The 62074-nt window shown below is 42.6% G+C and overlaps 1 protein-coding gene across 2 annotated transcripts; it reads right to left on the bottom strand.

Annotated features, from left to right (window-relative positions):
- Positions 1-4660: 4660 nt before the first annotated feature.
- BEST3 (bestrophin 3) lies at positions 4661-47790 on the bottom strand (the record flags this gene model as incomplete). 2 transcript variants are annotated; one of them, XM_080705645.1, is made up of 9 exons in its annotated part: positions 4661-5582; positions 23479-23630; positions 25065-25145; positions 28991-29143; positions 29241-29318; positions 31457-31611; positions 43196-43429; positions 43905-43999; positions 47639-47790. In XM_080705645.1, the coding sequence occupies 9 exons, from the start codon at positions 47788-47790 to the stop codon at positions 4661-4663; spliced, it is 2022 nt and encodes a 673-aa protein (XP_080561771.1). The 2 variants fall into 2 exon arrangements, with proteins under 2 accessions (XP_080561771.1, XP_080561772.1); XM_080705646.1 differs by lacking the exons at positions 28991-29143; positions 43196-43429; positions 43905-43999; positions 47639-47790 and having other exon boundaries at positions 31457-31606.
- Positions 47791-62074: the final 14284 nt, after the last annotated feature.

Here is a 62074-nt window from a genome sequence, read left to right as displayed (position 1 = left end):
GAGGTTGGCCACAAACCTGCAATCCACCTGTCTCAGTCTCCAAAGGGTGCAAGCATGCACCACCACACCTGGCTTGCTTCAATCCTAAGATTCTGGAATTGGTTCTTTCAATTCAATGGCCATATCAGTGGAAAAGACTGCATTGAAAATTAGGGTTCATAGAAATATGAAAAACAAAACACATGCAAAAAGATTGATAGTTCAGTCAGGGGACGTGACGAATTCTTTGGTTATTCTGTCAATAACACAAAGCATCAGAAAATGTTTGTTGTTGCCGGGCGTGGTGGTGCACCCTTATAATCCCAGCATTTGTGAGGCTAAGACAGGAGGATCATGGTTCAGAGACAGCCTCAGCTACTTAGTGAGGCCCTTTGCAACTCAGTGAGACCCTGTTTCAAAATAAAGACTAAAAAATAGGATTGAAGGTGTGGCTCAGAGGTAAAATGCCCCTGGGTTCTATCCCAGTACCTCAAAAAAAAAAAAAAAAAAAAAAGAAAGAAAGAAAATGTTTGTTTGTTTTGATCATTTAGATGCTTCAGTGAGTGCAGGGCAGGTGGAATTGGGTTTTAATTTGCTCCTGCTTAAGGGTCTTTCCAGTTGTAGATATTATTCCTAATTAGTTGGTATGGAACCAGGTTTAGGGAGGCTAGCAGCCCTAGAAAGATCTTCTAGGCTTGAACCTTTTGAAAGCTTCTCAATCCTCTAGATTTACAGTGGAAAGAACAAGCACAATTCATTTTTTTTCTGGTTTCACATTTTGACCGGGTGGGTTGGTACGCACAATGGGTTGGGGAGGAATTCATTGCCACGGTGATGAGGGTCCCCACATTGTGTGGAGCAAAGGGATGGTAACAGATGTCAGAGGAAGGACGATGTGGACCTCGGGGAGCATCCAGAAGAAACAAAGACGCCCAAAGAGCAGGACAGGATCATCAAGTTGGAAGCTCGATGCTGTGAGCGAGATGAGAAGCTCAGAGGGTCAGTTCCTGGAGGGGAGAGAGCCGTCCGCGGGCGCAGCCTGGGGTCTGGGGGCCTGGCCTCTTCACATCTGCCGTCTCATGACGGCCACTGAAATGACCCAGAGGAAAGCCCATTTCACAGATGAAATTATGAAATCCAGAAAGATGAGTACTTGTTGCAGTTTCTAAAGCTACCCAGAGGGAACTGGCTAGCTGGTTTTCGTGATACTTATTTCATTTCTCCGCCTGGCTGCCTGGCCACCACAGAGCCTCGGAGAGCAGATTTTATGACAATTAGGTCTCAGAACTGAATCAGTTATTCGGGAAAAGGAGGAAGTAGAGGGGAAAACACCGAAGAAGGGATGTATGTTTAAGTGAGTCTTGTCTGTGCCAACGGCAAATATTATACTTCTTCATTCCATTTAATATATGTTTTCTACAGCTTAGTTATAGCAGGGACCAAAGCAGATGCCTAAAGTTGTGGGGAGTGCTGAGCCAAGAGGTAGATGGGACGATAAGAGAAGGGGAGGCAGCAGCTATCTTTGTTTTGTCAGGGGCCAGTCATTCCTAAAATCTCGGAGAACACAGACAAGAAGTTCCTGGGTCTTTATCTTGCTGAACCTGGACTCTGGCCCAGGCCAGATCTAGCTCTGGAGAGCAGGGAGAGAGTGCCACAAGCCAACAAGCCTCTCTGTGCTCTTGGGCTTGCAGGTGGCAGTGAATTCACAGCAAAGACGAACCTGCTCTTGGAAGGGTCGGGCCCAAAAGATGAAGCCACCTGACTGTGGGAACACGTACCCATGGTGGAAAGTTGTAGAAGGTTCCAGAACCCAGGAAAGTTGGGCTGGCAAGGCAATCAGGCAGATGAGAAGAAATCCTTTTTTTTTTTTTTTTTTTGTGCAAACTTGGTCTGTGCTGGCTAAACATTCATTTTAGAATGAATAGAGAATTTCTTCATCTGCTCTGAGAAATTGCTGGCTTGAATTTATAGCCGATCTCTACCAGATGGGCTTATTGAACAAGTCATAATTCAGTTTTCAGTGTGAGGAGAAAATGGGAAGCCATCGCAAGCTTCGGAGAAATATTGAGGAAAAAGCCCCCTGGATGAAGACACATGAAGGATGGGTGAAAGCAGAGGTAGACGGACACTCCCTCTTCCCTTCACAGAATGTATTATTCTATTTGTGTATAAATTATCAACGGGTTTAGGAATGAACATTGATTATATCTTAAAAGCAGATACATAGAAACTTATTTCAAATTGAGCAACAGATAGAAGCAAAGAGGAGGAACCTAAATTGAAATACTAAGGAAAATGCATGACTAGGTCGGAGATGGGAGGAGGGCAGGGCTGGGGCCTGTGAGACTGCTCTGCTGGGGCCTGCAGGTCGCCGGCATGCAATGCTTGGGGAACATCAGAGCTCTCCCAGGGGCTACACGATGGACCAACATAAGAGAGACAGTGGCGTACAGCATTTCTCCTATAGTACTTCCTTTAAGTCCTTTGAGAAAAGCAGTCAGGTAAATGCCATCGCTCCCACGTAGCTCCGAGGCCCACTGCCGTGCCAGATCTTGTGAGAACGTGCTACTTATGACAGCCCACATCAGCAGGAGTGGGGGAAGGGACAGGAGGATCCTGCCAACTCTCTTCTGTCAGGAAAGATGAAGAGGACCCTGGCTACGGCTGGAGCTTGGAGCGCTGCTCTCCCTGGGAATGCATGGAAGAGGCAGGGAGACGTGAGCAGGGAGGCTGGGGCTTGGCGTGAACCTGGGGCGTGGCCATGGTTCCCTCGGAGCATCCAGGATTCTGGGCAGGCGCCCAGCAGATTCAGGGCGTTACAGACAGCACTGCGCAGTAAGGAGGCGTGATGACCGAGCGTAGGCCCTCGAGCCGGATAAGCCTGGCGGTGGGCTTTTGGGCAAACTGCCTCTGTTTTCTTCATCTTTGAAATGGGTATAAAAGTCTGTCAGTTGCGAAGGATTCCTATGAGGATTAGTGGGACTGTGAACTCTGCGCGGCTGCCTGGAGCACTGTGGGCACTCAGCCAATGGCAGCGGTTAGGGTTATTTTAATTCTTAAGCCACATCTAGTCACGCTTCATGCGTCATCTGATGAATGTCTAGGGCAGGCCTTCTAGAACAGGGAGATGGCGACAGACAGCCGCCTGCGAGCTCGTGGAGGGGTCAGTCAATGTCCAGTCTCAATGTGCGGTCATGGACCCCGTTACTCACCCAGCTCCAACGTGCTCCTTCGTTCCCGATGGCCTGACAGATGCAGTTACTGGTCCCATGTTGTGACTGGACTGGGAGTTTGCTTAAGAGTTTGAGTTAGGCCAGGAGTGGTGGTGCATGCCGGAAATCCCAGTACTTGGGAGGCTGAGACAGAAGGATTCCAAGTTTGAGTCTACCCTCAGCAGTTTAGCTGAGATCCTTAGCAATTTAGTGAGACCTTGTTTCAAAATAAAAAAAGCTGGCTATAGTGGCGCACACTTGTAACCCCAGCATTTGGGAGGCTGAGACAGGTGGATCGTGGTTCTCGGACAGCCTCAGCTACTTAGTGAGGCCCTTTGCAGCTCAGTGAGACCCTGTTTCAAATAAAGAATAAAAAATAGGGCTAGGGGTATAGCTCAGAGGTAGAATCCCCTTGGGTTCCATCCCCAGTACCGCAAAAAAAAAAAAAACCATAAATAAATAAAATAAAAATAAAGGGCTGGGGCTGTAGGTTAGAGGTAGGTACTGGGTTCAATGCCCAGTACCAAAGGGAAAAAAAAAGTTTGTGTTAGACAGATTTGCACCACGTTATTCTTTGGTTTCAAAGCCCTTGGTTATGTGAGTTTCATGTTCTTGTGGCTTCAGTTTTCTGTATGAAGGACCAAAGAGCAGGAACAGAAAGAGACAGCGATAGCTTTGAGAGTGGGGGGCGCCACCTCCTCCCACACCCCTGCACGTGGCCGGAAGGGCGGGAAGTGGTTTGTTGACATCTTTGGTTACTTGGTAGGAGACTTTGAATGCCACGGCAAAGCAGTAAGCAGGAGTTGGCAGGAGAAAATATTAAAACCTGAAAGGGGGGAGAGGTTAGAGTCACTCGAGCAGGAGCAAGACCAAGAAGAGAAGGCAAAAGGGGTTACAGAGTGACGAGGAAGGAGAGGAGGAAGGCCTGCATGTAGAAGAGGAAACGGAAATGGAGCTTCCTGATGCTTATGGTAGTTAAGACTTGGGATGTTTATGTGATCCATCTCCTGTTTTTATAGTTAAAGAAAAGGAGAAAGCAAAGAAAAGGAAAGAGAGAAAGAGAAAGAGAAAGAGAGAGAGAGAGAGAGAGAGAGAGAGAGAGAGAGAGAGAGAGAATGAGAATGAATCCTTTGTGTCTGGGCTTTTGTGTCTAGACTGGACTATGATCTATCCATTTTTCTCTTTCCAAAGCTAGATGATCTGTGTATTTATCAGTCACATACATTCATATCAGATTCCTTATTTGGTTGAGATAATTCACCATGGTCTGTATACCATCCATGAGAGCCATTGGTGATGGATGATGCCATGTTTGATTTTTGCAGTTTTCACAAAGCCAGGATCATAATGCCCTTCAGAGTTCTGAGTGAGTAGCTTATACAGCAGGACCATTTTTTTAAAAAAACCTGGCCAGTCCCCAGGGATATTCTGGGACTGACACCGAGCTCTTGGTAAAGTTCACATCTCGGCTAGAACCAGGTCCTGGAGCTCTGTGGCGCTCCTTTGGGCGACTCCTCGGGGGGCTCACTGTTGAATTCTATGATATCTGTTTCCTTGGCGTCCAGATTTTCCATTAAGTACAGCATATCAGGAGGGACTTGGGAGCCAGCCCCAGTGTAGACTTCGCTGGTCTCTGAGGGTGCTTCTGTGTCAAGTAAAAGAATCGGCCCAGGGATCAAGGGATCTGGACTTAGGTTTTCCAAGGAGGAATGGCTGGAGTCCCGGAACTCTGGGAGGCTCCACCTTTTGGGGAACCTGTCATCATCCAGGTATTCCTCAAACTTAAACAGGCTTCTTGCAGCACTGGCTGGAACAACCTGGGGGGTAGGGCCCCGGGGAGGTGTCCCCTTCTCTGAGGAGACCATCGGATCCTGCTGCTGCCCCGTCCTGCTGGGCTGAACTCCAGTAAACTCGAAGCTCAAGATGGAGGTGGCGGAGTCATGGAGACGGCCATCTGTTGAGGGCTCGGGTGCTTCGGCCTCCGTGATCAACACCTCGGGGACCTGGGGCATTTTGGTGGGGGAGGCCCTCACACTGGACTGCGGGGTCAGGCTCTGGAGCGTGCTTGTCCGGCTGGTCTCCCTGATGGTGGACAGTTCTCCCATGCTGGCATGCAGCTTGGGGCTGCCCTCCAGGGAGCGGGGTTGCTTCCAGGTGGGCGAGGCTCTGTGGGGGCTTCTGGAGGGCACGTCCAGCAGGTCCCGAGCGGGGCTCGGGGGGTAGAACATGGAGCTGTCGCTGGCCTGCCTCCCGAAGCTCCTCCTCCTGGGGCTGGCGGGGTGCTCGTGGGTACTGAGGAAGCGCTTCACTCTCCTGATCATCGAGTGCCGGTGTCCGTGCTTCTCGTAGTCCCACAGCCACTCCTCGCCCGGGAAGTGGGACCCGGACAGCCTGCAACACAACACAACAGACACTGTGGGCAGAGTCTCAAGTTTGCATTACAGGGGTGTGTGTGTGTGTGTGTGTGTGTGTGTGTGTGTGTGTGTGTGTGTTGTGTGTATTTTACTGTGGATTGAGTTCAGGGGCATTCTACCTCTGAGCTAGCTACACTGCCAGTTTTATTTTATTTATTTTTTACTTTTTATTTATTTATTTATTTTTGAGGGTCTGGGGATGCTGGGGATGGAACCCAGGGGCATTTGACCTCCCAGCTACATCCCCCGCCCTTTTTTTTATTCTTTATTTTGAAACCAGTTCTCACTGAGTTGCAGAGGGCCTCACTAAGTAGCTGAGGCTGTCCACAGTCCTCTGGTCTCAGCCTCCCAAATGCTGGGATTACAAGCATGTGCCATCACACCCAGAGTTTTTATTTTGAAACAGGATTTTACTAAGTTGCTGGGGCTGGCCTCCAACCTGTGGTCCTCCTGTCTCAGACTCCCAAGTACTGGGATTACGGGTGTGGGCCACCATGCTGGGCTGCATTACAGATTTGAGATCATGCAGAGGACTTAACTTGAGATGGTCTAGCAGAGGCTCTCTGAACTTTTTTGTCTCTAGACTCTTTTAAACTCTTAAACACACTGAGTATCCCAATAAACCTTATTTGCCTGGGTTATATCTATCGCTATTTATTTATTTAATTAATTAATTAATTAATTTTTTTTGTGGTACTAGGGGTGGAACCCAGAGGCTTTCTACCTCCGGGCTACACTCCCAGACCTATTTTATATTTTATTTGGAAACAGGGTCTCACCAAGTAGCCGAGGCTGGCTTCTGACCTGTGCGATCCTCCTGTCTCAGCCTCCCAAGCACAGGGATTACAAGCGTGCACCACCACGCCCGGCTTCGCTATTTATTATATTGAAATTATAACTGAAGAGTGTAAATAACACAAGAATGTACTAGCACACTTTTGTTTTTTTGGGTCTGGGGCTGGAACCCAGGGGCATTCGACCTCCAAGCTATACCCCCAGCCCTATTTTTTATTCTTTATTTTGAAACAGGGTTTCACTGAGTTGCAAAGGGCCTCAGTAAGTAGCTGAGGCTGTCCGTAAACCGTGATCCTCCTGTCTCAGCCTCCCAAATGCTGGGATTATAAGCGTGCACCACCATGCCCGGCTACCAGCACACTTTTTATTAATGGTTTAGTGATGGCACTAGTGCCTAAAACTGTCACTGTGTGGCAGTCCCGGGTTATGCCAAGCCCCCCAGGGGCTACCTGACACCACAGATAGGGCGGGACCTGGCACCGTAAAGCCCCCATCTTCACTAAGCAGTCCTATGCTGGGGGAGGAACTTCTGTGGTTTGAAATATGAGGACTAGCACTGTTTTCTTTTTCCTTCTTCACAACTTCATGGATAGAAGAGTCATTCTTATTGTAGATCTTATCTACCTCAGCGTAAGTTTGTTTTTTTCCTTTCTTCCTAAAGTCAAGAACTTTCACCTTTCACTTTAAGGGAACACTTCACGGCATCTCTCTGGCTTATCTCAATTGCCAGCATCACTACTCTTGTGCTCCGGGACCATGACTGAGTAAAATGAGGGCTACCTGAACACTGAACACTGTCCCAGTGAATCTGCTGAGTCGGCGACTAGGCGGCTGAAGTGCGGGTAGCATAAACAGCGTGGACAGAGACGCCCAGCAAAGGGATGATTCCCATCCCAGCAAGCCGGCAGCGACGGCTCGAGACTTCATCACACAATTCAGAACGGCATGCTGTCTAAAACCTAGGAATTGCTTATTTCTAGAATTTTCCATTTAATAGTTTTTGGACTGCAGTTGACTGTGGGTAACTGAAACCTCAGAAAGTGGAATGGTACATAGGGGAGAAATTGCTACCTACACACTTATGAAAGAATGATAATAAGGAGGAAAATAACCTCTTACTTTGTGTTACTATGAAAATAGTTTTGACCTTAAGGACTCCTTAAAAGGGTCTTGGTGACCCCCAAGTGTTCCCAAAACATTCTGAAAATTACTGATCAGGCAACTTGGACATTAAAATACATATACTGTATGTACTATCTGCTCTTTCTCCCTGATTATGGCTGAAATATGGCCATGTGTCCCTAGGACCCATAAAACACCCCCAAACAACTGATTATAGCTAAATTAAAGAACTGCAAATAACAGCTAACATTTAATGATCACAACCGTCATGCGAGTTGGTATTGCCATTGTTACTCATACTGTACAAAGGAGGGAACTGAGACCCAGAGACGCTCATTAATCCCTAGTAGTCAGTGAGGGTTAAACTGGAAGTGTGACTTCTTTTCTTTGATATAAAGCCTGCCACTCGCCGGGCGTGGTGGCGCACGCTTGTAATCCCAGCGCTTGGGAGGCAGAGACAGGAGGATGGCACTGGTTCAGAGCCAGCCTCGCTGGCTTAAGAGACCCTGTTTCCACATAAAAAAGTTAAAAAGTAGGTCTGGGAGTGTAGCCTGTGGGAGTGTATCCCGGAGGTAGAAGGGCTTCCAGGAACCCCAGTACCAAAAAAAAAAAAAAAAAAAAAAAAAAAAAAAAGCCTGCCACTCAGGTGTCAAGGGATGAGCTAGAGCCCAGGGCAGAAAGATGGGTAAAATGAAGTCCTTTCCCAGTGGAAATCTACAGCCATTTCTGGTGAGGGCTTTGCATTTCTGTCTGTTCAGTTAGGGTTTAAGAAGGAGAAATGGGGAAATAAGCTATCTATCCAGGTGAGGTGGATGTACACTGTGGTCAGGCTCCCCTCGTGAGTAAGTTTGATGGAATTTCTATGGCTAAAAATTTTGTGTTGAATTTTTCACATTTAAAAAATAAAAATGCCGGGCGTGGTGGCGCACGCTTGCATGCTTGGGAGGCAGAGACAGGAAGACTGCACAGGTCCAAAGCCAGCCTCGCTGGCTTAAGAGACCATGTTTCAAAATAAAAAAAAAAAATAGGTCTGGGAGTGTAGCCCGGAGGTATAAGGGTTTCCAGGAACCCCAGTACCACCAAATAATAAATAAATAAATAAATAAAATAAAAAAACAAACAAACAAATAAATAAAATAAAACGAAGCCAGGCGTGGTGGCACATGCTTGTAATTCCAGCATTCAGGAGGTTGAGACTGGAGGATCCCAGTTCGCGGACATCCTCGGTTACTTAGTGAAGCCCTCTGCAACTTAGTGAGACCCTGTTTCAAAATAAAGAATAAAAAAATAGGGCAGGGGTTGTAGTTCGGAGGTCAAATGTCCCTGGGTTCCATTCCCAGACCTGCAAAACAAACAAACAAACAAACAAACAAACAAAGCCAGGCATGGTGATGCATGTTCATAATCCCAGTACTTGGGAGGCTGAGACAGGAGGATTGCAGGTTTGTGGCCAGCCTCAGCAACTTGTGAGACCCTCTGCAACTTAGTGAGATCCTGTTTCAAAATAAAGAATAAAATAGGGCTGGGGTTATAGCTAGGAGGTAAAATGCCCCTGGGTTCAATCCCTGGTACCACAAAACAAAATAAAACAAAACAAACAAAAACAAAATAATCATACTGTTTTTTAAATCTTATGGTGAATTTTAAAATTCAAGGCTGAAATAAGATGAGTACTTGAGATACTGGTACGCCTGTTTGGTACTGAAGTCTACTCCTGCCTCGGATTACGTGGATGTCTCATCTCTGTAGATTTACAGTCTTAATGGGGTTGGAAGAACTGCTTAAAGCCTTGCTCTTTAAGTGACAAATGGCCACGTCTGGCTCTGGGATCCACAGTGATCATGCCGTCCTAGTCTGGTGTTGGTACTGACATGATGCTTCATGATAGGTGCGTTTTAGTTGACATAGAGGGAAAAGTTGGCACCGTATAATCTAAGTGTAACCTGAAAGGGTAAAGGGAACAGCCAAAGAAAACATGTTCCTCATGTTTATGAATAAAAGATGGATGATTGAGATGATCAGCAGGTTACATGTCCTGGGATGGTGTTGGATTACAGCCACGTGCTGTTATTCTGAAGCCCCAGCAGTGCCCTTGGCCACCAGATAGCCTCCTGACCCGCCCTCTGCTGTACAAGGTGCAGATTTTGTTACATGGGCTTGGGAAATGCAGACTCATGCTTCAGCGGTCCCGCTGACCCTGCTCATTGGGTTTCATTAGGTCAGATCTCCAGTCACACTTCACAGGAATCCATCTAGCTAGGGCGCAGACCCGCGGAACCACGGCACAGCTGGTCACCGAGACTGGACACTGATGTACTCTGAGACTTGAGGTCGAGCTGGCAGTCTCTCCTCATAGTAGGGACATCTGTCCTCCAGGTGGAATCTTGATATTTGGGATTTGTTCTCCTTAACTACTTCTAAAGCATAAAATTATAAGAGTGACCCCATCTTCTAGGAAAAATAATTTGTATTAGTGTTACTTCAAAACTTTGTGACTCAAAAGGGAAACATTTTCTAACTGTACCCTGGGGTAGTGGGAATGTGCATTCAGTTACAGTGAGAGGCATGGGCCCCTGAGCTATAGATTGCACAAAACAGCGCCATGTGCACACTGAACACCAGCAAGGTGCTCACTGACGGACATGGGAAGAGCTGCTAAGGAGACGCCAGCGCACAGTCCTGCCTTGGGTGACTGTGGCGTGGTCACTGCATCGACATGCTTATTCCCCCAGCTGGATCTATGGAACATCTACCATGAATAATCTGTTGTATTTGGTAGTTGACTACTTATAATTTGAAAGAAGCTGGAAGGCATGCATAGGAATTACATTAGGGGCAGACTAATTTTTTTGGAGGGGTACTAGGGATGGAACCCAGGGCACTGTACCTCTGAGCTACACCCCCAGCCCTATTTTTTAGTTTTTGATTTTTTTTTTTTTGAAACAGGATCTCACTGAGTTGCAAAGGGCCTTGCTAAGTAGCTGAGACTGTCTACAAATAGCGATCTTCGGTTCTCCGCCTACCAAATGCTGATGTGTGCGCTACCATGCCCGGCTAGGGGCAGAGTAAATTTTTAGCTGGCCTTTGACACTAAAGCAGAACTGGAGAGACAGAGAAGGGATGGAGCATTCCAGGTTGAAGTGCATCAAGCAGAGGGAAACACTTGGGTTTGTGTAGAACACACAGGATCTTGTGGAGCACAGGCAGGAAAGATAGTCTTGGAGTGCATTCTCTACCAAGAGGCATATAACAGGCTGAGGGATTTGGATTTTATCCTAGAGGCAGTGGGTAGCTCTGGATTGTCTTGAGAACGGAGGGTGCAACCAGAGCTACGTGGCTTTGGTAGTAGCGGCCACTCTGGAAAGGTTACATGGCAAGCAATGTGGATGAATACTTAGGAAACATGACTTGTAACTTGGACACCTGTAGTCTGAACCTGGGACTCTGGGAGGGCACTTGGTAGCCTGTGCATATCCTGATGACATGGCTAGTGGCATCCTCCAGGTCTCTGTGCCATGGGAGAGCAACAGCGAAACGCCCCAGCATGACGCTCCCATGCAGATTTCCTGGATAACACTCCATGCGCACCCTCTCCTTTCTCTGGAGGGCCTGGCCTTTGATATGACTGTGTTTCCAATAATGTAGGAACTGGCTTAAGCACAAAATGGCTTAAAACATAAAGCACACAGAAGAGAATATCTTAAAAAAGTTTTCATTTTGCCAGGTATAGTGGCGCTTGCCTGTAATCCCAGCTACTTGGGAGGTTGAGGGAGGAGGGTCACAAGTTGGAGACCAGCCTGGGCAACTTAGCAACACCCTGTGTTGAAATAAAAAATAAAAAGGACTGGCGGTGTAGCTCAGTGGTAACGTATCTCTGGGTTCAATCTTCATGACTGCCAAAAAAGAAGGGGACTTCATTTCCCAGCTGGGAGGCCCACGCACCTTTAAGGTACTTCTATGCTTCCTGCTCCTCATTATTTGATTTTTAAAGTATACCCTTGATGTGGGGTTAGTTCAATTCTGAGGCCCAAATATAATACTACTTAAATAATTCTAGCAGAAACAGTATATGATGGAATACAAGTGCCCTTATTATATTACTCTATATTAGAGCTGGTCAGCTGAAAAAGGGAGGTTTTATGTTTGGACTGCAATAGGGAGGTAATTAGATAGGAAGGCCTTCATGGAAAGGGCCTCACAGCCATCGGTGGTCAGAGATGGAGCTGGAGGACTGTGTGGCGAGACAAATGGAATGACTAGTTTGTAGAGCTGGCAGAGCCAGGACTGCTGCCCAGGCCGGCACTCACCAGGCCGACAGTGTGATCTTGAGAGGCGCCTGTAACCTTCTGTGACTCAGCATCACACTTGTAAACTGGCGATGAGAATGCTCTACCTGCCTTCTAGGTCGCTTGGGAGCACAAAAGGAGTAACATATGCCCAAAAGCTCTGAAGAGCAGGAGATATAAAAGGGACTCTGTCAATGACTGGCACATTTCCAGAAGTGAGGTTTCCAAGCCATCACTGACTTCTTGAAGATTTGGAGGGAATGATAGTGTCTTCCATGAAGATCACTGCCTTTTCTCCTTTAAAAGAATGTCACTATACCAAACAGTTAAAAAATGAGAAGGGATGACTTAGCCATTCAAAAATAAAATGAGAGCGGGCACAGTGGCACATGCCTGCAATCACAATACGTGGGTAGCTAGATGGGAGATGGGAGATGGCAGGTTTGAGGACAGACAGCCTCAGCAACACAGTGGGATGCTCAGCAACTTAGAAAGACTTTGTAAGCAAAAACCAGAACAGTCTAGGGGTTATGACTCAGAGGCAGAATGCCCTGGGTTCAGTCCCTCCCTGGGGATATCTCTGAGCGATACCCCCAGCCCTTTTTATTTTTCATTTTGAAACAGGGTCTCAATAAGTTGTTGAGGGACCTCACTAAATTGGCTAGGCTGGCCTGAAACTCGATCTTCCTGTCTCAGCCTCCCAAGTACTGGGATTACAGGTGTGCACTATGATGTATATTGCTTTTTGTGCCATTTGCCAGACATTACACAATGTAAAAAATAGCCGATACCAAAATACAGGACACACAGCAATGAGACATTCTGTGTCCCACGTTGAGCTATATTTGAAAGAGAGAAGGACAAGGAGGAAAGGCCTTGGTCAGCCAGTCATGTTTGTTGCTTATAGTTGAGGCTAGAAGGAGGGAGAGCCTGCATTGTTTTTATAAGGTAGATAAGCGTCTGGGTTGGAATCATCTCATCTCCAATGTAAAAAAAATCCTCCCCAAACCAACATTTAAAAACATCTATTGATCACCTATCATAGCCCCATAGCCTCCCTTGCCAGGATGAGCATCTGAGGGTGTGAGCGGCCACAATGTAGTTATGAGCCCTTTAAGAAGCCTGGGCTGATCTGGGCGCAGAGTACACCCCCCATAATAAGGAGTAGGCAGGAGACCAGATGTCAGCACACTTTCACACGCCTCCCGGCCTGTCTATATAGAAAGACCAAGTAGCCCCGATGACTTGAAAGATTTAATGCATCCCCCACCCCCAAGCAATCTTTTTGCAAAGCAGCCTCCTTTAAATCACTGGTGTGACTAGGTAAATATAGAGATTGAAGAGTAATACCAGACGGTGCTTGCCTTTCCTTCTCTGTTGTACTTTTAAAATAGTATTTTGACAATTTAAATTCAAGTAACAAGAGGTCATTTTAATAGAACTGAAAGGAGGAATTTAGAAACGTGCTATTTAATGTGGTGACATCTGTGTCTCACATCAGATTTATTGGTTTAAAATTCTAGTGAACTCAAAAAGAGTCGAGCGGCTGTGTGGGGGAGCTGATGATTTGCCTGAGAGCCTGTCATGGCAGAGATGCACTCAGAGCGGCCTCTATACATGGGCAAAGCAAAATGTACTCTTTGAACATATCACAGGTGACCACTGCTATTTCTAACCTTCTGCTCTGCAGAATCGCCATCAAAGCTGGAGCTAAGGATTTACAAAATAGTCAAGGTAACCCTCCTGCTGAGCTGGGGCTGAGGGTTATGAGGAAAAACCAGGGTGCAGAGTGTAGTATCCACTCAGTCTTCACTCTACTCCCTTTCTGGTGGACAGTCAGGCTAGTGGGGCATCCTGGGAGGACTCCTGGCCCAGAGAGCTGCCCTTAGAGCTGGCAACCTTCCCTCCACCTCTCTGTCGCCTGATAGTTCAGGCCAAGGATTATAGGAAATCTGGTTTAAGAAGTATCTGACAGCACTTTTAAAAAGGCATATCTAAAGCCGGGTGTGATAGTGCATGCTTATAATCCCAGCATTTGGGAGGCTGAGACAAGAGGATTGCAGGCTCACAGCCAGCCTTAGCTACTTAGTGAGGTCCTCTGCAACTTAGTGAGACCTTGTTTTAAAAATAAAGAATAAAAAATAGGGCTGGGGGCGTAGCTTCGAGGAAGAATGACTTTGGGTTCAACCCTCGGTAACCCCCCCCCCCGCCACACACACAACACACACACACAGGACAAAGGCATATCTAGCTTTGCAATTACCCTCTTGGTTAGGCTGTTCTAGCCCCTGCTGGATGACTGGAAAATAAATTGTGGCCAAATGTGGAGCTTACTCACCACCAACCCAACTGTTTGGTCAGAAAAGGAAATTGCACCATGTACACCTCTGATGCCTTTTAAGATGAAAACTGAGGGCCAAGATGACCTGTGTCAGTACAGGAAAGAATCACTGAGTCAGTTTTAAATTGATGGACTGAATGCACATTCATCTCCTGGGAGAGATTCCGTCTCTCTTTCCTTTCTGGTACCTTAAGGGAAAAATCAATGCTTCCAAGAATATAAATAAATAAATAAATAAATAAATATATATATATATATATACACACACACACACACACACATATATATATATATACACATACACACATACATATGTATATATATACATATATACACACACATACGTATACATATATATTGAAGTTAGTGATTCAGAATTTGAGATATTTTTAGTAGTTTCTAACATAAGCATGCAATAGTATATATCAGACTATATATTTTATTATAAAGCTAAACTATTTGAATATAACTGGCTAAGAAAGAATTACTGAAGAAACTATCAATCTAGAAGTATATTTGTTGAAACAGATATGGTCTTTGCTTGCTGCAATGTGTATTTTTGTATATTTGAACTAATATAATCTATTGTATAATCCTAAATGCTTTGTGCAAATTAAGTAAATATATAGGCATAGGTAAATTTTAAAAGTCATTTAATTATTAGTATATATGCTTAGATGTTTTGGAATAAACACAGATAAGTTAAAGTCATCATTCCTAACAAACTGGTTGTAGGTTTACAGAACTGATGAAGCCTTTAAAATTTCCCACACCTAACAAGAAGAAACTCCTAGAAAATTTGAGTATTTCTCCTTAATTGATCTCCTGGGGTCCTTCTATAAGATTACTATAGAGGTGAGGAAGTTTTCACGTGTTACTTGAATAGTGGCAGAGAAGCCGGGCGTGGTGGCACATGCTTGTAATCCCAGCATTTGGGAGGCTGACACCTGAGGATCGCAGTTCGCAGACAGCCTCAGCTACTCAGTGAGGCCCTCTGCAACTCAGTGAGACCCAGTTTCAAAATAAAGAATAAAAATAGGGCAGGGGGTGTAGCTCGAAGGTTGAATGCCCCTGGGTTCCATCCCCAGACCCCCAAAAAGAAAAAAAAATAGTGGCAGAGAAGACCAATGGAGCGATGCTCTTTAGATGGGACTGTAGCCATCAGGTTACAGTTCACGGGCTTGAGCATGAGTCAGGTTAGCAGGCAGTTAGAGCAAGCCGTCGGGACACCGGCAAGCAATCCCTTTCACAAGCAGCCGCAGCCTCTCTTCTCCAGAATTTGGAATCCTTAAGCTGTGATGGACAGACAGTTAGCTGGTTTTCTTCCAGTGCCCTTAAGGGATTACTGCTCTTTTACTGTTGGCTGTTTTGATTTTCAGGCCAGGATTAAAGGGAGCTATGAGACTTCAGATCTTTAATTTCCAGCGTTCTATTACTCAGAGTCTTAAATATTTGTGTTAATGGGTAATTGCTAGTAAATAAAAATAGTATGAATTTTGCAGTGACTCATGATGGCCTGATGTGAGGTGGAGCTTTGCACCTCCCACATTAAGGCAGCTGTGGCAGACTAGGCCTGCATCTTGTTGTGTTTCTAATTTGTTTCAGCAGTGCTGGCTTGAGTTTAAACATTCAGGGTTGTTTTGGTGAAGTTAGGTTGATCAAATGCAAGTGTTTATGAGTGCCTTGACAAGAGCCACTTTCATTTTAGGGTGTGGTGTGTTTTCTTGTGCATCTTAAGGATAGCTCTTCTTTTAGCTGGCTTCGGGTACTTTCTTAATCTTGGTTAATAGTGTCTTCATGGTTAAACTAATAAAAAGATGCCTTAGTCAAGTCAGTGATCAGAAAGCATTCCATATTATAACAAAAGAACAAACCGATCAGATTCGAATGGAGTGAACTCAGGTAAGATGATGGGCAAGGAGTTCAAATGGAAATAATTTTTTTATTGCTCACTTATTTCATAGGGTGGTTTAATAAACAGAGATTACTGGTGATATAGTAAAGATCATCATTTATTAAATGCTCAAGGCTGGTTATATTTATAAAACCATTTCTAATTTGGGTCCTCCATTCAGATTGTGTGTGTGTGTGTGTGTGTGTGTGTGTGTGTGATACTGGGGATGGAACCCATGGGCATTCTACCTCTCAGCCCTATTTTTTAATCTTTATTTTGAAACAGGGTCTCACTGAGTTTCAAAGAGCCTTACTACATAGTAGCTGAGGGTCTGCGAACCGTGATCCTCCTGTCTCAGCTTCCCAAATGGAGGGATTAAGCGTGCGCAACCACGCCTGGCTTTCCATTCAGATTTTTTTTTTTTTTTTTTTTTTTTTTTTGTGGTACTGGGGTTCCTGGAAGCCCTTCTACCTCCGGGCTCCACTCCCAGACCTATTTTTATATTTTTATTTGGAAACAGGGTCTCCTAAGCCAGCACACGTGGCTGGCTTCGAACCTGCGTGATCCTCCTGTTTCTGCCTCCCAAGCGCGGGGATTACAAGCGTGCGCCACCACGCCCGGCTCCATTCAGATTTTTAAGCAGTCTTTTTTTCATCTAGAGTGTTGATTCTGAATTTGATTTTTAATTTGTCCCCCCAAAAGATTGGGAGATAGAATTTCAGCACTGATTTGGTGTTAAAATTTATAAAATGCAGTTTTTTCAAACGGAGCATGGTGGTACACTCTTGTAACCCCAGTACTCTGGAGGCTGAAACAGGAAGATCTCAGATTCAAGAATATCCTCAGCAAGTAATGAAACGCTCATCAACCTAGCAAGACCTGTTTCAAAAATAAAATTAGGCCAGGCGTGGTGGCACATGCTTGTAATCCCAGCATTTGGGAGGCTGAGACAGGAGGATGGCGGTTCTCAGACAGCCTCAGCTACTTAGTAAGGTACTTTGCAACTCAGTGAGACCATGTTTCAAAATAAAAACTAAAATATGAGGCTTGGAGGTGTAGCTCAGAGGTAGAATGCTCCTGGGTTCCATCCCAGTACCGAAAAAAAGAAAAAATTAGGGCTGAAGGTGTAGCTTGGAGGTAGAATGTCCCTGAGTTCATTTTCCAGTAACACACACACACACACACACACACACACACACACACACACACACACACGTAAAATGCAGTTTTTATTTTATTTTATTTTATTTTATTTTATTTTATTTTATGTTTTATGTTTTACGGTACTTGAGATTGAAACCAGGTGTATTCTACCTCCAAGCAACACCCCTGCCCTATTTTTAATTCTTTATTTATTTTTTATTTTTGGTGGTACTGGGGTTCCTGGAAGCCCTTCTTCCTCTGGGCTACACTCCCAGACCTATTTTATATTTTTTTATTTGGAAACAGAGTCTCTTAAGCCAGTGCAGCTGGCTTTGAACCTGCGCGATCCTCCTGTCTCAGGCTCCCAAGCGCAGGGATTACAAGCGTGCGCCACCACGCCCGGCTTTAATTCTTTATTTTGAAACAGGGTCTTACTAGGCTGCGGAGGACCTCACTAAGTAGTTGAGGCTGTCCTTGAACCTGAGATCTTCCTGTCTCAGCTTCCCAAGTACCGGAATTATAAGCATGTGCCACCACGCCTGGCTTAAAATGCAATTTTTAAATAGTAGCTTTTGATCTCAGGTTGTACAGAGAAAGATGGCCTTCATTAAAGTTTCCTCTGAATTAAAGCAGCATGATGACTAAGGTGAGAAGGTCCCCCTTGCGTCACCAGCAGCAGAGGCACCATGTCCCCAGCCCTTCGCCAGGCCCAACACCGCTCCTTCCCTCCAGCGCAGGCGCTCAGATGCCCTGCTCTCCTCGGGGCCAGCTCTGGCTCCTTGACACCCCTGTGTCTTCTCTGTCCGCCCTTGTGAAGTCCCTAGTCAGGCCTTATTCTCTCCTCTCCTGTTTGAGTGACAACATCCTGCTAACTGGTCTCTCTGCCTCTACCCGGCTCCTCATCTTTCAGTCAGCTACCAGGCTCACCTCTCCAAAACAGAAACGTGGCCATGTCACCTAACAGCTTTGGATGAAGGCTGAGGCCCTTGAGCTAGCCTATAAAACCTTCCACAATCTGCCCTTGAATCCTGTCCAGATTTATTTTTTGGTTCATCTGCTTTGCATATAAAATATTTCTTTGATTATACTATTTATCATTCCTTTTCAATCTTTGCTTGCTTTGATCTGGAACATATATCCTGCTACTCATACCTGTGTACTTGTTCCTAACTCTTTCTTATAGATGCATGCAGCCGAACCTGGTGATATATAGCTGTCATCCTAGTACTTGGGAGGCTGAGACAGGAGGATCACAGATTCAAGGCAACAGAAATGTTTCCAAATGTTTGGAAACAGGGTCTTGCCAAATTGCTCAGAGCCTCATTGAGTTGCTGAAGCTAGCTTCAAACCTGTGATCCTCCTGTCTCAGTCTCCCAAGTACTGGAATTACAGTCATGGGCCACTATGCCTGACCAGACCCTCTTTCAAAAATTAAAAGGGCTGGAGGTAGCACTTGGAGGTAGAGTGCCTTTGGGTTTGATTCCCTATACCAGAAAAAAAAAAAAAAAAAAAAAGGAAGGAAGGGAAAGAAAAAAAAAGAGAATGAAAAGGAGGAGAAAGAGGAGGAAGAGGAGGGGGAGCCATGCATCTTCAAGAGTCCTCCTCTGATTTACCAGGCTGAGTGAAGCAGGTCTTCACCTAAGACTCTTGAGCATTTCTGTACTATGGCAGTTACCACATTGTATTGTGTAATTTGTCTCATTATAATTGTGTGCTTAAGGGGTGTGTGTGTGTGTGTGTGTGTGTGTGTGTGTGTGTGTTGTGGTACTGGGGATAGAACTCAGGGGCCTCCTATCTCTGGGCTACACCTCAAGACCTATTTAATATTTTATTTGGAAACAGGGTCTCATTAAGTTGCTCAGAGCCTCACAAAGCTGCTGAGGCTGGCTTCGAACTTGTGATCCTCCTGTCTCAGCCTCCCAAGTACTGGGGTTACAAGCGTGAGCCACCACGCCCGGCAAGAAGTGGTTTTTAAAGTCATTTTTTTTTTCATGCCTCTATCTAACATCTGGCATAATTCTTACCACATAGTATAACTTAGAAGAAATTACCTGAATAAATGAATGAGTGCATTTCATATGTGAAGGTACAGCAAAAGCATATTTTAAATTCATACTTAAGATTTAAAAGGGAAGGGGACTTAACTTTATTTCTATTATGTATATATCCAGTAAATACAAAGAAATAGGATTTTTTTGAACATTTCCTTTATACCGAGAAGGGGAGAATTTCCTTTTTCTGTGGAAATAGATCATGTGCTGATATGAAAGTCATTTCTGCCAAGTAACTGCTTAGGTTGCCCTTGGATAGCACTTTACTCAGCTTTTGAAGGACAATGCTTTAATTTTAGAACTTCTGGGTCATGGGAATTGTGACTACAAGTCGGAAACATCAATGTGAAAAGATAAGAAAAATTTGATTTCTGAGTTAAATATGCTGGGATTGTACATTCTAAACAGAATAAGAAAATACACACTTACTCATCCCAAACAGGATTTTCTATGCTCATCAAGCATGGACACATAAACCAGCTTTGGCTAATCAAAATACTGTGTCTCCTTGTCAGTAGTGATTAGGTCAGGAATGGATATGTTAGCCAAGCCCAGCCAATCATAGCAAATCCAGCACTTCAGTTTTAAGAGTTGGTAAGAGATGTGCCCTTTCCACAGGGTTTGCTGAAAGACAGGTTATGAGCCCGGAGCTGCTGGCTGCCGTCTTGCCATTTGCCACCAGAGGGGAGTGCCTGCCTCAGAGCTGAGTCAGAGGAGAAACAGAGACCTCGGAAGACAGGGAGAGGGAGAGGAGAGCGCAAATACGCAATGGAGGGTCTCTTACATTCTTTGAACCTCTGGATCGAGTCATGCCCAAAGCTGGCTAGTCTCTGGGTATGACCCAATAAACCCTGTTTCTGTCACAGGTGATAAGAACCATTTTGATGAATGCCACAATCACAGGAAGAATCAGCACTCATGGACCAAAAAGAGCCTTCTAGGGAACACTCCCAGTCTGTTCCTGCGGTGGCTCTCCCTGGGTATGGGGCTCCCCTTTCATGGCCTCATTCATGCAGAAAATCAAGAGCAACTGAGCTTTTGCCTCTTGCTTCTTTGATCAGTTGGTTCTAGCAGAGTCCAGCTGGACACCTCACAAAGCCTCTCTGTAGGCTGGCTCTGGTCTAGGCTTTTTTCTGTCACCCTAGTAAATAGATAATTTTGATTAGGGGGGGTTCTCTCTGGAAAAAAATTTTTTGTTGCAGTTCTGTATAACATATTTTCTGGTTTTCTCTCAGTCATTTTATTTTCCATCCCAGATTCTCAGGGGATATGTGTGTGTGTGTGTGTGTGTGTGTGTGTGTGTGTGTGTGTATGTGTGTGTGTGTGTGTGTGTGTGTCTACACATTTTAAAAGTACTATGGATTGAACCCAGAAGCACTTTACTACAAAGCTACATCCCTGGCTATCTATCTATATCTATCTATTTATTTATTTTTGTGGTACTGGGAATTGAACCCAGGGACATTGCACCTCTGAGCTAAACTCCCAGCCTTTAAATTTTTAAAAATTTATTATTATTTATTTATTTTTGCAGTACTGGGGAAAACCCAGGGGCGTTCTACCTCTGAATTACACCCCCAGCCCTAATTTTTTAGTCCTTTTTATGTTTGAAATAGGGTCTCACTGAGCTGCAGAGGGCCTCACTATGTAGTACCTGAGCTGTCCGCGAATTGCGATCCTCCTGTCTCTGCCACCCGAATGCTGGGATGACAAGCGTGTGCCACCACGCCCGGCTTTTTTCTTTTTTTTTGGACACAGGGTCTTGCGAGGTTGCTAAGAGTCTCTCTAGTTGCTCAGTTGTACTTGTAATCCTTCTGTCTCAGCCTCTCAGGTACACGATTATAGGTTTGTGCCACAACACCCAGCTCCTTTTCAATATTTATTTTGAGACAGGGTTTCACTAAGTTGTCCAAGCTGGCCTCGAACTTGAGATATTCCTGCCTCCGCCTCATGAGTAGCTGGGATTACAGGTGGGTACTGTTGTACTTGGCTGCAGGGTTAGTTCAATATGAAAAAGCTTAGATTTATTTAATATTTCTGTGCCTCAATTTGAAATCCATAAATACAAGACTTGAGTAGCTGATGATAATAATGCTCTATGGTTATGTCTAGAGTGTTTTGTGTTTATACTGTCGTTTAATCTTCCCAATAATCTTTTTTTTTTTTTTGTGGTACTGGGGATGGAGCCCAGGGGCTTTCTACCTCCGAGCTACACCCCCAGACCTAGTTTTTATTATTTATTTTGAAACAGGGTCTCACTGAGTTGCAGAGGGCCTCACTAAGTAGCTGAGGCTGTCCTTGAAGTGCGATCCTCCTGTCTCAGCCTCCCAGATGCTGGGATTACAAGTGAGCACCACCACGCCTGGCTTCCCAATAATCTTTTAGGATAAGTATTGTTACTGAGATCTTGTAAATCTTTAATTCTGTGTTTCCATATTTAGGAACAGGAGAAACATATTTCATACCTTATGAAGCACATGCACATTTACTTGGGAAACTGCAAAATTATGATTAGGACAAATATGTAGATCAAGATAAGAACCTTGAGACCTTCCCCACAAAGTAATTTTAATCATTTTGCAAAAACAACTAAGTGGACATTAGAAGTGGAAACCTAGCATCCAAGTAGAATCTGCATTGATCCTCTGCCTGCGTCAATGGTATTGGTTTCCTTGAACAAGTTAGATCTTCAAATAGTTTACATTAGTCAGTGGTGGGTGGAGGGGAAGGATAAAGCATTTTAATGATCTAAAAAATGAACCCATAGGAAAACATCTCATTAATTTTCAAAATTGACAAGTTTGCCAGATGTCCACAAAGCTCTGCCACTGTAAAGAATTACAAAGGTTGCCAAGCGTGAGCAGCAGAGATGGTTGTCCATGGAGACCAAGCAGGCTGGGTTGAGTAATGGGGCCTGGAAAGATGCTGGATGAGAGGGTCCAGCCTCAGAAGGCTACCCAGAAGCAGAAGCAAGTATGGCCTGGCATAGGTAGCCTTCTCTGAGGCATATATCGAGGGCACTAAGGCAAATCTAGCTCCTGGATCTTTCTCATCTCCTGCCCCACAACTCCTGAAACCCCATTCTCAGCTGTCGTTTGCTTTTGGTCTTGAAGGCTTTTCAGTCTCGAGGCTCTTATGGAAGAGCAGTGCCACAGACCATTGTTTATGGAATTAGGAGTTACTTGGCTAAGAATAAAGTTTTTTTTTTTTTTTTTTTTTTTTTTTTTTTGTGTGTGTGTGTGTGTAGTACTGGGGATTGAACCCTGGGGCATTCTGCCTCTAAGATACATGCCCAACCCTATTTTATTCATTATTTTGATATAGGGTCTCACTAAGTTGCGGAGGGCCTCACTAAGTTGCTGAGGCTGGCTGCAAACCGGAGATCCTCCTGTCTCAGCCTCCTGAGCACTGGGATTACAGTGTGCACCACCACACCTGGATAAAATAAAGCTATATAGGAATGGGACAGAAGCTGGATATCCCAAAAGGGGGATACAGGAGGCAGAACATGGTGGAAGGAGGGGAAAGAAGGTCACAGAAGCAACTACCGCAGACAAACCTGCTCCAGTCTGCTTAAAGATGCTAAAATTGCTCGAGCCCATGTTGACTTAAAAGTTCCACAAAAGTTTTCCCTTCTTTTCTACATTTCCTTCTTTCTTTCTTTTGGAGGGAAGGGCTATTAACTTTATAAATTTGTCTATGCTTTCCTTAATTACTTTAGAAATGATGATATCAGGGCCGGGCGTGGTGGCGCACGCTTGTAATCCCCGCGCTTGGGAGGTGGAGACAGGAGGATCGCGCAGGTTCGTAGCCAGCCGCGCTGGTTTAAGAGACCCTGTTTCCAAATAAAAATATAAAAATAGGTCTGAGAGTGTAGCCCGGAGGTAGAAGGGATTCCAGGAACCCCAGTACCACAAAACAAACAAACAAACAAACAAAAGAAATGATGATATCTGCCATTAGCAAACGTACCTAAATTTCTCTCCATTTGCATGCTCTCCAAAATCAGATACATTATCAGGTTCAGTAAGATTACTTTCGAGTTGTGCGTGAATTACCAGGCCTCAAACCCATTTGCTTAAAGCTCCCACTACAGAGAGATAGGGAATTTTTTTGGTATTAAAACCAATGAATAAAGACTGACATACTAAGTACAGTTAGAAAAAAGGCAAAAAAAGGGGCAAAAGATCAGAACAATGAACAAGTTATTCTAAAATAGTGAAGATTTTTAAAAGACTCACCCCATTTGGATGGTTGACCCCAGGAAAGAGGGTATGCAGTAGTCGGCCGCTGCCAGTGTGTAGGGCGGCCGAGCCGCAGAATCGTCCCAGTAAATGTCCTTCTTCATCTTGGGCAGGTTCATGTGCATTTCATCCACAGCTAAAAGAGAAACCTAAAATCATCGTCACATTGTTAGAATATGTCGGATGTGAATTATGTAAAAAAGAAAAGAATTTCCAGTAGGTGGATGGGAGCTGGAGAGCCATAGGACCGCAGTCTAACTGAGTGACTATACGTTGTCTGTTGTCCCTATGATCTGCTCAAGAGCACTTGGCGAAGGTGTAAGCAGGGCCGTCTGGCTTCCCGCACTCCACCCATCCCGCCGCGCCCCAGCCAGGTGCCGCAGCTCACCTGGAGGGAGGTGTGGCACCTTTCTTCTTTGCTTACAGTTACAGTGTTGTCTAGGTGGCTACCCTGACAGCAAGCCCCTGGCCACATAGTATGGAAAGGTGCAGATTCTCAAGAATTCATTCTGTTAACCCCATACACACATTCTCTCTTTTTTAAATTTAGTCTCACTTCTTACATGCCCTGATTTCTTCTTTATGTGGAAGAGCAAATGGATAGGTGTACTGTTTGGAGCTGTAGTGATCTCTCCCCTTGGCTTTGATGAAATGTGTGTTAATCAGTCTCTCAGAATTAAGTTTTAACAAAGGGTGACTTGGGCATTGCGTTTCTTCCCTAACTCTTGGACAAGGTGGTTTAGAATACATATTTGAACCTATTTGAGAGCAGAGGCAGAGCTTGAAACATATGGACAAGGGAAAGGCCCTTACTCAGTCTCTGGTTCTCAGGGAAGAGAGTGGTCTGAGGACAGCCTTGCCTAAAACGAAATTCTCTTATGCTGGTTTTTCATGAAAAGCTTGCTGGAAGAGTAAGGGAGTCTGTTTAGTATGTTTTAGGCAGATTCAAGAAATAGGCCTATGTAGCCCAGGCTCCTAGTGTGCAGCTGCTAGATAGTTAACTGATGGGGTCTGTAGGCTACATTTGGGACTTTATATCAGATCGGGTCTGGATGCCATTTTATGTCACTGCTGACCTCTGTGGATGGCAACAGAAAACAGAGAAAAGAAAGAATTAGCTAGGTGCAATGACACACGCCTGTAATCTCAGTACTTAAGAAGCTAAGATAGGAGGGTCATAGATTCTAGCTCAAGGCCAGCCTCAGCATCTGATAGAGACCCTGTTTTAAAATAAATTTAAAAAAAAAAAGAGCTGGAGGTGTAGCTTGAGGTAGAACACTCCTGGGTTCAACACCAAAAAAAAAAAAAAAAAAAAGAAATTAAAATATTGCTTTGTCCTAGATGGGAGAGACACTGAGTAAAGTTAACAGAAAAATTTACAAAGAAAATTGACTTGAAATTCTGCCTAAATTTCACTGGAACTGAGACCATGACACATGAGGTTCCGAAGGGCAACATACTGCAGAGCTAAACCTCTTCCATTTGTGGCTACAACTCTGCAGCCGGCCCTGCCTCCAGACCTGTTCAGATCAGAACATTACAAGTGACTTATTGTTCATACAAGAAAGAAAAGTTCCTCTAACCTGCAAATTCCTATCAATGCACCAGTTAGTTTCAAAGTCATCATCATCTTCTCCGAAAGGGTTGATAAGTTGCTCAGCCACCTGCAGTTGGAACACAGAATAAATCCATCATGACCTGTGAAGACTAAGAACAGACTGAAGTAGATTCCTGTTTTATTCTCTCCTTCGTCACTTTCAAGATATGAAGCCTACAGGGCAGTGGGCTGTTCTATAGACAGACGTTTATTAGCAATGGAACTTGATTTTCTGGTTATAAATGCTGCCCTGTGTGGGCATGATCTCCAAGCGGATCTGCCTCTCAACTGGTGACAAGGTAGGTGCTGTTCCAGAGAGACTGCTTAGGAGCCAGGTCAAACCAATGGATACTGAAGGGCCATCAACCACGTGCAGGCAAAGTGCGGAGAGTGGTTCACAACCTGTGTTTTCCAGGGATTTGTAAGGGCCCGGATCAGACAAGGCTAAGCAGCAGAGGGACTTCAGTCACAGTTAAAGGAAATACAAGGTGATTTCTCAGTTATTCACATGACTGCTAAATGAATGGAGACAGGAAATCATCAAGCTGCATTTTTTTTTTTTTTTTTTTTTTTGTGGTACTGGGGTTCCTGGAAGCCCTTCTACCTCCGGTATACACTCCCATGGGCTACACTCCCAGACCTATTTTTTAAACATTTTTATGTGGAAACAGAGTCTCTTAAGCCAGCGAGGCTGGCTCCAAACCAGCGCGATCCTCCTGTCTCTGCCTCCCAAGCGCAGGGATTACAAGCGTGTGCCACCACACCCGGCATCAAGCTGCATTTTGAGGCTCACTTATGGATTTACCTTATCCAGTAAATTAGGTGGCTTAAATGAGTCACTTGAATATAGATTAGTTACCTAATTAAATTAGTCACCTAATTTACTGAATAATAGTAAGGGGGATCCATTTAGTATGTTTTAGGCAGAAAAGTTTAGGTACCTTCTATCACACATCTTCTAATATTTGATCAATATTAAATATTCTTATATTTCTGAATTGTCCTCTCTCTCTCTCTCTCTCTCTCTCTCTCTCTCTCTCTCTCTCCCTCTCCCTCCCTCTCCCTCTCTCTCCCTCTCTCTCCCTCTCTCTGTTTTTTGAAGATAGGGATCTTCCTCTGTTGTCCAGGCTGGTCTCAAACTCTTAAGCTCAAGCAACCCTCCTGTCTCAGCCTCCTGAGTGCTGGAACTCCAGGTGTCTTTAGGATTTAAGTCAAAACACATTCAAAGCTGTTATTTTCAACACTGGCTATGCATAGAAGTCACCTGGGGAGTCCTGAAAAATAAAAGACAAAAAAACAAAAAGCCAATGGAAGCCTGAGCCCCTCATCCCACTGTTCTGGTTTCCTGGGTGTGCAGCCGGGCCCAGGCATTAGTGTTATGCAAAACCAGTAGGTTTTTAGCATGGTGTGGGCAGGGCAGTGCCTGGTACAGTAAGCCTCAGAGAGACAGCTGTGTCAGATTCTATACTGTGGGCTGTGAGGGCCCATCTGCCTCTTTTTGCCTGGTAAAATGGGCCATTAAAGTATCCTGAAATTATTTTTGTTATATCAATTTTAGCTTTTATTGTACGAGTCCTGCAAAAATCATTATAATCTATATTCAGTTATCAAAATGACCTTTACAAGCTGGGTGTGGTAGTGCACGCTTATAATCCCAATACTTGGGAGGCTGAGACAGAAGGATGGCAGGTTTGTGGCCAGCCTTAGCTACTTAGTGGGGCCTTCTACAACTTAGTGAGACCTTGTTTCAAAATAAAGGATAAAAAATAGGGCTGAGGGTATAGCTCAGAAGTAGAACGCCTCTGAGTTAAATCCTCAGTACTGAAAAAAAAATAAAGTGAGGCCGGGTGTAGTGGCACATGCTTGTAATCCCAGCACTTGTGAGGCGGAGACAGGAGGCTCACACAGGTTTGAATTTAGCCTTAGCTACTTAGTGAGGCTCTCAGCAACTTAGTGAAACCCTGTTTCCAAATAAAATATAAAATAGGTTTGGGAGTATAGCCCGGAGGTAGAAAAGCCCCTGGGTTCCACCCCCAGTACCACACACACACACACACACACACACACACACACACACACACACATATATATATATATATAGAGAGAGAGAGAGAGATCCTTACATTTGTGGACTGAAAATCTCACAAAGACATGCTTTATTGGATGTGACATTTTCAGAAGTTCCAGGTGGGTTTTCTACACTTTGGAAAGATTTATAAAAATCATAATTGTCAGGATAGAGCAGCTCTTTGGAAAACAAGACACAACTCACTGGGGTGGGAAAACTCATTTCCATTAGCTTTTGCCTATTTATTAACAAAGCTAGGATTGTGTCTTTCATATTTTGCCCCCTAAAATATTTCATAAAGAAAAATATGTCAGCCGGGAGTGGTGGCGTGCTTGTAATCCTAGCATTCAGAAGGCTGAGACAGGAGGATTGTGGTTCGCAGACAGCCTCAGCTATTTAGTGAGGCCATTTGCAACTCAGTGAGACCCTGTTTCAAATAAAGAATAATAATAAAAAAAAAGGGCTGAGGGTGTAGCTTGAAGGTAGAATGCCCCTGGGTTTCATCCCCAGTACCACAAAAAGGAAAAAAGAAAAGAAAAGAATATGTCAGTATTTTGGAAACTGCCTCCGATGAAAGGAATTAACTATGGGCTGGTTGAGCACCTTAGGCTACAAAGCAAAGAATCAAAAGCTAAGCACAACTCGGGGGAAAGGACAAAAATACCAGAATGATTGAGCATTTGTGCCAACTGTGGGGATTTTATGTTTATAAAAGTAAAGTCTATTCCTCTAATGGGAAATGAGAGTCATTAAGCTCTCCTCTTTCTTGCTCTTAAGTGGGTAAAAATAATTAACAACCACTGTCATCTGGTTAAAAATGTTTCTGCCATTTGTAAAGGACATGCCGTTAGTCTGTGGAATACAACTTTAAATGCCAACACATTTGATTTTCCTGGTAAAGATTCAAACTAACGAAGAAAAGGCTTCTGCAGAGAAAATTCTGCCACAACCTGAAGGCATGACAACGTGTGGCTGCTGGAAGGCCAAGCGCTTGGAAATTCTATTTCACTAGTCATCTTCAAACTGTCATGAGATTTCAGTTAACTTAGTGATGCTGTTGTCTTTTTTTTTTTTTTTTTTTTTCCTCTCATTGCATCCTTCCCTTCTGGAGGTTTATGAAACTGGTAGAAGAATTTGGCTTCCTATCCTCATCACATACACCTGGAGAGGCCTGGAGGATCCCGGAGGTAGTGGTGGAGGAGGAGCAACTACAGTTCTACACTGAGAACTGGTCAAGCTCTTCTCACTGCTCTGATCTGCTTTTATATTTTCCCAAACCCAATGTCATCATTAACTTTGGTGTTTGGTTTTGATTCTGGTAAGTTCTTTTCTTAGTCTCAGTTCTGGTTTTGAAAATGAGTGCACTTCATGTTGTGGGACAGTTTGATTTCAAGGAATCTCCAGTAACTATTTACAGAGCAGAACCAAGATACTACTACAATAGCAATGCTTAAGCCTGATGTCTGGGGCTTCTTTGCTCTGTTACTTTGCCTGGTTGCTTATTAGTGTATAAAATACCAAAGCAGGTGCAGTTATCACTTTAATTACATGATTGTAATCCTAATGGGAGTGATTAGAGACTTAAAAAAATCAATAACTATAAAAGAGTGGTCTTCTAATCTCTTTGCATATTGAACTGCTTTAGACTTCTGCAATACAGTTGAACTACATCTCGGTCACTGTAATTCTTGATGGAAGCATAATCACATCTCTGAGCTCTTACATGCTAAATCTACCTTTGATTCACTCATGAAAGATTGGCAAAGACTCAGAAAAGGATCAGAGTGGAGTTTGGAACCTGACAAATTTCAGAGTGGGTCTCACATGCTGAGACAGTTGGCTACCTTGAGCCACCCTGCATAGAAGAAGAACTGTAGGAGAGTAAAGACTGGAATGTAAAGGTCCAAGTCATGCCCCGCGTAGCCTTTGGTGGGATCCAAAAACTGGCGTCCGATCAGGCATGCGAAGAAGAAGGTATAGACAGCAAGCGTGACGACCTGGAATAGAGAGAAACTGGAAGTGAGGACAGTTCTTGTTGCCCCCCAGCACAGCAGGCACGGAGAAATTCAATATCACGTGTAAAATGTCTGATACCTGAGTGTAAACCAGTGGAATCCCGACCCAGTCATAACCAAATAAGAGGCTGCACCAAGAGCGGTAGCGATTCATCTCCTGAGCCAAAGACAGAGAAGACATGGTTTACTACAGTGATGGATGTGGCAGTAAATACTGACTGGGGTCCAGAACATGGCATTCAACCTCTAAGATATACCCTGCCCTATTTTTCTTTTATTCTTTATTTTGAAACAGGATCTCACTAAGTTGCTGAGGGCCTCACTAAGTAGCTGAGGCTGTCCATGAACCATGATCCTCTGGTCTCAGCCTCCTTAATGCTGGGATTACAAATGTGTGCCACTACACCCGGCCATAATTGATATTTTATGCAGGTCATTTTTAGTTATTCTGGTAGGAAATTTTGAAGAGCATTTTCTCTTTCTCTTAAAAATATGTTTATTATGATCTTAGAAAAGAGATATAAGCACATCCTCCTTCTGCCTTCACAAAGAGACTTTAGAATGCTCATATTGAAGCCGGGCGTGGTGGCGCACGCTTGTAATCCCCGCGCTTGGGAGGCAGACAGGAGGATGGCGCAGGTTCGAAGCCAGCCGCGCGCGCTGGCTTAGGAGACCCTGTTTCCAAAATGAAAATGTAAAAATAGGTCTGGGAGTGTAGCCTGGAGTTAGAAGGGCTTCCAGGAACCCCAGTACCACCAAAAAAAAAAAAAAAAAAAAAAAGAATGCTCATATTGACAGAAATTCTCTCTCTGCCACAGGAAGCACTGAGCTTCATTGATTCTTTCTTCTATTGATCATAAGTTATTATCTAATATTGGGAGGAAGAGTTCATCTTAATTTAGGAGCTTTATATCATTTATTCCTTTTTGCCTAACCTAGGCAGGAGACTGTCAGGGCATAAATATACCTAGCCTTTATGTAACTTTGCTTTCAGGTGAAACCAGGCTTTTTTGTTGTTGTTGTTGTTTAGTGAAAACACTATTTTGTTTGCTGAAACACCTGAAAAGCTGATTTTTTTTTTTTTTTTTTTGGTACCAGGAATCAAACCCAGGGGCATTCTACCTCTGAGCTATACCTCCAACCCTATATATATTTTTTTATTCTTTATTTTGAGACAGGGTCTCACTAAGTTGTACAGCGCCTCACTAAGTAGCTGAGGCTGGCTGCAAACTGTGATCCTCCCATCTCAGCCTCCCAAGCACTGGGATTACAAGCATTATGTGCCATCATGCCTGGCTGAAATGCTGATTTAAGTTTGGGATATTCCAGTTTTGGGGAAATGGCTATGGAAGTTAATCTAATTTATTTATTTGGGGGGTGTTGGGGATGAGCCCAAAGGTGTTTTACCTCAGAGTTATACCCCCAGACCTTTTTTTATTTTTTAATTTTTTTGAAACAGAATCTCGCTAAATTGCTGGGGGTCTTCTTGCTAAGTTGCTGAGGCTGACCTTGAACTTGCAATCTTCCTGTCTCAGTTTCCCAAGTACTGGTTTATGGGTGTGTATCATCATGCCTGGCTGATGAGATTTATTTTTCCTCTAGATTTTATCCTAGAATCCTGAAGCCAGGAATGGTAAATATGCTGCATGGGCACGTTAGAGCTGTTGGCAGCCTTTGATTAACCAATCAACATCCACTTTTTTTTTTTTTTTTTGCTACTGGGATGGAACCCAATGGCATTCTACCTCCAAGCATCACCCCCTAGCCCTATTTTTTATGCTTTATTTTGAAACAGGGTCTCACTGGGTTGCAAAGAGTCTTACTAAGTAGCTGAGGCTGTCCGCGAACTGTGATCCTCCTGTCTCAGCCTCCCAAATGCTGGGATTACAAGTGTGTGCCAGCATGCCTGGCTCCAAGGTCCATGTTTGAGCTGGGGGTGTAGCTCAGTGGGAGAGCACTTGCCTGGAATGTGTGAAGCACTGGATTCAATTCCCAGCACTGCACCCCCACCCCCAGAAAAAAAAACCCAACAATAATGAAAAAAGAAACACTTTTTTTTTTTACAGAGCCTATTACAAAGCATTCTCTGTGTGAAACACAGCTTCTGGGGAAAAAATACCAAGCAAACTGAGTCCACTTGAGGGCCATCCTGGCCTGCCTGCTGTGGCTTCTGAAACTAGCCTGATTTTTTGGAATCGGGATTAAACAAAGCCGACTCTTCCTGGTCTGACCTGTTACACCCAGGTCCTTCTGGGCTCTAAGTAGCACACAGGTGATGGTTCACGATGCACTCACAGTCATCAGCGACTGCAGATCCACGCTGTCTCTGATTCTACCTTCATTCCGGGCTTTAGTTGCAAGATTTCCAAACCAGATGAATGGAACCCAGTATTTCAGATGAGGGGATTTGAGGTGGTCAAATAATTTCCTTTCCTCTGCCGTCATAAAACCTTTACATAAAAATAAAAACAGATTATACAAACTTAGCACTAATAGATGATCCTATATATGAACATCCTATATATAATCCTGTATGTACATGGCATGGGAGGGGCACTGAAGAAATATGAAATAAAGCTTCCTTGTGTTAGAGATAAAGAAAGAGATAAAGAGATGAAGAACGCATGAGAGCATGTGCATGCACGCACGCACACGCACACATCATACATCAGACTACGCATGCATAGTTACGTGCCAGAACATTGTTGACAATCTGATATAGAAGGACACAGTAAATGGGACTAGAAATCCATCTGGGGAAGTTTCCTCTTTAGGCTTTGGTTTATTCATCTAAAATTTAAAACAAGCTTGTAATCCCAGCATTTGGGAGGCTGACACAGGAGGATCGCAGTTCGAGAACAGCCTCAGCTGCTTAGTGAAGCCCTTTGCAACAGTGAGACCCTGTTTCAAAATAAAGAATAAACCCGGGCGTGGTGGCGCACGCTTGTAATCCCCGCGCTTGGGAGGCGGAGACAGGAGGATCGCGCTGGTTCGCAGCCAGCCGCGCTGGCTTAAGAGACCCTGTTTCCAAATAAAAATATAAAATAGGTCTGGGAGTGTAGCCCGGAGGTAGAATGCCCCTGGGTTCCATCCCTAGTACTGGAAAACAAACAACCAAAAATAAAATAAAATAAAATAAAATAAAATAAAATAAAACAGGGCTTGGACTGTAGTTTGGAGGTATAATGACACTGGGTTCAATCCCTAGCACCACACACACACACACACACACACACACACACACACACACACACAGATTATACTCAAACTATTCATCCTAGTTTAGAAATACTGTCTATGCCTGAAGAATGGCATTCTTTGGAGGTAAAAATTGAAAATAGGCCTGGTAATTATTTTTTTGTTTGTTTCTCAGCGCAACTCCAACCTGTAGTATAATTCAGATAATCTGATTTTTTTTAAGACTTGAAGGGCATGATTAAATGTCATTACAAGAAGTTAGTAGGTACACATGTTTGTCTTGTCATTGCATATGCCTAGAATTTCTCTTTTCCCACTGGCCCACTCTGCCTTGCTCAGTACTTTTCATATTGCTTATCCTTTTTGGATAAAAATTTCCTTTTTGGCAGCACTGGGGATTGAACCCCAAGCCTTCCACGTGTAGGCAAGTGCTTACCATTGAATTATCTCTCCAGACCTTTTTTATTTTAATTTTTCTTTTCAGGCTGGCATTGGAGTGATTCCCCTGCTTCAACCTCCTGAGTAGCTAGGGCTGCACGCGGGCACCACTGCGCCAGCTGGAGTTGATGCCCAAAGGCTTGCTGCAGCTGTTCTTTTAACTGGAAATCTATTCTCAGTATTCTATATCAATTTTCTAACAGCTACATTCTTAAGATTTATAGGGCAATTTTCAAAAATGACCCCACTTATATACAGGCTGCAATCTCTGTAATTTGACCAAAGAATAACTTTGTCTCTAGTTAATTTTTATTCTCAGGAACATGGATCAAATTGTGCTAGCAAGTCTTTTCTTGGCTTCTAAGCAGAAAGCAAAAATGCAGAGTGAGGGCTTATTTAGTACGAACAATAAAGCAAATGAAGCCCTTCCTTCCACGTAGGACATCTATTGGCTGGGAGGGGACATGTAGAAAGAAAGCTGGTGATTTGGGTTTAGGCCCAAATTTATTAAGTACTTCACTAGGTGCTGGGAAAGACAAACCAGACATTAATGAATCCGCTGAAAGTCTATTGGCAAATAACTTTTTTTTTTTTTTTTTTTTTTGCGGTACTAAGGATGAAACCCAGGGGCATTCTATCTCGAGTTACACCCTCAGCCCTGTTTCTTATTTTTTATTTTGACACAGAGTCTCATTAAGTTGCAGAGGGCCTCACTAAGTAGCTGAGGCTCCACACGAACCACAATCTTCCTGTCTCAGGGCTCCCAAATGTTGGTATTACAAGTGTGTGCCACCACCCATGGCTTTTGGCAGAATATATATATTGCACATCATCATTCTCTGCAGGGTCACACATCGTCTCCAAAGTAACCCCATCTTTGGAATTAAATTATTGGCCAATTGAAAAAAAAAAACCCTGCAGACTGTTGGCTAAATTCATTCAAAGAACGTTTGTAATGAAGTGGAATGTTATCTTTATCAACACTTGAAGTTATTTTAACCAGAGACTGATGCTTTTTTTTTTTTTTTCAGGATAGGGTCATTATCCTCATCTCTAAGGCTGTGTTGATTAGTTGATTGTACTTACGGAGGGCCCACGGTTCGGCAGCACTATGGGTTGGCTGGTCTCCCTCCATTCTGTCTCCTCCACATGTCTTTGTCCATGCTGGGCTCCTTCAGCCCCCATCGATGCCCCTGCCGACCTGGCTATTTTATCCTACCATTGCACATGCCTAGAATCTCTCTTGCTATCTCCTTCCTTTCTGGCTGGCTCAGCTCTGCTTAGCAATTTTCACATTGCTTATCCCTCAAAACTCTTACTATTTCCAATCAGAGTAAAATATCTCTATCTCCATCTGTCAGTGCAGCATAGGTTTGCATTGACTTTCAACCTGAGTTGTGTTTTGCTGGAGTAGGATCTGCTGCTTTAAGGCAGATTTTATTGTCCTCAAGCCAAAAGATTAATTAAATCCATTGACAAACAGCATTCCACTTGTCATAGATTTTGTCTGCTGTGCACTTGGCCTATTTTTCCTTGGTTGAAGCAGAGGCAGATCTCTTTTACCTTTACAGCACAGAATTGAATGAGGCTCTATTAGCAGAAAGACTAAAAGTTCTGCATCTCAAAACTTAAAAGCAAAATGGGTTTGAGCCAATTCTTTCTGTAAGAAAAAGCTGTGCATTCAGCACCTGAGAGAGTGACTTTTTAGAAAGACTGTAAGTGGCCCAGCTCATTTTCATCTGTGTGTGTGTGTGTGTGTGTGTGTGTGTGTGTGTGTGTGTGGTACTAGGGATGAAATCCAGAGGCTTTCTACCTCTGGGCTACACTCCTAGACCTTTTTTATATTTATTTGGAAACAGGGTCTCACTAAGTAGCTGAGGCTGGCTTTGAACCTGCACGATCCTCCTGTCTCAGCCTCTCAAATACTGGGATTACAAGTGTGCACCACCACGCCCGGCTTATCTCTGCTTTTTCCAAATGCATACGATAAGGCCACCACTTCAACTATGGCTATCCTTTATAATGAGATGGTGTTAACCCAGTCAACTGGAAAAATCAAGGCAAGGCAACATGAGGTTGAGCGGGAGATGAATTACAACTTGTTTGATGTTTGAGCCACATCTACAAGAGCCACAATAAGACATAAGACGTACATGGTTCATAGAACAGTGACTGGCCCTTTAACAGGATGCGTTCTCTCATTTATATTCTATTGTTTCCCATTAAAAATGGTAGTTGTGCCGGGCGTGGTGGCGCACGGTTGTAATCCCCACGCTTGGGAGGCGGAGACAGGAGGATCGCGCAGTTTCGAAGCCAGCCGTGTTGGCTTAAGTGACCGTTTCCAAATAAAAATATAAAAAATAGGTCTGAGAGTGTAGCCCGGAGGTAGAAGGGCTTCCAGGAACCCCAGTACCACACGCACACAAAAAATTAAAAATAGTAGTTGTAAGCCATTAAAAAAATTTAAGAACTCAACAGTGAGTTACAGTCCACAGTTTAGAAAGCCTACCACGGGATCTGGAGGAGTAGAATAAGCTTCTGGAATAGCAGTGCTGATAATACGCTTTATTTTTTGTAATGAACAAAACTTCTCTAGTCAGCTGTATCCCTGTATCTAAATTAGCATCCCACTTTGTAGTTCACTGTCTTCTACATAACAATGCTAAAAATATCACATGCAAAAAATCATTGCTCTCAACTCCTCACCTGCGCAGGTGGCTCAGAATTGCATTTGCCCTGAGTGAACAGATCTGAGGCAATTTGCACATAAAACTGGAAGAATTATTGGTGTGGCCTCGTGTGTGGTTCTTAGAATGATATCGAATCTTGATGTCTGAGTGGGTGTCAGATGTCAGTAGTTTTAAAAGATCCCCAGTGATTCCAATGTGCAGCAGGGTTTGGAAAGAAAGATAGTGTAAATCAAAGATACAGCAGGGCTTCTTGGGAAATTGTTTAAAATGACTCCTAGCTTTCTGAGCCCCCAAGATTGTTATCCCGAGGCTGTCTGGGGACATGCAATTTATACAAGTACTCTTGATGAGTCTATGATTGTGGCGTATGATCATACTTTTAGAAACACTGAGTGGACAGCCTTTACTCCTGAGACAGAACTGCGGGGAAACTCCAAGGGCTGACTGAGTGAGACTGCCCAGCATGGCGTTAATTCAAGCAGCGCTGGCTCTGCCCCACACCTTCTCTCTCGTGTGGAGCAAGTGCAGCGAGGTGAGTCAAGTTTCACGCACAGGATGACATTCTGTCTTTTCCGGGCTCATCATGTGAGACTCTGGGGGTAACTGACTCAGCCTCTAAAAGTTCAGCCAACAGGGAAACCTGGCATGGCTGCGAATGCCACTGTCCACTTGATCATCTCTGCTGTAACACAGAGCAGCTGGAGATTTCAGAGACCAAGAACCCCAGAGCCATGGAATGCATGGGGAAAGCAATGGCAAACCTCAGGGCAGAAATGTTAGACATAACTCAACTGATTTAATTAGGGAGAGAAGAGGTCATAGATTAAATGATGTATTATGCCAGAAACTTAAATGGGGCTAGCCTTCCAGCCGGTGCATCTGAAGTCAGGACTTTTTTTTTTTTTTTTTGGCAGTACTGGGGTTGGAACCCAGGGGAATTCTACCCCCGAGCTATGCCCCAGCCCTCTTCCTTCCTTCCTTCCTTCCTTCCTTCCTTCTTTCTTTCTTTCTTTCTTTCTTTCTTTCTTTCTTTCTTTCTTCGGTTCTGGGGATGGAAACCAGGGGCATTCGACCTTCAAGCTACACCTCCTGCCCTATTTTATTCTTTATTTTGAGACAGGGTCTCACTAAGTTGCAGAGGGCCTAAGTAGCTGAGGCTGTCCGCGAACCACGATCCTCCAGTCTCAGCCTCCTGAATGCTGGGATTACAAGCATGTGCCACCATGCCCAGCTTTGAAGTCAGGACTTTTAATTTGACAACTGGGGCTTCGTTTGGCTGTGTCAATATCTGTAACATAAGAGTCACTGAAACTTCCAGTGGAGTCTTGTCACACTTCCTCTAGTCATAGAAGAAGCTCAACAAACTTCATGTTAAGATTGCAGGGCTTTAAGAAAAGGACAGTATCCCTTTTTCTTGAAGGTCACTCTTATGAGTTATCAAGTATAGAAGGGAATTATCTATTGTGGAGAGAAGTGTGATATAGAGATGTCAAGTGTGGCTATAAATATATTTTGCCTGTCTCTAGAAATGATTAATATAAGACAAAATTGATAGTAGTTCTTTCCGATCCTGAGGACACAGACCTCCTGCTCTGCTTACATGCATTCCTGGTGCCCAGAACAGTGCCTGGCACTCAGGAGAGTTTCACTGAATGAGCAAATGCATGATAGATTTAGCATCAGTTTTGTGGGTACTCCTTTTAGAAGAAGGTTTATAATTTCCTATTATCTATCTTTGTGCTTCTGGTGAGTGATTTTGAAGAGAACTATTTTCTTTTCCTGATGCTTGTGAACTATCAGATAAAATGATTTGATCAAGTCTGATACCATAACTCAAGCACTCAACTAAGGCCATCTTGAATTAGTAAAGATCTGGAATTGTGTATCTGACTTGAAATGAGTAACATTTTCCAGGGCAAGTGACTAGAATGACTAGAATTTTTTCCAGAACAGATTTATAGCAATAAGCAAAACCACAGGGACCATATTGCAGTTCCTTTGATAAGTAATTGGTAACAAAGTGTTCAGAAACTTTTCAGCATAATAGACATTATTTTTAATTCAACTGTCATATTTCTATTTTGGTATAAGTAGAAATATAAAAGCTTTTTCATTTTTAACTTGAGAATTTTTTTGTGATACTGGGGTTGGAACCCAGGGGCATTCTACACCCCAGCCCTAGTTTTTATTCTTTCTTTCTTTTTTTTTGTGTGGATGGAACCCAGGGGCATTCGACCTCCGAGCTACATCCCCTACGCTATTTTTTATTCTTAATTTGAAACAGGGTCTCACTAAGTTGTGGATGGCCTCACTAAGTAGCTGAGGCTATCTGTGAACCGCGATCTTCTGGTCTCAGCCTCCTAAATGCTGGGATTACAAGTGTGTGCCACCACACCCAGCTTCCTTATTCTTTATTTTGAAACAGAGTCTCACTGAGTTGCAAATGGCCTCACTTAGTGGAGGCTGTCCTTGAACTGTGGTTCTCCTGTCTCAGCCTCCAAATGCTGGGATTACAAGTGTGTAACTTGAGAAATTTAACCTGTAACATCACACACACACACACACACACACACACACACACACACACAAATTATGTATTTTTCTGGCTGCATGTGTTGTGGTCTTTTTACTTTCCACAATAATAACTTGACTGTCCAACTGAAAAGCAAAGAACGTTTGGGAGCCAGCAGGTAAGTGGCCTGGCTCATCCAGTTCCAGAGGAGCTCCAAGATGCTCCAGAGGGAGCTGCTGGCCTTTATCCTCCTCCCTTCACCTCTCCACTCCTTCCTAGCCAGCACAGAATCCCTGCAGGTAAGAGCCCTCCTTGAAACAAGAGGGAGGAGAGGCTGCAGGGAAACCGGGTTGTTTTAGGGCCCATGATCCTCAGCATGTGATCCACTGCTCACCTACCTCAGCCTCCAGGAGCTTGTTAACCACACTGAGATCTACTGACTCAGAATCTCTGCGATCTGCATTTCTACCAATATCGATTTTAACAGTAGCTAATGCACACTGAAGTTTGAGAACGCAAGCGTTCCCTTACAGGAGATTTTATGTAGGGAGTCAAGTAGTGAGGCTTTGTGCCCTTGGCATGGCCCCCTCTTTGGCCCCCAGTGCCATATTTACCAGTCCTCTCTGCCCTCAGGCAGGAGCAGGTGCCCTGGCTCTGGACTCAGGACGTGAGCCAAACATTTTCCGCTATCCCTGAACTTCCTATTCTTCCCAGAAACCTTGGCGCAGGCAAAGGGCAGTCAGGGAGCAGCGCTGGCAAGTGTCTGGTTAGGAGAGCTTGGAGAGGCTCTGTGTGCAGACTGTGAGTCAGCCCTCTCCTCGGGGGAAGGAGCAGGAAGTTCCACAGGTCAGGGCTGCCATGGCCAGAACAGCCAGGGAGGACCCGGCCCAAGTCTCTTCCAGCTTAGAGAGTAGAGGCTTGGAACCTTTGCCTGCTGCCTAATTTGGAGACATTATATTCCTGTGGGCACAACCTGTGCCCACTACCATTTTTTCCCCCTGATTTGAAAGAAAACAGGAATTCAAGAGAGCAGTAGGGAGCCAGGAGGGTGGTGCACACCTGTAATCCCAGTACTTGGGAGACCGAAACAGGAGGACCTAGGTTGGAGGAGAGGCCCAGCAACTCAGTGAGACTCTGTTTCAAAACAAAAAAATAAAAAGGGCTGGGGGTGTAGCTTAAAGGTAGAATGCCCTTGGGTTCAATATCTAGTACAATAAGAGGAGGGAGAGGGAGAAAGGAGAGAGAGAGAGGAGACAGACAGACAGACAGACAGACAGACATATGTGTGCATAGTGTGGCTTTTTTTTTTACAGAGGTCATCTATGATGGTGGCAAAGGTCACTAGGAAATGTGTCACATCATCATATTCCTTCTTTAGCCAGTTCAAACAAATCAATAAAAAGTTTAAAGTCAGAATGATCCATATTATGTCCAAGCAATTTGAATTCAAATCCTCTGACTAGACTGCTGCTCCAAAGCCCTCTTTACAATTCTGGATCCACTGGCAGTGCTAAAATCTTGCCTAAAATCAATCTCTCTCTCTCTCTCTCTCTCTCTCTCTCTCTCTCTCTCTCTCTCTCTCTCTCCTTCTTTCTTTCCTGATACTGGGGAGTGAACCCAGGGGCATTCTAATCCTGAGCTACACCCCAGCCCTATTTTATTTTGAAACAAGGTCTCACTAAGTTGCTGAGACTGGACTGGAGCCTGTAGTTGTCCTGACTCCGCCTCCCAAGCGCTGGGGTCGCAGGCGTGTGCCAGCTTGAGGCTTCTCCTTCTTAATTGTTGCTGCTTTGTCATCAGAAATGAGCTGGTGGTGGCCAAAGTCTTTTGGCCCAGGATGAGAAAAAGAGTTTTGAAAACAAGCATCTCAGAGAAGATTCAGTACTTTCCAAATATTAGTGTATTAAAAAAAAAAAGACACAGGCGTATGTTTAAGTGAAGGTGAAAACTTCTACATTCAAAGATTCTGATCCAGCAGATCTGAAGTGGAGTCCCAGAAAATGCATTTTCAATAAATAAGTCAGCCAGGATGTAGAGGCCTGTGAGCCTGTGACGCACACCTTGAGATACATGAGTTTAAACACACATTGGGGAGTGAAAGGCACACTTGCAGACATGTGTACAAGTTTGACAAGGAGTAGGCCTTACTATTATGAAAAATTCAAAGGAACGAAATCATGCCATTCTCCTATTTACTGCCCCACATCGACTTGCCCTTCAGCCCTGAGCGTGTGTCTGAGCAGAGGCCCCAAAGGCCTCTCCGTTGCCCGCCATCCTGGCTTCCTCACGGTGTGCTTTTAACATGGAGGTGGCACCGAGAGGCTAATATTTGGTTTGAGAATTGGGCCTGGCATCCAATTCCTGTCAGAATGCAGTCTCTTCCTTCCAAGGACGTGTTACAACTAGAGAAATACCACTTTTATTCACCCAGTTAAACTTGGATTCTCACTCATCCATTTGCTAAGTTGTTGTCAAGCCTGACTTCGAACCTTGATCCTCCCAAGTACTGGTGCAAGCATGTGCCACCACGCCTGGCTCTCAGCTTGGTCATTCTGAGGCAGTATTCTACTTTTGAACTGAGAGGACAGGCAGTATTATTATTATTATTATTATTATTATTAATTATTTCCTGCTGGTTTTACATCATGATACACCTGTGCATTTTCCAGCCCATTCATACCCTCCACTTGAATCCTTAACCAACTCTGTACACTCCATCACTGTCTGTGTCCCTAAGCAACATCACTCACCTCCCTCCTTCCTTATTCCCATCTTGACTTTCACAATTCCCTGGTCAAAGTGGATCAAGACAACCTGGGATGTCAAGGCCACAGTGAGTTTTCTAAAGTGACTAAAGTTCTAAGTTGTGCTGCCATTTTAGACGATTTCATTAAAATAGCCTATTTTTTTATTTTTATTTTTATTTTTTTGGTACTCCCAGGGGCATTCTACCTCCGGGCTACACTCCCAGACCTATTTTTATATTTTATTTGGAAACAGGGTCTCTTAAGCCAGCTGAGGCTGGCTTTGAACCTGCATGATCCTCCTGTCTCAGCCTCCCCCCAAAATAGCCTATTTTAAGGTAGCACTTACCAGGTGCCAGACATTACTCTGAACACTTTATAAATATTAATTTATTTAATTCTCATATAAGCCTTTAAGTATATGAGGTAGGTGCTATTAGAAGTTACTGTACAGCTAGACGTGGTGTCACAAGCTTGTAATCCCAGCGCTTAGGAGGCTGAGACAGGAGGATTGCACAGGTTTGAAGCCAGCCTCAGCTACTTAGTGAGGCTCTCAGCAACTTAGTGAGACCCTGTTTCCAAATAAAGTATAAAATAGGTCTGGGAGTATAGCCCAGAGGTAGAAAAGCCCCTGGGTTCCACCCCCAGTACCCCCCCCAAAAAAAAATTACTGTATACCTATTTTATGGATGAGGAAACTGAGTCACAGAAGGGTTTGGTAACACATACAAGGTCATGTAGCCAGTAAGTGGTAAAGATTCAAACACTTACATGATGCTTTTAGTCACTATGTTGCCCATCTAAGAAGACAAATAAAGCCAACAAAAATCCAAAACCAAAACTATTATTCTTAAAAAGATCGATTTCCAAGGACATTTCAGAAAAGGAGACTGGAGATGGCAATCTAATTTGAGACTGTACTCAATGTAGAGGAGAATCAGCTCGTGGTTCTTCTAGTGTCTTATGTGCCAAGAATTATCTCACGTTGTCCTTACTCTATTGAAGGCTGACTTAGCAGCGTCTTTGCTAAATATTTACACACCAAGGAGAAGCATCCTTTGAACATGATTTATTCTCAGCATAATGAATCCAGAAGCCCAAATAGAGTAATTGCATCTACTTGGAGGCAACAGATCCCCATTGAAACAGCCTTTTGCTGTCATCTCTCGGGCTTTGCCTAGATAAAAACTGACATTGCTCGTTTCTACCAGAATCTACTTATATTTTGAGAAAAAGTAACATAAATGTTTTGGCTTGAATTTTAATTCTGGTGCTTCCATTAATCAGCCATATGATTGAGGTAAGGTTGTAACACCTCAAAATCTATTTTCTATATTTTTTCATGTATTCTTGAGGTCCAAATGAAATAGCTGTAAACAAAAATGAACTCTAGCAAGTTGGAAAACTGTACAGTAATATTACAGTTTTTTATGAATATAATTTTTTTTGCGATACTGGTGATTGAACCCAGGGGCATTCTATCCCGGAGCTACACCCCCAGCCCTATTTTTTTATTCTTTATTTTGAGACAGGGTCTCATAAATTGTAAAGGGCCTCATTAAGCTTCATTAAGCAGCTGAGGCTGGCTGCTAACCTGTAATCCTCCTGTCTGAGCCTCCCAAATGCTGGGATTACAGGTGTGTGCCATCATGCCAGGCTCTAAATGTAATTGTTATATTTATTATTATATTTATTATAAATAATATGTATTATGAATTATTCATTTATTATAATTTTGAAACAGGGTCTCATAAATTGTAAAGGGCCTCACTAAGCCTCACTAAGCAGCTGAGGCTGGCTGCTAACCTGTGATCCTCCTTTCTGAGCCTCCCAAATGCTGGGATTACAGATGTGTGCTACCACGCCGGGCTCTAAATATAATTGTTATATTTATTATTATATATATTTATTATAAACAATATGTATTATAAATTATTCATTTATTATAATTATTATTTATATTATATTATGTTATTATATTTATTATTATATTTATCTTAAGGTAATGTGACTATCTGCCACTTCCTCCCCTTCACCTTCTACGTAAACGTCTTAAGGGCAGGAGTCACGACTTAATAATTTTTGTCTCTGAAGATTGCTTTTGGATCATGGGGTAATCGGTAAACGTTTCTGGAGTGGATAAATGAGAATAAGGGTTTTCTTTTCTTTTCTTTTTGTGGTACTGGGAGTGGAGCCCAAGGGCTATTCTACCTCCAGGCTATACTCCCAGACCTATTTTCTATTTTATTTGGAAACAGAATCTCACTAAGTTGGGGAAAGCCTCACTCAGTAGCTGAGGCTGGCTTCGAACCTACGCGATCCTCCTGTCTCAGCCTCCCAAGCGCTGGGATTACAAGCGTGCGCCACCACGCCTGGCTTAAGGGGTTTTCTAAAGAATCCTGGAGGCCTCTCCCAGTTGAGAACAGCCCGGTGCGAAAGCCATTCACAATACCTGCTTCAACCACATGGTCCATGGTCGGAAACCTCTTGTACACGGCGGTGCTCACGGAGCGGAAGATGAGCAGCGAGGTGAGGTTTACGTAGCGCATCAGCGTCCTCCTGAGCAGGCGCCCGTGCTGGTCGCTCCCGTGGACGCTGCTGGAGATGAGGAACATCAGCCTGTCTGGCCAGGGCAGATTCACAAACTGGTTCCACCATCGGTTCACTACCAGAGTAACGTAAAACCCTGCAGAATAACGGGAAATGGTAGAGCAATCTCTTAACCGCAGACAACATTGGCGATGCTGATGCTTTTAGCAGAATTTTAGGCTTTTTAGGGTTTGGGGACATCAAAATGTGTTATGATCCATACCTTAAGATTTTGCCCTCCAGGAAAAAAAAAAAAAAAGTCATTTGTGCCTGGCAATGCCGGGGCATCCAGTAAGTGGATATTAGAACTCAAATATTGACTGCAAAAATGGAGAGTTAGTGAAGAAAGAGAAAGCTTAATAGTCCCATAGCAGATTATGACCTCAAACTTGTTTGGTGTTAATTCAGCGAAAGCAGCCCTGAAGGCAAACTTTTTGGGTGGTTTTGGTTCTATCGCAAGCACCGGCTTTTCAGGCATGCCTCTCAGCTTGGAAACACTCCCATGCAGATCATCCGCGTCACCCTAACGGAGACAGCTGTGTGGCTGCATTCTGCGTGTGACCTATACTTACCAAGCACAAAGGTTACTGGAATTTGTTCAGCATATCTGTCACAGTAAATTGATAATTTTTCAAAGTAACGTTTTTGGGCTCCTGTAAGTAACAATCTGGAGCAAAAATAAAATGCACAGCCCTTATGATATTATACTTCTGCACCTGCTTTGCAAGTGACATCACGTGCAAACAATTAAGCATAAATAATCTCAGTTTTTTTTTTAAGGAGCAATAGTTTTTTTATTTTTTTATTTAGGCTGATGTGTCTCAAAGCTTTTTAATTGCTTAATGTTTCAAATACTAATGTTTTTAGAACATAAATGTTGTTGGCCATTAAGTAGTGGGGGTTATTAACCATTTCATTTATAAGACTTTATATTCTTAGTTTTATACAGTTGGGTCACTGGATCTGGAGCAAGATATGTTATAAGATAGTCAGTTTTTCAATTATTCATCAGGAGCACTTTAAAAAGGATATCAACTAAGTGGATTGATTATTAAATCATTGTTAAATGATAGCATTTGACATCTTGACCTCACTTTCTCCTGAATATACTTAGCACATTCTTGATTATACATGTTGTATTTCAAGGGATATGAACATTGTTTCCATTGTTTATTTTAAACCTCACAATGATTTTGAAATAGAAATGAAATAGATTTAACAATTAGAGGTGAAAACTTTCATTATTACATTCAGTCATTGTCTCAAGATTTTTATTATGGATCTGACTCAAGGTGTCCAAAACTATTTTCTGGTGTTGTTAATATAATTGCATTTAATGAGAAGACCATTAATAGTATTTATGCCACAGGGAAGGGATTTAGATTCAGAAGAAATATTGAAAGGCAGGTTAATAATAGTGATCAAAATACAGGAAAAGAAGCAAACACATGGCATAAATCAAAATGTGGTTGTTCCAATGGATGAGAGAACCCCAGGAAAGATCCATTATACCAAGGGTCAAAGGTCCCTTTGAGTGCATAGAACTTTGATAAAGGAAGCAGAGAAATAATAAGAATAATAAGGGATAATAACAGCTGGTAACCAATCAGATTGCAGACAGAGCACTGAAGGGAGCTGAGGTCCACACAGGAGCGTTTATGGTTGGGGCGGGAGAGGATTCCAGCTCCGGCTTTGGAGAAGGCTCAGAATTTCTGAAGTCAGGGAGCTGACAAGAGAGGCTTCACCTGGCCTATCAGGGTCATGTGGATGAGAACTCCCTGCCAGAATGGTTTTTAAAAAATACATAAATTGAAATGGTCAAAAAGGATTTAAACACGGAAAGCATGCATCTTAGGTTGGACCAAGCCACATTTTAATACTAGGTCTACCATTTACAGATATGGACTTTGAACATTTTTGTGTGTGTGTGGTACTGGGGGTGGAACCCAGGGCTTTTCTACCTCTGGGCTATACTCCCAGACCTATTTTATATTTTATTTGGAAACAGGGTCTCACTAAGTTGCTGAGAGCCTCACTCAGTAGCTGAGGCTGGCTTCGAACCTGTGCGATCCTCCGGTCTCAGCCTCTCAAGCGCTGGGATTATAAGCGTGCGCCACCACGCCCGGCTTGAACATATTTTAAAGTCTCTGTAAGCCTCAGTTTTCTTACTTGTTAATGAGGATAACAATGTCAATATGTCAGTGATGTTATAAGGACTAAAATATTACATGTATGTTTATAAATTTTAAACATGTGGCTTCGTACTTTATAATACAATGGTTGGTATTATACCTAATTGGCCAAAGGAAAAAATATAGAAATTTTAGTAGCTAGAAAATACCGTAGAGATTATTTTGTAAAATTTCTCCAAAATCAGAAGAGACATACTCATATGAATGCACTCTGTTTCTGCCTTATGATTTTGTTAAGTATCGCTATTTGCTTAGAACAGGATGAATATAAAACTTAAATGTCATTAGTAGTCATGAGAATGAAACTATATTTTTCCACGGATATGTTTGGCATTTTTGACAAGTCATCCTCTAGTTCTTGGTAAACCTTTTATTTTGATTAAGATAAAATGACCTACTTTAATAAACTTTTACAGTTGAACTTCTAAAAATGAAGGCTGACTTGAACTAATGGTTATATTATAAATGTAAGCACTCAGAGTGTGGTGGCTCACACCTGTAATCTCAGTACTTGGGAGGCTGATACAGGAGGATCACAGGTTCTAGAACAGCCTCAGGAAGTAGAGAAACTCTCATCAACCTAGTGAGACCCTGTTTCCAAATAAGAAATAAAATAGGGCTAGGGACGTAGCCCAGAGGTAGAATGTCCCTGGGTTCAATCTTCAGTACCACAAAAGCAAATAAAAAATAATAAGTAAATAAATAAATGAAAGCACTCTTTGACCTTTGGAAAATATATGCATACAATTTTTTGGAGGGAGGCATAGGTATAACATAGAGAAAAGTTGAGGCCCCAAGGAGCATTTCTGGCTCCACGGCAACTGTTGTAAGGCCTTGTCTATTCTAAGCAGCAGTAGCAGCAATAATAAACTCACATTAGTAAAAATAACGAATGAGATAATTATCCCGGGACATCATTGTATCTTCCACTATTTCATATTCTGAAGGCTTGGTGACATATAAATAAACTGTCAAAATAATATCATATTATATAAGATGTCTGAAAAATTATTAGGCATTTTTAATAAGACTTTTCCTCTAAAAATATTTTGCCCAAGTATATACTAATATGTATAGCGGTTTGGAATGGCAGAGCCAAATAACTCTTCCCATTTTAACTTTTGCTAACTATCAGCCAGCTAAATTAATGGCCCTCTTCTCCAAATGAAGTCCTGTTGTGCAAGGAAGAACGTAGGTAAGAGAAACAATACATAAATTGCTCATCTGTATGCAGAAGAAAAATAAACTGATGTACATAGAAAGGTGGAAATACAGCCTCAAAAACCTTTAGCCTTCCTATTTCCAGTTTTAGCTTCCTCCAGAGAAGAAATGTATGCGTTCAATTTTAATAAAAAACTCATAAAGCTTCCTTGTTATACTGATAAAATTGTATTAAGATTAATTTTTATTTGTAGAAATGTTCATTAGATATGATTTTGCTTGAATTTTCTATTAGTGCAAAAGACATAGGTAGTAATGTTTTGTAAAAAAAAACCTCTTGTGAACATAAAATGCCCTGAAATCAGAAGAAATGAAGAAAATAAACTAGTCCTCAGTCCTTCATTCTTTACTTGGGGCGCTGGCAAGGTTGGAGGACCCCATCCTGGCTAAGGTCCTGTCATTCCAGGCAGAAGAAAGGGCAGTTGCCTGATACGCACCATTCACAGACATGTTAATTCCATATGTAGTTGCAACAAGCTGTCAAATCACAAATTCAAAGTATGAATGACGTAGTCGAGAGAAGCGCAAATACCGATTCCTCTGTGGACTTTGCCTATTCGAAATTATCACATAGTAAGGATCTGAGCATAAACCTTCCAGTTTATGTCTATAGCAACATTCTCAAAGCACAACTAATATCTCATCATGATCAATTCATGTAGGGTTGGAAGGAGACCCCCTGAACCTGACAGTTACAGTCTCTTTGACAATCTTAAAAAATGGTTAGGTGTAGATTAAAATACCCTGTCCTGCAAGAAGACCACAGACAGGTTCATGCAAAGGTAGAGGTTACGTAATGCAAAAGTCAGCAGCAATCAAAGGGTTTGGATTTTTGAGACTGTATTCTTACATAATACTTGATGGCCTTGTAAGGACACATGCAAAGCAAGTACCTGTATACCAGACTTATTGCTGTGTAAAGAACAGCAAAAACAATAAATTCCCTGTACAGTAGTTTGTAGATGCTGCCTCTCCACTTGAGGAGTAACCTATGAAATCCAAAAAAAGTCGCATTTGCTACTTTACTGGAGTAAGTCACAGTCATCTTGGATAGTTTTTTCTAGAAGAGTAAAAAGACATAACACAAGTAAAAAGTCATGTTTAAGACATCATAAATCTGTATATCAAAGGACACCCAAACAAGTAACTGATCAGACATATCTCCTTCCCCATTTTTCTTTTTCCCTTTCTCGTTTTTCTTTTTTGTACTGGGGATTGAATCCTGGTGCACTCTACTTCTAAGGTATACCCTTAGCGCCCCTTTCCCCTTTTTGAAACTATCTTACTAAGTTGCTGAGGCTGGCCTTGAACCCTACAATCCTCCTGTCTCAGCCTCTTAAGTCCTGGGATTGCAGGTGTGTGCCACTGTGCCCGGCCCAGTTTGTACAATTTGGAACTTGGGGATAACCGTTATTTCAGTGCTAAGTCTTTTAGTGGAAGAGGAGAAGAAGGGAGTCTCTGGGAAGAGTAATATTAGAAATCTTAAAATTGCCTTAATTGCCAAATAAATATTTGCATGAACAGTGACACATATGAGATATGTTGTAATGTTACTTCCCATGTATTTTCTTAATCCATAGAAGGACTTAGCACATTGGTATGCTAAATTAGCATTTTCAGAAGCAGTGGCCGAATGTATTGTTTGGTTCTCTATTTGCTGAAGTGTGTAGAGAGGTATTTTTTCATCTTTCAACTTCCTAAGGGAAAGTGACAGCTCTCTCTCTCAGAAGTCAGCAGCTATTGTTGGAAGGCAGCAAGGCCCTCATGGGAACGTCACTGACGGGCCACTTTTGGTGGTTTTAGTTGTGTGTGGGTGTCTCTCTAGTGGTGCTGTCAGTGCACAGCTAGCTCTCCACACACTTCAAAAGGCAGCACAAAAGTCGGGCAACAGTGACATTAAGAAGACTGTGCTCTTCCCATGAAAAGTCTCACGTAAAACACACAAGGATGGTTGACTTTCTGTTTGGAGCTGAGCAAAACGAGGCCCTGGGTTTAGGACTCTTTCGACTTAGGTCTGGATAGGATGGGGATAGGATAAAAGCAGGGTCCCAAAGTCTGGTTTTCAGTGAGTTCTTTGGAATCCCTTTGCTTTTCATGGAGGTGTTAGACATTTCAGCTTTTGAGACAGATGGCCCAAAGCTAATTTTTGTTTGAAAATCCTGCTCAACTGCTGGCTCACATATGCAGCTAAAATGCGATTTCTCTGAAATCTTGCTTTCCCCAAAGGTCTATAAAGATAGTCTTAAAAAGCTACTTAAACTGAGATTGTGGAGATTTAGGTAGAATTATAGCAGACACAAAAAAGAAATTCTACAACCAATTTAACATATAAATAACCTGCATCAACATTTTTTATCTTAAACAAGGAATTTTGTCTTTATTCAGACCTGGGAAAACAATTCAGCTGTAACTTGTCCATTTTTTTTCTTAAAAAATAAATCTCTGGAATTATGTTCACAGCAGTTTTTTTTTTTTAATCACAAACTTGTCTCCAATATTACTGATTTTTTTTTTATAAAGAAACCAGGGCCTTTTGGCATAAGAAGCTGCATTGCAGAAAGGTGGGATTCCTGCCGTGAAAGCAGTTTCATTTTTCCATTTTACCTCGTCTATTTGTAAAATGTAAACACAGCCAACCTTAGAGTAGGAACAAAATAAATTAAGCCCATTTCATCATTTGTTCTCGTAGGCATGGCAGTTTTAAATATCCTCAAATAACATTCCTTCCTTTCATTTAATAGTTCACCCTTCTATTTAGGCTCTGTTAGGAAAGCTCGGATCCCACAGAGCAGAGGTCAGAGTTAAAATGCATAGGTTTACTCTGTGCACTAACCTATTTATTTGGAGTCTCCAACAGGAAAGAAAAATCTTCGTTTCGGGCTCCCCCTGAAGAGGCGCCTTCGGGTCGGTGCTGTGCGCTGGGTTTCACCCTTCGCTCGGGGACAGATTTTTTTCTGTTCTCCAGCCACCGTGAGGACCCAGAGTATAGCAAGTGCGGGGGTTAAATGTTTTTCCACTTGTGGAGGCCTGTTTATGCCAATTTGCCCACTGATGACAGTTATAGCTGGAACAAACAGAAGTGACAGCTGCTGATGGTGCTTTTTTCTAATCTATAATTATAACTCCACCTGCCGCCCAAAGTACCCCTTGAATGAGAAGTCAGCGGTGACGTGAAGGAGGTTGGGCCGTTCAAATCGGCTAGTTTCATTTCAGTTCCATCCTGGGATCAAGGAGGACAGGTCCACTTTTCCCCCTAAAGAGTTTTAAAGAGATTCTACCAGCCAATAAAGGGAATCAGGGCAGTCTTTTTGTGCTTGATATGAAGACTAAGTTCTTATGAAGCCATAAACTGGGGCGGATGAGAATATAAACAGGATTTTCTGCTTATTTGAGAGGCATCGAGAATGCCTTTCCATGGAAAGCTACAAGTGTGTGCTTGAGGGAGTGTGTGGGTTTTAGAAGAGCGTAAAGAATTATGACTTGATGGCTTCGTGTGCAGCAGAAAACAGTAACACACTGATTCACTGTGTTTGTTATCTTTCCATTGTCAGCTAGGGAAATTTTAAATTAGGCAAGAAATTTTCTCTTAGATTGTTTATGCCTACATACTTTCCTTTTCAAAAGAGAAAGTTCATTAGCATTCTTGAATAATGGAATAATTAATTTCGGGGCCAATTTCTGGGACCTTTCCAGTTTTCTAAAGTAACTTGTGCACCACTCATTGCACGGTAAGCTTAAAGAGAACGACTTCAAAATAACATGTATTTCTGTGAAGAAAGGCATAGAATAAAACACTGATTCTCTAGACAAGAATCCATATTATTAAAATATTTCTAAAGTCTTCTTCAGTTTTGTATGCATTTTCCTGGTTTCTCGTCAAACTGTAAGTACATAACAGCAAACAATGACTGAGTCATGGGTGTCTAATTTTTTGCCCCATCCCCATTTCTGATTTCAGCAGAGCCCTGGAAACAGTGGATATTCAATACATATTTGCCATTTGTCACCTTATCTTCACTATTAAACTTCTGCTGGTATGTTTGGTGAAATTTGTGAACATTTAAAAATATTTACACATTGCTTCACATCTTATATTTGGGTTGCTGTGAAGAGTTGCTGGATGGAGCTGATGTTGCATTTATCAAGGTTTTTGAGACTGGCCAACATTAGGGAGCTTTATCAAACTAAACCTAAATGATTACCAAATAGAAATACTATAGGCGTTTTGTAGAATCTCCATCCCTGCATCTTCTATATGCAACAGGAGGGTCCAGAAACATGGCAGGACTTCCAGCAGCTAGGACCACAGAGCCAGGACCGCAGAGCCAGGAAGTCAGCCTCCGCCATGGGGCGCTGTAAGCACTGTGGGTTGGTCTTATTCTTAAACTGGAGTAATTATGTTCCTTTCTCTCATCAAGTTGTTTTGAGAAATGACTAATTAATGGCCAGAAAGAGCATTCTAAATGCAAATTAGTCGGTAGCCATTAGATTGAATGAACCAACTTCCTTGAGCTCTGACCCTGGCAGCTATTTCTAATAGATACTGAAAGATGCCATTGAGAAATTAACTCCTTAGAGGAGGCAAGACACAATAGCTTATTTCAAAATACCTAACAAAATGTAAAGTTTATTGTACAGGACATTTTAAAGAATACTTTAAAATGTCTCATTTAAAATAGACCTATTCGCTGGGCATGGTGGCACACGCTTGTAATCCCAGCATTTGGGAGGCTGAGACAGGAGGATTGCATCTGGAGGACAGCTTCAGCTACTTAGCAAGGCCCTCTGCAACTCAGTGAGACCCTGTTTGAAAATAAAGAATAAAAAACAGGGCCGAGGGTGTAGCTCGGAGGCAGAATGCCCCTGGGTTGTTTCCATTCCTAGTACCGCAAAACAAAAACAAAAACAAAAACACAAAAAACAAAAAACAAAAAAACCTATTCTTCAAGATTAGAAAACAATGAAAAGTAAAGCAATCTATAAAGAACAGAGTGACATTCTATTGTGCCACATCAGTGGGGTGTTACTATTTGGTATGAAGTTGATCTTTCTAGATTTTTGTGGAAAACATTTAACTCTTATAATTAATAGCAAACCATATGATAGACCCTTAGGCAATTTCAGGCTGTGTGATATAACTGCAGCAGTCATAATTTCTCTTGATAGCAAGCAGTGGGTCATGTAATTCTGATCACTGTGATTTTCAACAGTTCAGATTAAGTACATTGGTCTTTGATTCCAGTAAACTTACAGTAATAGGATAATTTATAAAAAGAAGTGATCATTTCTAGTTGGTAAGAATACTGATATTTTTTTCCATAGAGGTCAAAAGAAACCATCCTTTGCTTCTTAGAGGAACAGAAAACAGTAACAACAATAACAAGTTTGGTAAGTAGCTACTACCACCTCATTAAGGAAAACCAGCTATTTAAAAAGCTTCACTTTAGGCCAGGCGTGGTGGCGCACGCTTGTAATCCCCGCGCTTGGGAGGCAGAGACAGGAGGATCACGCAGGTTCGAAGCCAGCCGCGCACGCTGGCTTAGGAGACCCTGTTTCCAAATAAAAAAGTAAAAATAGGTCTGGGAGTGTAGCCCGGAGGTAGAAGGGCTTCCAGGAAAAAAAAGCTTCACTTTAGCTGGGCATGGTGGTTTATGCTTATAAATCCCAGTACTTGGGAGGCTGAGATAGGAGGATCACAGGTTCTCAGTTAGCTTTAGAAATTTAGTGGGGGTCTATGCAACTTAGTGAGACTCTGTTTCAAAATGAAAAATAAAATAGGGCTGGGGTTGTAGATCAGAGGTAGAATGCCCTTGTGTTCCATCCCTCCACTAACACACACACACACACACACACACACACACACACACACACACAGAGTTTCACATTAGCTGGGCATGGCAGCCCATGGCTGTAATCTCAGTACTTGAGAGACTTGAGACAGTAGGATCACAGGTTCTAGAAGAGCCTCAGCAACTTAGTGAGAGGCTGTTTCAAAACAAAAACTAAATAAAAAATAAAAGGACTCGAGGGTATAGTTAGAAGGTAGAATACCTCTGTGTTCAATCGCTAGTACCCCCCTAAAAAAAGTTCCACATTAATTTTATACTGATTTGCCTATTCCCTTAAGGTGAGAAATTTCTTCTGAATGTTTGGATTAACATAGTCATATATAGGTGACACTTTGCACTCAGTTATTAACCAAAGACTAGAAATTCAGTATTCTGGAGGAGCTGATTCTGAACCAAAGATTTTTAGACATTTTTAAATGAGGAATAAGGAATTAGTACATGTTTTTGAACAGAAAAAGCTTTTGGAATAAAAAAATCTGTTACCAAAACGTGAGTAGATGGGAAGGGTGTGTGCTAGACAGGAGTGGTGCAGGGACTATAGGAAGGGGATTCTTGGAAGCTTATTGTGGGCTCTCTGGCATGAGCTGGGATGTGGTGGGTGGAATTCAGGGAAGGACGATGGGAGAGCCCAGAGGAAAACTTCCGCTGGAGGAGAAGGGAAGAGAAGTCTGACAAGATTTGGACCTCATATAGCCTGTTTGCTTTCAAAGAACCAATGCTAGAGAAGTTTGTTTTAGAGACATGGTTCTTACTGGAGTGCCATGAAATTTTGATATATTTTATTTGATCCTGCAAACTGGAACATTTTGCCAGTAAAAATGGATGCAAAGTAAAGGCACAAGTGAAAGCTAATATAGCCATCAAAAACCAAGTTGTGAATTGAATATGACTAACCGGTACTCATTTTTTCTGTTAAAATTTGTTTCTTGCAATGCGCTGTATGTCTCTAGAAAAAAAGAGTAATCAGTGCTAATAGGTCAAGAAACATTTGGAGATTATTATTTTTTTCCACAGCAGAATACTTTGGTCCATTTGATTAAAGAACTACTCATAGTGATCTTTTTTTCTTAGAGGTAAATTTTAACTGGCTGAGTTAAATGCTAAGCTTCGCCAGCTCTCAGGCCCTCCTCTTTCTTGGCTATTTGCTGATCACCACAGTGGGTACAACAGCTGCACAGCAAGCTGTTGTTTGAGAAAAGTCATGTGGCATTCCAGGTGTGCAGAGGTTTCCGATATATATTGTTGGGTGTAGGATTCTGCTTCTTAATTTCAGGGGGAAAAGAGCAAACTATTTCCTGGAAATAGAAACACTGTTGAGTTTTATTATAGCTGCAGCTCATACACCCACATGAGGCTGGACGCGAAGAGTCAACATTACTTCCTATGCCTTGAGTAATTGCCAACGCAACAAAACAGAAATGCATTCGTTCAGGTTCTGAAGGTTATCTTTTTCTAATGGAAGTGATGAAAACTTTGGTTCTATTTTAGAGATAAAAGCTTGGAGTCTAGAGAATTATTATTACAGCGCTGAAAGTATATCCCGTACTCTATAATCGATGACCTTTCTTAAATGGGTGGTACTTCTCAGCTCAAATGCATTCCAGATTGCTAAAGAAAAAAATTGTTACAACATGGAATCAATTACAGATCAGTTCCATTTCATAAACACAGAAAAATCATGTAAACCCAAATATGTTGTTTATTCCAAGCTGCTGTGAAATTCTACTTTACCCTCAGTGGTAGGAGGTGGTAGAAATGATATCATTGTGTGGGTAAAGAGAAGATAGAGCTAACTAGGAAACACTGATGCCCGACCATGTGAGGATGTGTGTGGTGAAACTGCTTGGAAATGGAAAGCACTTGCTGGTCCCGGTTCTCTACTGCAGTGCTGAGCACCCTTCAGACATCTTTTCAGTTTCCTAACACATAATAAATAAAGATCTCTTTAGCAGGGATACAGCTGGTCTCCAGGGACTAAAGGATAAACTTCAGTTTTTGTCTCATATAATTTTGTATTTTGAAAACAACATCCATATGTTTGTATTTAATCATATGCAATAAAACATGATTTGATGCCACCTTGATATTAATTAATTAATTAATTAATTAGTTTATTTTGTGGTACTGGGGATGGAACCCAGGGTCCAAGCTACACCCCTAGCCCTATCTTATTCTTTTTTTATTTTTTAACAATTTTTTTTATTGAACATAAATAGTATACATTTAAACTATATTTGGTGCCCTCTCCCCCCCACCCCCGTTTTCCCTTCCCCCCTCCCACCAATGGTTGTCTAGGTTAACCACGTCTTATTCATAATTTTACACATGTTCAGGTGTAGACCTTCATTAATCAAGATCAGCCTTCCTCCTCTCCTATCTTTCCATTCAAACTTTGCTGGTATTTCCCCTCCATTATCTGGAGTCCCACTGGTATCCTTTGTGTTTCCTAGTTTGGGCATATTAGAGGAAACATATGTACCTTCTCCTTCTGTGCTTGGCTGATCTCACTTAACATAATGTTCTCCAGGGCTTTCCATCTTCTTGCAAATGATATAATTTTGTTCTTCTTTATGGCTGAATAGAATTCCATTGTGTATATTTCCCACAGTTTTGCTATCCTTTCATCTGTTGATGGTGGTCTGGGTTGGTTCCATATTTTGGCTATTACAAATTGTGCTGCTATGAACATAGGTATGCATATATTGCTGTATTTCTCAGAATTCAACCCCTTTGGAAAGATACCCAGGAGTGGTATAGCTGGATCATATGGTGGATCTATTCCCACCTTTCTTGGGAATCTCCACACAGATCTCCATAGTGGTTAAACTAGTTTGCATTCCCACCAACAGTGTAAAAGAGTTCCTCTTTCCCCACATCCTCGCCAGCATTTGTTGTTGTTTGATTTCTTTATGCTTGCCACTCTGACTGGGGTTAGATGGAATCTCAGTGTAGTTTTGGACTCTACACTAGCAAAACAAACAACCCAATCAAGAAATGGGCAAATGAACTAAATAGACACTTCACAAAAGAAGAGATACAAAGGGCCAATAGATACATGAAAAGATGTTCTTCATCACTGGCCATCAGGGAGATGCAAATCAAAACTACACTGAGATTCTATCTTAATCTTTTATTTTAAAACAGGGCCTCACTAAAGTAGCTAAGGCTGGCTGCAACCTGTGATTCTCCTGACTCATCCTCCCAAGTATTGGGATTACAAGCATGTTCCACCATGCTTGGCTCACTAAAGAAAATTGACACCTCCAGCCTGGGTCTTTCACCTAACTCCAGACTCATATTTGACAGTCCCATAGACCTCTCAGACTCAACATGCCCCAGTGGAACTCCAGATCTTCTTCCTCAAACTCGCTCCACCTGCAACTCTTCTGATTTCAGCTAATGAAAAGTCCTTCCTTGCAAAGGGACCAAAACTTCAGAGCCTTCCTCAGTTCCTCCGATTCTTTCACACTGCAGTCCATTCTCTGAGCAACTCTTGTCAGTTCTGCCTTTAAAACACACTTGAATAAGCCAGGCATGGTGGTACACGCTTGTGATCCCGGGAGGCTGAGACAGGAGGATGCGGTTCACGGACAGCCTCAGCTACTTACTTAGTGAGGCCCTTTGCAACTCAGTGAGACCCTTTTTCAAAATAAAAAATAAAAAAAAATAAGGGTGGGGATGTATCTTGTAGGTAGAATGTCCCTGGGTTCCATCCCCAGTACCGCAAAAAAAAAAAAAAAAAAAAAAAAAAAGTGTTTAAACACCTTTTAAACACTTGGAATGTGTTTTCTTGCTTGCTGTCTCCCTGTCTCACTGCTCTACCTCTTCAGAGCCACCATTATCTGTTCCCCAGGTTGTCCTAGCAGCTTCTCCAACAGGACTCCTTGCTTCTCCACCTGTTCTTTTTAGTTTGTCCTAACATTTATATATATGTTTGGGCTGAGGATAGAACACAGGAGGATTCTACCTCCAAGCTCCACCTCCAGCCCTTTTAATTTTTTATATTGAAATAGGATCTTGCTAAATTGCTGTGGTTGACCTTGAACCTGAAATCCTTCTGTCTCAGCCTCCCAAGTACTGGGATTGCAGGTGTGTGCCACCATGTCTGGTTATACAAATCATTCTTATAAAAATAATTTTTTTTGTGTGGTACTGGGGGTGGAACACAGAGGCTCTTATACCTCCGGGCTATACTCCCAGACCTATTTTATATTTTATTTGGAAACAGGGTCACACTAAGTTGCTGAGAGCCTCACTAAGTAGCTGAGGCTGGTTTCGAACCTGTGCGATCCTCCTGTCTCAGCCTCTCAAGCGTTAGGATTACAAGCATGCGCCACCATGCCCAGCTATAAAATAATTTTTAAAGACATTTTCTTGTGGAGGTATGGGTTTTGCAACACTCTGGAAAACTGACCCGAATATTGACTTTGCATTTTCTCCATACTGGGGAATGCTTTATCCACACCCTGTGGGCACCTTGTACACCTCTCCTCTGAGGTTCTGTATCCTTTACTCATCGATTGAATCCAGGGGGAGGTGTGGGTGGCCACTTCCAGCCAATCAGCCTCAAACACTGCCTCTTGCCCTTTTTCTTTTCTTTGTTTTTCCCTTCCTTTCCTTTTCTGTCTTCAAGGAGATTCAGACTGGGAGCCTAACTGCACTGGAAAGAACAATATAATATTTGCAAATGGATAGGAGCTGAAATAAGTGGGTTCCTTTCACCTCCTGCTCAGTGCTCTGCAGTGTCCTTGTTACAGAGGCAGACCCAGCCCTCGCATGGTGAGTGACAGATGCGTGGAGCACCCTTGAGTGAGAGTAAATAACAACAGCGGAGGATACACACAGTGACTGTCCTTTGATGATGGTCTAGGTGGTCCTGATTTTTTGGTGGCTCATACCACGCCTCAGGGTTTTTGACCTTGAGTGCCTGTCTGGGAGAGGGTTTAAGAGAGTTGGTAAAGATTAAATTATAAAGGTCTTTTGGTGGAATTTCATTGACTAACTCCCAGCAGCAGAAAAATAGTACAAGGCATGGTGGCCCACACTTGTAATCCTAGTACTTGGGAGGCTGATACAGGAGGATTGCAGGTTTAAGGCCAGTTTCAGCAACTTAGACCCTGTTTCACAACAAACAAACAAAAGACAAAATAGGGTTGGGGGTAGCTCAAGGTAGAATGCCTCTGGGTTTAATCACCTGTACCTCCCCATACATGCACGAACAGTAGTTTATAATTCAGATCCATGTTAAGATGGTATCTCAGAGCACATTCTGATGCATTTTAATATTTCTGCAAGAGAAAAATGGGAGTAAATTGAGAATCCAGTATACTTTCTCTCTTCATTTCCTATTACCCCCCACATACTCTGATAGTTTGGGGATGACTCATGTTCCCCCTCATCCCATTTGTCTCACTGATACATAATTAGATTACATTTTTAAAAAACAATATGAGTTGGGTAAAGCACTCTCTTAAGATGCAGCTTTCAGTAGACCTCATGGCATCCAGTAAAGACATGAAATCTTCCTTTTAGAAATATAAGTTGTGTTTGGATGATGACAAGACCATCTTCCCTTGTTTGAAAAGAATAAAAGAAGGCAAGGTTTACACAAGTGTCTTTTTCCTCCTGGTAAAAGCTCAGGTGGAGTCTTCCGGGAAGATGGCGACGGAGAAAAGCGGGGCTTACGAGCCCCGCTAACAACCAATCTCTATTACCACAAAATCAGCGCTTTTCATAGCCAGAAAACACCATCAGCAGAGAAACAAAAAATGTAATTACAAGGGACAGAGAAAAAGAGGGCTGGAAAAACGAGACACCAGAAAGAAACCAGACCGCAGTGCTGCAGCCGGAGCCGTGGCGCGAAGCGGCGGGCGCCATTTTCCCTTGTAGCACCAGGCTCCAGAGAGGAGGGGAACTCATAACAGAGCTCAGAGCCACAGAGGAGAAACGCCGACCTCACTCCCGAGGATGCAGCAGCAGCGCCTTACTGCCGGCGGCAGTGGCGAATTCACTAGACGGCACCAGACCAACGCACTCAATAGCTCACCAGGCTCCAGAGAGAAGCGGTGGACAGCTAGCCGAGGTGAGCCGCTGTGGATCAGCCGGGAGGAATTCAGCAGATTTCTTGGTGCAGGGAGCATCTAAAGCTCCCAGAGGCTGGGCTCAGCACACCCTGCAAGGACTCAGAGCAGAGCTCAAAAACAGAAAAGAAATACACCAGCCTCACGGCCGAGGGCGTGGCAGTGGCACCATATTGCCACTGGCGGCAGCAGCAGAGAATTCACCGAGTCCACTACAGCTCCATCTGCGCACTCAACAACAGTGAGTCAAATTGTGGCCCCTAGAAGAGAAATCCCAGTACTGTACTCCCAGGGACTTGACCCAGTGGGGGAGTGGCGGTGGCAGAGATATCACACTATAGGAGAATGCCCAACCTGGCACCCACCATGGTCTAAAGCAGCCTCGATTGACTCCCAGGGTCTGAGACTCTGCGATACAACCCAGTAAAGGAGTAGTGGGGACTGAGATACCACAGACTCAAGATCCAGAGCACTTTAAGTGAAGTCGTAGTGACCCAAGGGAAGAACCCAGAGAAGGCACAAACTTCCTAAACCATGGGAAAGAGGAATAGCAATGGAGCAATGAATGCCCACAACCCCACAACATCAGAACCCGATAAAATAGAAATTCAGAGATTTCTAGAAGATCAAATCAGGAAAATTACTGTAGAAATAATAGAGGTGTTTTGAAAAGAATTCAGAGAGAGCCAAAAAGAGATAAAGGATGCAATTAATGAAGTAAAGGCCTCAATTCAAAGTACAAACAACTGACTAGACCACATGGAGAATAGAATCTCGCTCTTAGAAGATGATCATTCCAAAAATGAACGCATAGTTTCTAATTTAGAAAAAAAAATCTGACAGCAGGAATCTGACATTGAAGAAATATGGGCCCATTTTAAGAGAGCTAACCTAAGAATAATTGGAATAGAGGAGGGAAAAGAAGGTGAAACCAAAGGGATCAACAATCTCTTCAAGGAAGTAATAGCAGAAAATTTTCCAAACGTAGAGCAAGAGGTCGATACATAGGTCCAGGAAACTTATAGAACTCCCTTTATATAGGATCAGAGAAGAGGATCCCCATGCCACATAATTGTCAAAATGACCAATGTAGAAGCCAAGCAGAGAATCTTAAAGGAAACAAAAACAAAGGGCCAAGTGACATTCAGAGGCAAACCAATTAGAATCACTCCAGACTTCCCAAACCAAGTCATGAAAGCCAGAAGGAAGTAACATATTCCAAACTCTGAAAGAAAACAACTTCCAGCCAAAATTTTCCTACCCAGCAAAACTTTCTATCAAATTATATGGGGAAATAAGAAGCTTCCATGACAAACAGAAATTGAAGGAATTTATGTCTTCAAAACCAGCGCTAGAGAAAATACTCAGAGATTAACTACAAAGAAGAAATAGGTAACACACACCAGAACCAGAGAAACAAGAGTTTCCATCCAACAGACAACTAAGATTGGTTATCTGTGGAGATTCATTATTTATGTTAGTCTTTTACCTATCTCTCAATTGTATTGTTTGCTTTTATTGATGCTAATTTTTAGGATTTCTAGTTGGAATATTAATATACCTCCAGATATAGCATTTGGAAATATTTTATCCCATTCTATCAGTAACTTTTTTTTTTTTTGGTGGTACTGGGGTTCCTGGAAGCCCTTCTACCTCCGGGCTACACTCCCAGACCTATTTTTACATTTTTATTTGGAAACAGGGTCTCCTAAGCCAGTGCGCGCAGCTGGCTTCGAACCTGCGCGATCCTCCTGTCTCTGCCTCCCAAGCGCGGGGATTACAAGCGTGCGCCACCACGCCCGGCTCTATCAGTAACTTTTAACTCTGTTTACATTGTCTTTGGATATACAATTTTTTTTATTTTTTAGGGAGTTTGTTTACCCTTTTGTTGCCTGTGCCATTGAAATCATATCCAAGAAATCACTGCCAATTTCAATGTTGTGAGGTTTTATGAGCCAGATTTTCATCTAAAAGTTTATAGTATTAAGATTTATATTTAGGTCTTTTATCTATTTTGAGTTAATATTTGTATATGTGTTAGGTAAAGGTCCAATTTTATTCTTTTTCATGTAATTATTATTTTTCAACAATATTTAGTTAAAAGATTATTATTTCCTCCACCAAATGTTCGTGGAAACCTTGTAAAAAATAACTTGACAATATATGGAAGAATTTATCTCTAGTCTTTTATTTAACTCCAATGGTTTATATATCTGCCTTTAGAACAGTACTACACTGTTTCAATTATTGTAGCTTTATATGGTTTGAAATCAGAAAATATACATCTTCTAGCTTTGTTCTTCTTAGAGATTGTTTTGGGTATCTAGAGTCCATTTTCCATATTAGGATAGATTTTTTTTTCTGAAAAATTAATAAATAAATGTATGATAGTTTCACCTAAAAAAAAGAAAAAATATTCTCTGGTAAGAAAGAAAGCAAAAAGAAATATTGAAATGTTATCTTTAAGTCATCAAAAGCTTGGTATCAGACAAATGAAACTGTTATGTGAGATTATCATTTTTAATTTTGGGTAAATTGCTATAATACTAGATGTCAACCACTAAGCCAAGCATGGGAAGGAGGGATGGGGAGAGAACTGGGTGGGGATCGGGTAGGGGTTAACTGGGCGATGTTTATGTCTACAAAAGTATTTTCTTTATACCATTATGATGTATGAATACAGTGCACCAATTAAAAAAATAAAATTAAAAAAGGACAAAAAATTTGATATTAAGAGCAGCCACATATGTCTAAATGCCTAAGTGTTTTCACCTTTAACCCATTATTTGTAATAATGCTAGAATAAAGAAAAATATTTTCATCAAAAATTGGAAAGCAAAATAGTCATTTTCAAATTTTAAATGAAAAGAAATTTTATTCTCAAATTCATGTTAAGCGGGGCGTAGTGGTGCATGCTTGTAATCCCCATGCTTGGGAGGCAGAGACAGGAAGATTGCTCAGGTTCGAAGCCAGCCTCGCTGGCTTGGGAGACCTTGTTTCCAAATAAAAATATAAAAAATAAGTCTGGGAGTGTATCCCAGAGGCAGAAGGGTTTCCAGGAACCCCAGAAACATAAAAAAAAATTCATGTTAAAATGGCAAAATGTCTTGTAATTGAATTAAGGTCATTAGATATGAAAAAGTAACTCTAAAAATAAAAAAAACTAACATTAAAAAAAAAAAAAAGCTCAGGTGGCTGGGCATAGAGGTGCATACCTATAGTCCCAGTACTTGGGAAGTTGAGACAGAAAGATCACAGGCTCACAGACAGCCCTGACAATTAAAAGAGGCCCTCTACAACTTAGTGACATCTTGTTTCAAAACAAAAAATAAAACCTGGGGGTGTAGCACAGAGGTGGAATGCCTCTGGATTCAATCACTAGTACCACAGAACAAAACAA

This window comes from Muscardinus avellanarius (assembly GCF_963383645.1).
Source record: "Muscardinus avellanarius genome assembly, chromosome: 11".
Taxonomy (NCBI): domain Eukaryota; kingdom Metazoa; phylum Chordata; class Mammalia; order Rodentia; family Gliridae; genus Muscardinus; species Muscardinus avellanarius.
The sequence above is the reverse complement of the archived record's forward strand: the minus strand, read 5'-3'. Positions and strand labels throughout refer to the sequence as shown.